Source organism: Cryptomeria japonica, chromosome 1, assembly GCF_030272615.1.
Source record: "Cryptomeria japonica chromosome 1, Sugi_1.0, whole genome shotgun sequence".
Taxonomy (NCBI): domain Eukaryota; kingdom Viridiplantae; phylum Streptophyta; class Pinopsida; order Cupressales; family Cupressaceae; genus Cryptomeria; species Cryptomeria japonica.
Genome location: NC_081405.1, coordinates 553,776,315 through 553,848,403, shown reverse-complemented (window position 1 = coordinate 553,848,403; position 72,089 = coordinate 553,776,315). Strand labels below are relative to the sequence as shown.

General features: G+C 37.0%; 2 protein-coding genes across 2 annotated transcripts in view; both read right to left on the bottom strand.

The window, feature by feature from the left end:
• Nucleotides 1–1,407, bottom strand: part of LOC131044945 (non-specific lipid transfer protein GPI-anchored 5) — a 2,132-nt gene extending 725 nt beyond the window's left edge. The window contains exon 1 of the mRNA XM_057978436.2: nucleotides 825–1,407. Coding sequence (XP_057834419.2) covers nucleotides 825–1,179 — 355 coding nt within the window. The 5' untranslated portion in view covers nucleotides 1,180–1,407. The remainder of the gene's footprint in view (nucleotides 1–824) is intronic.
• A 12,137-nt stretch (nucleotides 1,408–13,544) lies between these two features.
• Nucleotides 13,545–61,205, bottom strand: LOC131044889 (conserved oligomeric Golgi complex subunit 6). Its single transcript, XM_057978365.2, has 11 exons — nucleotides 60,832–61,205; nucleotides 60,129–60,181; nucleotides 59,424–59,571; nucleotides 59,195–59,302; nucleotides 52,163–52,230; nucleotides 28,833–28,956; nucleotides 28,569–28,715; nucleotides 28,208–28,471; nucleotides 27,823–28,107; nucleotides 16,846–17,004; nucleotides 13,545–14,425 (listed from the first exon to the last, which is right to left on the bottom strand). Exons 1-11 carry the CDS (start codon nucleotides 61,045–61,047, stop codon nucleotides 13,886–13,888), a joined length of 2,112 nt encoding a protein of 703 aa, XP_057834348.2. The 5' UTR covers nucleotides 61,048–61,205; the 3' UTR covers nucleotides 13,545–13,885.
• Between the last annotated feature and the right edge of the window lie 10,884 nt (nucleotides 61,206–72,089).

The window sequence follows — 72,089 nt, the reverse complement described above, 5'->3', positions numbered from 1 at the left end:
AATTAACAAAAATATTTTATAATTATTAATGTTTTCTGCACAGTTATCAGCATACATTTGCCCTCTTCTTGATTACAGATTACAGAATATATACAAAACATTGAAATATTTTACAATTATTGTTTTCTGCAGACATTAGCATACATTTGTCGTTTTCCTGATTATAAATTCCAGAATATGATCCAAATCGTTGAAATTCATATCGTTGAAATATTTTATAGTTATTGTTTTCTGTAGATATTAGCATACATTTGCCATCTTCCTGACTACAAATTCTAGAATATGATCGAAAACTTTGAAATTTTTATAATTATTGTTTTCTGCAGATATTAGCATACATGAGACCTCTTCCTGAGTACAAATTACAGAAAATGATCCAAAAACATGGAAATATTTTATAATTATTGTTTTCTGCAGATATTATCATACATTTGCCCTCTTCCTGATTACAAATTACAGAATGTGATCCAAAACATGGAAATATTTTATAATTATTGTTTTCTACAGATATTAGCATACATTTGCCGTCTTCCTGACTACAAATTCCAGAATATGATCCAAAACTTTGAAATATTTTATAATTATTACTTTCTGCATATATTATAATACATTCGCCCTCTTCCTGATCACAAATTAAAGAATATGATCAAAACATCGACATTAATTAATTTCACAGTGCCGAATTTATTAACTCTCCAAGCTTTGTCCAAATTACTTAATGACTGCAAATATTCTTCATTAAATGAGTGAAAAGATCAAGAAACAAAGAAAACGAGTAAAGATTAAAGATTAAAGATTTATCAACCTAAATTTATATTTCTAACCTGTGCATTGAGTTGCAAGGGAGGAAATGTTGACATTACAGGCTGCCGGAAGCTCCAGAGCCTGCTTTTGTTTCACAGGAACTCCCAAAGGATTCGCCACGCCTAAAAATTGACAAAGGCAAGGGCCGGCATTGTTAACGATGACGGCGACGAAACCACTACAGCAAGCGGAAGGTGCAGTATGGTTAGTGCCCATTACGTAGCCCACGCAGGGTAAGAGGCTCACGAAGGCACTCATGCAGTTGATCTGTGTTGGCGGCGTTTGCGATCTAACGGTTCCCGTTACGGTGGCGAGTAACAGCAGAACAGTGGCCGTCAGTTTTGTTAACGGCTTCCGTTCGACTAAACGTCCCATTGCCGTTTGCGTTGGACAATTAAAGGGTCTTTTCTGTTAGAAGGAAATCAAATTGTGCAATGGGAGGAGGGGATGTAAGAAGGGATTTTATAAGTTGAGTAGAGAATATTATGAGACTTTAGTAAGTGACCAAATCCTATGGGTTAGAATATTTATTGGAGTACGAGAAAATAGTGGGGTTTAGTTACATAGTTGGAGATTAAGGGGGATCCATATGGTGGTGCAGTTTATATTTTTCATGCTTGCTTTTCCAGCTAGCAACCAAGGGGTAAAGTCCACATGCAATATTTAGCTACTCCTACTAGTTCCCTGCTTCACCTTGTTCTTTTTGGTTATAGAGCATCTTTCTTTTTGGGAGTTTTTAAAATATTTGTAAGGGAAAAAGAAAATATATTTTTTCAATTAAAATTAAGTTTTATGAACATGGTAGGTAATATGATTTAATAATTTAAGTTTTAGTTGTGATAAATTATATGGAAGAATTTAGAAAATTTGAGGAATGGGAGTATTTAGTTGTTTTTAGAAGTTGATAGATAGTTGTCTGTTGTTTTGATCATAGTTTTTGACTTCTAATAAATGATTGCTAATTTTTGGATGCTTTGAGAGCATAATGGTAAAATATGAATTTAGTCATTTTGAAAATCTTATAAAGGTTGAATTCACGTGTAGAAATGAATTGTATTAGATTCATGAGTGTAGATTTGAATCCTACATGTATAAATTACTTGTGCACACAAAAATAATTTGGAAAAAAATTATGATAAAAAAATTGCTCACCTTGATATATACAATGTCACTTCCTGTTTGATTATCCTAGCTTAATTATTGAATTATTTTGTATTAATTTTTAATAGAAAATGATTACACAAGATAGTTGAAATATGTTAAGTGTCTTTGAAGATTGAGTATAATGTTGATGACTAATTATATTAGTTTGATGGGAACTAGTGACACTCTCTCAAGTCAAAAAGTGTATCATTGAGGAGGAGGTTTTAGCTAATGGAAGCAAACCCCCCCCCCCCCCGCCCGGCCTCTCTCTCTCTCTCTCTCTCTCTCTCTCTCTCTCTCTCTCTCTCTCTCTCTCCTCTCTCTCTCTCTCTCTCTCTCTCTCTCTCTCTCTCTCTCTCTCACACACACACACACACACTCTTAGAGTCATGTAGTTAGTTGCATAAGGTTAGTGCATACATGTGTTCTTCACCTATGTATAATTTACTAAGAGAGAAACCTTGAGAGTCATGTCAAAATTAGTTTATGAACCAAATTTAGCACAAGAGTGTGTTGCTAGTTGATATGTAAAGGTATTATGGAATTCTATCAAAATAGATCCCAAACTAAATGGGAATTTTCATGGGATGCAAAACAATATTTTCTTTTATTATAATATAAATAAATAAATTACTATTAAGTAACATTATATTTTAATATTAATATTATTATTAAATAACAGTATATTCAATATTATAATAACAATAAAAATGTATCTCTCATGAGAGAATTTTGAAAGCTCCTGCAACATTTCTAACTCTTGCCTCTAGTTTCTCAGTGCTTAAGGAAAAGTGCTACAAAGTGATTGTTGATTCTGGTAGTACAAACAGACTTGATTCTATATGAATTATGAACAAGTTGGGATTAAAAATAATGGCTCATCTCAATACTGAAAAGATGGATTATTTGTAGTAGGGACATCAAGTAGTTGTGAAATAACAGTTTTTAGTGGGCTTCAATAATAATGTCTCTAGAGATGAAGTGTTGTGTGACATAAAACCTATGGATCTATGTCATATTTTATGGGGAAGGCCCAGGAAATATGGAAAGGTCATGCATGATGGGAATAAAATGTATTTACTCTTGTGTGAAGGATGGATTTTTTTTTGCTTTGAATCCTTTGGAAGATCAAAATGAAGAGTATGAAACTAAGTCCAAAGTGGCAATCTCAAGAAAATATTTCTTAAATTATTTGAAGACAAAAGAAGTGGGGTATGTAGTGGTCTCCAATCCCATAGAGGAAGACATGATAATGCGAGAGGAATTACCGCCAAAAGTAAAAAGGTCCAGTAGAAGAGTATACAAACATTATCTCAAGTAAGATACCATAATGACTACTACAAACAAAGAAGTATCATCCATCACATGGGTCTAATACTTGGAGAAAGTTTACAGAACAATGTAGTGTATCAATTGATGTCAAAGGAGAATTTGAGGAAATGAACCACCAAGTGTGGCAATTGTTATAAAAGGGGTTGATCAAGAGGAGTCTAAGTTCATCTATAGTGTTGGTAGTATTGGTACTAAAGAAGGGAGATGATTGGAGGATGTACATTGATTATGAGTTCATTAATTAGAAAAAACTCAAGTACAAATATAATCATTGACATATATGGATTATTTGATGAACTATTTAAGTGGACCATGATACTCTACCAAGATAAATTTGAAACTTGTTTATCACTATATTTGCATCAAGAAAGGAGATGAATGGTCTTCAGTACATCAAAGATAGAGGAAATGGGGTATGTATCAGTTTCCAGGTCCATAAAGGAAGTTGTGGTAATGCAAGAGGGCTTACTACAAGAAATAAAGGATTTGCTAGTAGTAATATCGAGACATTATCTCAAGTAAGATGTCACACGAATACCATAACAGAGTATCAATCATCATATAGATCTAATACCTAAATAATATTTACTAAACAAGGTTTTGCTTTAGTTAATATCAAAGGAGAATGATGAGATAAATCACCAAGTATAATTGTTTGTTGAAGGGATTGATCAAGAGGAGTTTGAGTTCACATGCAACATTGATAGTATCGATACCAAAGAAAGGAAATAAAGGGAGGATGTGCAATTATTATAGGGTCATCAATAAGAACACAATCAAATATGTATTTCCATTGATATAAATAATTTGATGGTTTGTTTCAGTGAAGCACGGTACTTCACCAAGATAGATTTGAAGACTAGTTATCACTAGATTCAACATCAAGGAAGGAGACGAATGGAAGACACCCTTTGAGACCAAGGAGGGACTTTAAATGAGTGCTTGGCTATAGAATTTATCTTGACTAATGTTTCAAGTACATTCATGAGAGCCATGAAATGTCAAAGCCATTCATTATCGATTTTGTGACATTGCACTTGGATGATATACTCATCTTCAATAAGACTAAGAAGAACTATATGAGGCATTTACACCAATTTTTACAAGCACTTAAGGAGGAGAGATTGTTGACCAACCTAAATATGTGTCAAGGGGAACATAGTATATTTGGATTTTGTGATTTCTAAGGATGGATCAAATATTGACCTAGAGAAGGTGAAGGCAATTATGGAGTGAACAAAATCACAAAGTTTTTTTAAATCTTGAATCTTCCATAGGCTAATAATTTTCTATCACGGTCTAATCAATAACTTTAACAATATTTGTGTGACAAAAATAGAGATTGTGAGGAGTACAAGGATGATTTAAGGTGGACACCTATGAGTTTTTCGAGCACAAGGTAACTAAGCAACCAATATTAGTATTGTGTAATTCTGACAAGGTATTTTTTATGGATTGTCATACTAGCAACTTAATAATTGTAGTAGTGAATCAAGAGGGTGGACCCATAGTGTACTTCAATAAGAAGTAGAGTGACAAAGAAAAAATATTTAGTTTATGATCAAGAAATATATATTGTACAAGCATTAAAGAACTAGAGCCATTATTTATTGTTGAAGAATTTTCTTTTGTATAATACTCAACAAGAGCTATAATATCAATAGTTAAGGTAAATCAAATCAAATAAATGTAAAGTAGGTTAAATTTATGTTGAAGCATAGAAAAGATAAATCTAGCCATGTAGTAGACATGTTGAGCAGGAGATGTGCATTATTCATAAAGATAAGAGTTGGATTTGTAGGATTTAAAGAGAAAAAAGAATGGTATGATCTAGAAAAAGTAAATTTTAGAGGCATGAAATGGAATGCAAGGTTTTCTTATTCTTTTATGATGATTGATTAGAACATTGGACTATAAAGCTTGTTAATTTTCTAAAAGTATCAATTAGAATATAAGATTGTATTATCTTTTACCAAAATGATAGAACCAATGGGAGGAAATTAACATGGATTTTATCTTGGGATAGATATAGACTTATCATTGTAATGATTCAATGTTTGTACTAGACAAACTATATAAGATGGCAAATTTTGTTTCGTGTAAATGACAAGTGATTCTTTACATATTGCAAGCTTATTTTTAGGGAGATTGTCAAGTTGCATGGTTTACCAATGAATAAACCACACCACCATATTTGTGAGTCATTTTTGGATGACATTATTGAGAAAGGTGAACACCGAGTTTGATTTTAGCATAGCATATCAACCACAAGCTAATGGGAAAATATATGAGGCAAACCACGACTTGGGAAATTTGATGAGATGTTTGGTATGAGATAACCCCAACGAATAGGGTCATGTGTTGGCACAATCAAGCTTGCATTAAATAATTCAATTAATATGGTAATTAGGAAGATGTATTTCTAAGTAATCTAAGGATGTACCTCCAAATGTGTAATAGATTTGAGGGGTATAAATGACCTTCACATTGAGTGTGTTGAAGTATTATTGTTTTCCACAAAAAAGTAAAATTTTCAGTAGGAGGTTAAGGATTCTTTGTCCAAAAGCATTTAGATATACGAGGTGTGTTCATTAGAGGGGGGCAAAGGAAATTTTGAAAGGTGATTTAGTGTTGTCACATCTCAAGGAGAGGTTTCTATGAAAAACATGTAATAACTTGTGCTGGAGAAACATTGGTTTATGTAAAGTGCTAAAGAAAATTAAGCTAATTCCTATGAAATAGAGTTGTTACAAAATATGAATCTCCCACATATTTTCAACGTGGAAAGTCTATAAACTTGTAAAGTTGAAGAAGATGGCACGAGTTTGCATTCAATAAACTAGAAGACAATGATTATAGAAAGATGAGAAGGTTAATAATATTGTGTAAAAAGGGGCCACTAAGAGCACTAGAGGTAGACAATATGTTAAGTATTTGGCCAAATGGAAGAAAAAAGCCATAGAAGAAGCCTTGTAGTTGAACAAGAAAAAGTTAGTTCATATGACTAATTTTATTTTTTTAAAATAAAAGCATCATAAATATGGGATCACTTTTTTTATACCCAAGGTGTCTAGTGCAAGAGCATCCCAAATCAATAGAAAATATCATACCAACTAAAAGAGTTATATTCACTTTCCAAGTTTTCTTTGTGATGCAAGTTTATAGTTTGTGTTTATAGCTAGACTTTTTGGTTTCATCAATATGTTTTTTGAGGCCCCAAAACACCATTGTGATAGTATGAAGTATTTTTTGTGGCATTATTTTTGCACATAATCATAGATTGTGCAAGCACACTATGTACACCATATTGAATTATTTCAAACTGCACAATAATTACACAATGTTGAACAATTGGATTCTTGCATCCCATTCAAATGATTTATTTATTTCTCATGCTTAGTTGGCCAATCAAAACACAAATCTAAAATGGCACCAAAGAAAAATATCACCTAGGAAAAAACATGGTATGTCCCAAAGACCCTACTTAGAGATCCATTTGAAAAAATAAGTTAAAATTATAGAAAAATGTCGAGTTTGGAGAGTCATTGAGATTTGTGAGGGATTGTAACTAATTTTATTGGGGACTTGAGTGTATAAATATGCACCCCTTTTGCATTATAAAGTCTCTCACAATCGAGAAACTCTGCAAGTTTGCAAAATTCAATTAGAGATCAATTTTGATTCTATAACTGTTCAACTTTGTGCCTTGTATTTTATGTTCCTTGTACATGTAATTTATATTTTGTTGCTCAGTTTAACAACCTTCAATCAAGTTAACAAACCCTAACTTCCATCAAAAGAGAGATGGTTTGAATACAAAACGTGTTCAATATATATATATATATATATATATATATATATATATATATATATATATATATATATATATATATATATATATATATATATATATATATATATATGTTAAAAATGGGAAAAGGAGGGAAGTGGATAAAAATTTATGTTTGCCTATTGAAGAGATAAACTTCTAATTAATACACTATTCAATATCATTAATTAAATAAATTACTAATCCAAAAATCAATAGATTTAATTTTCAATTTAAAAAAATTCGAGGTTCAAGGTTCTTTTAATTTTTTAACTAATAAAAGAAAACTACAAATGGCTCAAAACTAAACCTTTATCCCTATTTAAGGCATAAGTGTGCTTGTTGGTTTCTACTCTCTTTCTCAAAGACCTTTTATCATATTTTTCCTCAATTTCTAAGGCCAAAATTTTCAATGGAAAATAGGTGATTTGACTCAAGAATATTTAGGTAAGCCTACTAAAACATTAAGTTTATTGTGCTTGTTGACCTAATGATCTAACTCATTAATACGAGGAATCTTGGAAGAACATTTAAAACCAAAAATTTTGATATGGTTCCTAATGGTTTTTTAAAACATGATCCAATTTCTAATTTTAAAAAGAGAATTTTATGTCATGTCCCCTCCTGGATCATTATATATATATATATATATATATATATATATACGAAGAGAAAGAGAGAGACCCTAAATGAAGAAATTATTATTATTAATTAATATAATAATTACCAATGAATGATTATTTAAAATTCATTAATTCAATATTATTTATGATTTAAAGATTATATATTATCAACATAATTTATATATTCAATAATAAATAATAATACAATTAAAATACAAAAGAGGATATAAAAAATATATAAAAATCAAATAATACCAATAAAATCATATCAAAACTGATATTAAGTTACAGGGAGTAACATTCTTGTTTGGGTGGTATGGATGATGATGTGCTTATTACGTATGCTTAATATATGAAGCTTGACAATGTTTTATGCAGAATTTAATAGTAATATTAATACATGAATATTAATATAAAATATTAATAGTAATATTTATAGACAGCAATACGTATGACAGTCATATATAATATCATATATAGTGGCAAACCAGATCTGACACATGTCAGATCTGTGTGCCTTTACAACCATTAGATAGACTAATAATTAGTGTCTAGGCAATGGTAGTGTTAATAAATATAATAGGTAATATTATTTGATTCATATATATATATATATATATTCGCTTATCAATGAATATAACTTAAATGTGGCAATTAAATTATTAATTAATAAATGTTTATTTATTAATTTAAAATATTTAATTCGAATATGAAATAAATGTAACAATTATTATTAATTAATTAATCAATGTGTAGTCACACAAATCTGTCCATTTTAATTAAATGAATATTTCGTATTTATTTAATTAAAAATCTACTAGCCATCAATTAATTAAATTAATATTTAATTAATTTATCCCCAAACATTCTTCTATTAATTAAATAAATTATTCAATTTATTTTAATTAATTCATTAAACCAAATACAAATCAATTAAATAAATAAAATCAATTTATTTAATTAAATCCCCTTTTCCTCTTTTAAATAAATTAAATAAAACATTTATTTAAATCATTATCCCCACCCCACTTGCATTTTCCTACAAATGCAACTTGCACACATTTATTGGAATAAATGAATTTTTATTTTAATAAAATCCTATTTTCCCTCACCCACCAAATCCACTTGCAAAATCTAATCCCCTTCTAGATTCTTCTAACCCCTTCCTAATTAGCCTAATCCATCCCCTAATTATTGTCACATTCCTAAGCAAAATGGAGTCACTTCTCAAATGGCCCAAAGTCTTGGATAACCATTGAAGGTTTTCAACCTTCAACCACCAAAAACTCCAAAGTCTTTGAAAACCATTAAAGGCTTCCAACTTTCAACCACTTAATCCCCAAAGTCTCCAATAACCATTAATGGTTAACCCAAACCCTCCTACATGGTTAAAACATTTGTTTTGACTCAACCTCTACCCAACCCAAGGGTCTCATCAGGTCATTAATGCTTTGACCATGATTATCTCTTAATCATTTGCACAAAGGTTTATCCTTGGATTAACTCCTAATCCAGTGGGTAATCCTAATTTAGGCTTGACCCTTAGTCTTTAGATAACCATGAGGTCTTCTCAGGCCTTTAATGCCTCCAACCTCTTCTTTCAATCCAACCCTATGTTGACATTTGTCACCATTTCATTGGTGTCAATTGTGCACATGGATCCTCAACTTTCAAGCTTGACCCTTGATTAAACCATTCAATCCTGGCCATCCATTGCTCCATTTTTCCTATAAATAGAGCCCATTCCTTCATAATCCAGATCCTGAAAACTTGTAAGCATTTAGATTATAGCCATTTTAGAGAGCATTTAGCATTGCATAACTAAATCTTGTCTTTTTGGTAAAATCAATCATTTTAGCATTAAAAATAGCTTTTCTTTTCATATTTGGAGCTATTCTAGAAATCTCAATCCTCCATAAGCATCCATAGTGCAAAAAGCTGCTGAGAGCTACACTATTTTGGAACTTGGAGAGGAGAGGAACAAGGGAGAAAGAACTAATATCATGTTGAGAGATAGTTGGAGATATCTCATTGTCTTACTTCTTTAGTTAGATTCATTAGCATGTTTTTAGTGTCTCCTTTGGAATGCCTTCACGTTTTGGTTTTTGATTGACTAACTCTAACGTCTTGTGTGTTTTGTGTTGATTGATCATAAACTAACATTGTGCCATTTAGGAGGGCATCACAATGTATTTAATATTATTATCAATTAATTAATATTCATTTATTTATTAATATCTGAAACTATGATTAATTGATTAATATTTATTAATGAAATAATAATAATCAATACACCAATTGTGAAAAGGCATAGAGACAATGATTAGCCAGAATCGGTAGTCATGAAGACTACTAACTGATTATGTATAAGATGGTGCGATTAGCATATAGAGAATCAGATATGAATTATAAGGACAATGATTATCTAATCGTTGTTATGAAGAGATTGATATTAAAGGGAGGTGACTAATCAAACCTCAAAGGTTTATAAGAGCAAGTTTAAAGCACATTCCTTGATCATGGTGGAATTTATATTATTTCTTTTGTTAATCCAGATTTGGGCTTGCTCTGTAAGAACCAGTGCCTTGTGGCATTATCGATTGCAAGAAATAATAGCACAGATCAGAGACGGCACCAAGGGATTGCAAGATATTGAAGTTGTATCCGAGAAACAACATCTAGTATCAAGTTACCATTGTTGGAAGCGACATATATTGAGCAGAAAGGCAGCGCATGGTATAAGGGGAAAACTGCGAACAACAAAGGCAACTACAGACTGGAAACTACTACTGTAGAATTAAGAACATATAAGTAATGAACGAATAATTTTATATATATATTAATGAATATAATTAATGCTTATTTAATGTATATGTTAATGAATATAAGTAATTAATATTTTAATATATATATTAATGAATGAATATTTTAATATATATGTTAATGAATGAAATTAATGCATATTTAATATATATGTTAATGAATGTAATTAATGCATATTTAATATATATGTTAATGAATATGTGAAAATATATGTTAATAAATACATATTAATGAATAGTTAGGAATATACGTTAATAAATAAATGTGAATATATAATAATGGATGTTTCCTGAATATACGTTATGGAATACATGTTAAGTTAGGAACATGTAAATGTAGATTATGAAATAGAAAATAGTAATAAATTATAAAATGTAATATAAATGTGATTGTATGATGGAGGCTATAGGGAAGAAACTCCCTTAGCCTAATAGAGGGATTACGATAATCCCTGGTATGCAGTATATACTGAATATCTATATGCATATATGTATGGCTTGGTTGACAAAGTTGACCCAAGAAGAGACGGATCTGGTCGGTCCCCTCTGGTAGACTTGGATGATGAGATGCATCATCCAAGGCGAGGAATTGACATAGGGTCTTCCTTGGATGGCTTGGGTGTACGAAATTTCACCCAAAACATGAATCGAATTAACCTTCGATTTCCTGATGGCTTGGGTGTAAGTAGTTACATCCAAAACAGGAATCGAACTAACCTTCGATTTCCTAGATGGCTTGGGTGTAAGAAATTACATCGAAGACAAGAATCGAATTAACCTTCGATTTCTTGGATGGCTTGGGTATAAGTAGTTACATCCAAAACAAGAATCGAATTAACCTTCGATTTCCTGGATGGCTTGGGTGTAAAAAATTACATCCAAGACAAGAATCGAATTAACCTTCGATTTCCTGGATGGTTGGGAACCAAGAAGGCGAGCTTCATAGCAGCCTAAGGACATATCTCCGTATGGCATTCGTATCCCTTTTATTAGATAAGAATTGTGATTAGTGTTAATTAAGTATTTTAAAGTTAAATTGCAAGTTTTATATATGTGTGTTGTATTCTAACAATCTATTTTGCAGGATAGTGATCTCTAACTAGTAGGGACATTACACTTTATACCTTTCTCATTTAAGATTTTTGAATTTAATTTTAAATGCCTTACAACATAAAAAGAGGGAAAGCAATCAAGAGCCTCTTCTACTTTTAAATGCTTACATGTTGAATACTAGGTTGTTTGTAGTAATTCCTAAAACCATTCCTTTTAAAATGAAAGGATTTATATTCATTAAAAAAATCTAAGGTTTGGCTAGTTGTTTACTCTCAAAACAATTACTTTATGAGGTTATTTAGACGATAATGGAACTATTCCAATTTTTCCCCACTTCAGTTGGTGTCAGAAGTGTCATCAACATCACAGTGTCACCATCTAGTTTTTAGTAGAAAAGAATTAAATCCATAAAAAGATTAGCTATCACAAACAATGGAGTAAACCCAAATTGCTCATAGAAATAGAAAACATCTCTAAGGCTTTTCTTTTTAAATTTTTTAAAACAATTCAACAAGCAAAGTCTAAAAAATCCTGGCCTCTTACCACCTCAATAGCCGAACCTTCGTAAATAAGGTATTACATCAAAGCTCGCAAGAATTTTGTCTTAGATGAAACGAAAACAATGTGTTCACTATAGCTAGATTTACTCGCAAAAAGCCTGATTCAAAGATCCTCGATGTTTTCATTCCAGATATTGAAAGCATTTCTGACAATCTCAAAAATATTAAACAAAAGAGGGTATCAAGCCAACTTTTATACCACATTGCAAAGTTACAAATTGGGTCAAATCTAGTAAGGATCATTGAGAACCATCTCGACTTTTTGCAGTCTGCAAGCTTGAATGTTCTTGCAAAGTTTTTAATATTGATAAGTCAAATTACTTGATTAGTACGAGTTTCAGAGGTTTATTGCAACATTAGACTACACTGCATTAGCAAATAAACCTTAGCTGAGCATTCTTATAAGACGAACCACCATGTTCACATTGAAAGTTGGTCTTTACAATTAAGGAAAACTAATTTAAAGGACATTTAAGAGAAGAAATTGAAATCAGCAAACACCCTCACAACTTACATAGAGATAAAAGCCTCAAGTTTAAACAATTCTTAAGTTCGTAATATTATTTTTGTTTAAAAGAAATCCGATCACCCTAACAGTTTTAAATGAAAGGTTATATGATTAAGTTTCCATTAATATTTTTATATTAATGGCTTATTTTACTAATGTGCTTGGCTAGTATGCTTATAAGAATTTTGTCTACTCCCTAGGTGAATCCACCATCCTTCATCTTCCCTCCCCCTCTCCCCACTTTCAGCATCTTGGTATTATATATTGAACGGATTATACAATCCTATCATATCTTGCAGATGAAAAAATATTTTATACTCTTTTTCCAGAAGTGTACACTATCAATGACTATTTGTTCAATTCACAAGAACACTTGGCATTTGCCAATTAAGTGTAATTTTCTTCCTAATCTACAAAGCTCTTAAAAAAATTGAATATATGCATTAAATCAAATATTCGAGAATCTTCTTTTCCCAATTTGATTTCCTCACCCATCCACAAAGTTTTCACGTAGTAAACAATTATTAGTAAATTTGATATTAGAGAGAGTTTAAACCATGCTGTGTGCTCAAAATTAAAATGATTTACTAATGGCCAAAGGCTGTTGTTAGGTTAGATATGCCAAAGGCAGCCTCCTTAAATTGACTAAAGGCCTGAAGTTTACGAAGTAGCTCTGTTGTAATAGTGAAATGATTAAGACTGAAAGATCATTGTATAAAGAATAAAAAAATGATACCATATTAAATAATTAATATTTTGTGTATGACCCAGATAGGTCAATGAGATAAAAGGTGCAGCAAATTATAATAGCTAAGGCGGAATGTAGAAAGAACAACTATCAGAAACAAAGCATTGAAATACATCACACCATACTCTTAAAGGAAAATTTTCTATTGAAAGTTGAAACCCACCTTTTAAAGGATGCGGTTCCAATTATTACAACATCATGAGATAAATACCCAAAGCAAGATTTTTTGGCCACTTCTGATGTCATTATCTGAAATAGGAACTTGAAGATCATCAAAATCTGCTTCTATTGCTCTAAGCTGCTCTCCTCTGTTTCTGCTAAGATACACCGACGATAAGAACTGGCACAAAAGAATATGACTTGAACAGGTTACTACCCTGGTCCAAACTCTTAAGAAAAATTGCAAGATTTCTGAAAATAGATTTTTTTTTTTTTAAATTTGATAAAAATATGATACTGAGCCTTAAATGCCTAAAATGGTTCTTATTTGATCAGGAGAATGCCTGAGCATGGCCTTTGGTTCTTGATAACCATTTTCAGGGTTGAGGACTGCATTGTACACAAGTTCGTAAGCTTCTGCCAGTGCCCTTGCAACTCGGCTGCCAACCTCAGTTCGCAATTGAGGAACTTGCAGTTGCTCAAACTCTGGGAGGGACCCTTCACTACCAGCTACAAAACCAAAGAAAATTTTCAGAGATTCAGAAACTGAGGTGAGTGACATCTCCTCTACCTCTGCAAGTGGCTTGCTTATATCTTCCTCTTTTGACACTATCTCTGACTGTGAAGTCTTCTCTAAATAATCCCGTATATAAGAAACCTTTTTCGTCATTCCACACCTGTCAAGAATGGCTACAACCTCTTTATCTACAAGAATACTAATGTGCTTTTCTATAGCAACTCCAAGGCCTTGTACAAATTTTGCGGCAATCTCATGTCCCATCAATGGTTGTCTAATAGCTGATAGGCAATTGATAAGGAAAATTTTGCGCAAAGATTCAACACTCTGCAAAATAGAACACCACTTTTGAGAGTTTAACAGAATGCAAAACACAAATTATAGAAGTAAAATAACATGCAATAACAATGAAAAAATGTTCCCAAATTTATTTTTTTAACTATATCTCAGAAACATAAAACGAATAGGGTGATAGTACAGAAAGATGCAGCATAATAGGTATCTATTAATCAAATTTCTAATTGCTGAACAACTGTTGTGATGGAAACAGAATGAATCAAATTGAGGGTTTATTATGTATTCTCTGTAATTGGTGGAAAGAAGATTGTGCCCAAGAATGAGTCATATCCAGCAATACCACAACTATAAAGTAATTCTGAGTTCAACCTCTAAGCTGCAGCGTCATACCATAAAAATTTAAAATATATGTTATTTTCAGATAATGGTGGTCACAGACTAAAAGGAAAACTCTAGAGGATGTCCGTTGTCATCCTTTCACTTACTAAAGAAATAATGTCAGCTCTAGAAGCAAGAGTTTCAAATTTTCAAATAAGCTGTGGGATGGCAAGTAAGCTTCCTCATGTTCCAGCAAAATTACTTTTCAAGAGAGAAGGTAGTTTTTGTGGTGGATAAAAGGGGGGTGAAAATTGCATCATGAAGATAGAGAACAAGCATAACATAAGGACTAAGAACCAGACTAAGAACTTAGGACATAAGGACTAAGAACCAGACTAAGAACTTAGGACATAGAGAGGAAACCTCACAAGGCAAGGAAGAATACAGCTTAAGCTTCATATACAGGAAAAACAATTAAGGGGAGAATATGGATCTTTGGTGACTTCACCATAATTACTCTGACACAACCATCATTTGACTGTTTGTCTGTTACTATTATAACAAAAACATGACCTTAATTGAGACACCCAGGCAGCAATTGTTCATGAATGTCATAAGGGCATTGAGTGTGCTACATACTGATGATGTGTTCCTATTAATCTTTCTTACATCCTGTTTGTGTTAACTACGTTATTAGTAAATTTAAAAATTTAGTACCATCTATAAGTATGTATCAATTCGTTTTCAGCTGCAGTAACTCACGTACAAGATAATGCCTTCATGTTATTCACCCCCTTTAACATACACAGATACACAATAGTTCATGTGCATATGCAACCTACTATTGTCTACACAATTTAGAAGAGGTCCACAGGAAATACTTGCCGTGATATTACTTTATTATATCAATTTATAATTATTTTTTGTACTATTCATCATATAGATCTTTTAGTGTTTCTTTGATGTGTATTCTTATTCACATCCCCCCGAAGATTCTTCTTTCTGGAGCTAAAAGTTCAACAAGCAGCATTGAGCACAATTATATCACCATCCCCTATAAATAAAAGTTCACTTATGTATCACTTTGTTTTCAGCTGCATTCACGCACGTACAAGATAATGCCTAGATGTTATTCACTGCCTTTTAGCATACACACATGCAAAATAGTTTATGTGCATAGTGAGCATACGTATACAACCTACTCTACATATGGCTATTTTCAACACAATTTAGAAGAGGTCACAGGATATATTTGCCACTGTGCTCCATGGGAACCCATACCCTGCCTTGTTAACCCTGTCCCCGAAACCTTTCAGGGACTCAGGGACTTGGGGTTCCATTGCCTAAGACAGACCCTTATACTAGCAGTGACTCAAATTTGAGCTCTGATTTTGATACAGACCTACCAATTGCATCTGCTGATTAGGGACAGCCACATATTTTCTATGTTTTTGTAAATTTATAGTTGAAACTTGGAGCCTTTAGGCATTTTGTTATAATTCTTGTATAACATATATGCACATTGACAATGAAAGCATTTGAATTTTGTTAATTTGTTTGTCAATGCTCATGTGAAATCTCAATTCAAGTCTAATGTTATGTATGCTTTTACAATGTCTATGATGAATGCTTTAACAATGTTCTGATATGACTATTTGAAATTTCTCTATTTTTTATTAGCCGTCCCCTACCGTCCCCTAAAAAATGGCCCAAAAGTACACCCATACCGGAAACACATCCCACCGTCCCCTGCCATCCCTGTCCCCGAAACTTAGTCGAGCATAGATTTGCCATGGTATTAAATTCTTAATTCATTATGTCAATTTATAATTGTTTTTGTATTATTCATCATATAGAAATTTTAGTGTTTCTTTGATATGTTTCCCTTTCCCCTGAAGATTCTTTTTTCTGGAGCTAAATGTTCAACATCAAGCATTGATCACGATTATATCAATATCCCCCTCCACGTCTCTCTGATCAACAGGAAGTTAACAATCATAAACTTAGGACAAATTATAAACCAACAATAATATAAATGTTGCAAAGACACGTATTTTGTTCCCATCTCTTCCCAGTCTCCAAAAAGCAAAACAAAAGAAACATAACATAGAATGATAATCTTTGAAACTTACCAGTGAAGCAGGTGCTGATACAGTGTTGCTTAGTATTGCCTCCATGGATGATGATGGCCTGTGGCTTAACTTATGTATTGAATCAAAACCAGAGCTATTTCTGCGGGATGATAGTGTCAGACCTTTAGATTTATAAGCTTCTGCAGCTTGTTCACACATCTGCCCAATTGCATTAAACCAGGAGTTTTAGATCTTTCAAACGAGAAAAAAATTGATAATTACTGAGATTATTAGAACAAAGACATTAATAATATTCAGAAGATATCATTTTGGGAATGAACAACTTCATTTAACAACCACAGCAATTAAATCTCTTATCTACATGCATTGGAAGTCACAAGTTGAAGCAAACATTTTACCAGATAGTCTCAATTTACATATTAAACCACCTATGGTGACCTGGGCCCTTAGAATAAAAGGTGACCTACTCCACCCACCCTCTCAGGGATCATCTCAACAAGCAATGAAAGCTAGACAACGAGGCATAATTGTGTAAATATCGGTTGTGCCTGTTATCATGCCTCTATTATCCAGATCATTAGCATGCTCTTTTCTTCACATGGAATATTATATTTTCATGCAAACGTCTGCAATTCAAATACAACCATTTCTTTTGTGTGTACAACACGAAAGGTTCAAGTTAAAAATGAGGAGACAGTATGAAGGAATATGACATTTGAAGTTGTAACTTAACCTTTTGGATAACACAATTCTTGCACAATGTAACCCATGCTGAAAAAGGCAATATTATCTTCAAAGCATTTAGTTAGTTCTTGCAAACAAACTAAGATTGGACAGTTTGCTATCATTCCATATTAAAATGGAATACCCATGATATAGAAGTGAATAGTAACTTTGAAATGTGTTGTGCGTTGCACACGCTCCCTGTCGCTGACAAGGTCCCCCTCTTTTTCGGTTTTTCGCCTTCAAGCTGTTGAGTTCTGCGCAGGGTGTCTCGCGTCTTTTGTTTTGAGTCTGCCCGTAATCAGTTCAAAGGATGATGATGTCATGAGCGTAAGCTTGGGAATCCGCAAGGTGAGTTTAACGTTCGGGCATTAAAATTTCAAAAGATCGCTTAAACTGGTAAAACGCTAAGTCTGAAACTTCAAAATGTCCTTTTTAAGCTTGCAAAATCCCCCAAATATGTTAAAGTGTCAAAGCTTTTCAAAAGGCTCCAAAATCCCAAAATTCGCACTAAGGAGGAAAATTGTCAAAAGTTTTAAAACTTTGCAAAGGGCTCTCAAATCCCGAAATTTGCCAATGATGGGTAAATTACGAAAGTTTTAAAAAGTTTGCAAACTAGCAAAAATCGCCGAAGTTTACCATAGAAGGCGTAAATGTCAAAAGTTTTAAAGTTTTCAAAATGCTCTCAAACCCCGATTTTCGCCAACTGAGGGTAAAATGTCAAACTTATAAAAGTTTGAAAAACCATCTAATTCACCGAAGTTGACAACTAAGGCGTAAAATCGAAATGTCCAAGTTTGTGAAATAAGCCAAGACCCCCAAAGTTCGCGATATATGGAAAAGGCCAACAATGTTTAAAGTTTGAAAAAGGGACCTCATTCGCCGAAATTGACAATTAAGGGAAGTCGCGATATAAAAGTTTGAAAAATCATCTTAATCGCCGAAGTTCAGCAACAACACGAAATGAAAGAGTATTAAAACTTTGCAATTCCCCCAAGATCCCAAAGTTTGGCATAAAGCGCAGAATTTGTGAAGGTTTTCAAAAGGTCTTGAAACCTCGAAATTTGCAGGAGCGTAAATTGCGAAGCCTATTAAATCCTTGCGAGGATGCCACAACCCTATTTTCGGCGACAAAGCTAAAATCGCTAAGGAGTTTGAAAGTTTGCAGAGAGAGCTATGACGCCCAAGCTCGACGCCATAGAAATCACAGAGGTTAAGATTTGCAAGACGTAAAACCCCCGAAGTTTGCCATAAGAACATCGCGAAGGAGTTTGAAAGGTTCGCAGAATTTGAAAATCGCAAAGTATAGAGCTTGCAACAAAAGCAAAAACGCCGAAATTTCAACCAAGGTAAAACGCGAAGTATAAGTCTTCAAAGAGGGTATTCTTCTCCCCAACTTCAGCATAGAAAGAGATAGAGGGTTGATGAAGAAGGGTGAAATCGGGAACGGGCCCAATCAGGTAAAGGTGTACGACTGCCATCCGCAACTACATTATCATGACATAGCTCAGAGGGAAAAGAACAACCCTGCTTATGCAATTGGTCAGTATGAGCGTATCAATGACGCCTTCACAATGCGCCTAGTCAGGCTGATGGAAGGGGGATTACACATAAGGCTCTCAGAGCAAGCTACCATTTTGGTACAAAGGTACAGCGCCTGGTTTATTCAGTTTCCTAGGTTCTCCTATATCTAGATAGCCGGCTTTGAAGGAGCTCCTTTTCGACTTCCACGCTATCCCACCGACAAAGTAATTCTTCTAGAAGTTGCAAGGCAGGCACGTCCAACGAACAGTTTACTCAAAGTTAAGTGTGCAGCAAATGCGACTTTATGAATACCATCGGGTCTCGGATCAGGTAACAGATTCTAGAAATTGCTTACAAGTTCGAGAGTTTGAGACAATAAGACATCTCTTGCCGGGCATCGATTGGTCACAGGATCCAATCACTGATTTTGAGGCAGTTATGGCAGCCCCAGGAAGGTACACCGATCAGTGGCTACACCAACAGATTGAGCGGCTAATTCATGAAGGAGTTCAATTCACCTACCATATGATGGGAAGTCTTGATTCTCAGTCCTCTGAAGAGGGGGGAACCTCAAGTGCGCCAAAGGAAGAGGTTGAGAAGCCCGAAAAAAGGAAGAAAGCCAAAGCCAGCAGAGGGACTCGGACATCTAAAAGGACTAGAAGGGAGAAGATCCCTATTAGGAGACCAGAGGTCGCTTCATCATCAAAAGACCCCAGTTTCGATGATGATGTAATTGAACTTGATTATATACCTGCTCTGCCTTCCCAGAGCGATGTTGATGCATTCGAAGCTGATGATCCTCCGGCACAAGACAAGCTAAATACAGAGGTGAGGGTCATTGAGTCTGGCGAACCTGAAAAATCAAGTTGAGGAAGGAGAAATTCCGTCCAATCAAGGGGTTGATGTGCATGAACTCACCCAAGGGAGTGGGCACGAATTGCAACTGCATGGTACCAGCAAAGATGACACCACTATTGAAGGAGAGCGAAGGGCGGATGAGGCCCACGACCCTGATAGAACTGAGGAACAACCATCACATGGGGATACCAGACAGTTGTTCAGCGAGGTAGGGGAGAATTCAGCCGTAAGCAAAGGATTGGACACTTCCTTAACTCCTCCTGTAACAGATCAGTTACAGATATGCAATGAACCAGCTGAAAGCATTAAAGAGCAGAGTGGGAATTTGACCATAGCATCCGGGCAGACCATACCTCAAGATTGGTTAGTTGCTCGAGCACAGCGGAAGGCAGCCACCAAGCCACCTACCGACTTGGAGGACATTTTCTCTCGCATAGGGGAAACAAAATCCAAAGGGAAGAAAAAGCCTAAAGCCTACTCCCGCATAACCAAGGATGAGCAAAGGAACCGTACCATCCATATCGCCACCCCGCCTGTCGATAAGCCAACACATCAAATTGCGCTGGCCGATTATAGCATTACGAGCGTCCCAATAGGACGAGCCACCAAAGAGCAGGAAAGGGATGAGTTCAAGGACTCCGTGCAAAACATGCTCGACGAGATAACTACTGAAACAAACATGTACTGAGTTCGTGCTGAGCAGGCCGAGGGGTACGTTGATCACTTGCTGAGACCGTTGCATAATGCCCCCGAATCCTATGTTCCCCCATCAACATTGGCGCAAAGAACAACAACAGAGTTTGAAGGAGTACAGGATACCGCCAAGGCCGTCAGAGAATGGATTCAAAGCATCAAAGAAAGAGGAGAGCAAACTTTCAAGGATCTGCGCAAAATGGCCCTCCATAGGGAATCCACTATTATCAAAATGTGTAAGCTAAGGAAGGAATGCTATAACACTCATGAGACGATTGCCAGGGCTTTGCCCCTCATTAGGGCCCTATTTTGGACCTACTCTCAAATCCCCACCATTGATATATCCTAAGTTACCGGTTCTTTGGGTATTGGCTTGGGTCTGGGTCTTGGTTCGTGCCCGGTCCTGGTCCGGCCCAGGTTCGACCTGGGTTCCACCCGGGTCCTTCCCAGGTGACTGGGTTCCCTGTGGGTCGACGCAGGACCCACAGGGAACCCGGCCACCTGGGAAGGACCCGAGTGGAACCTAGGTCGAACCCAGGAGGACTCGAGTGAACCCAAGCTCGTGGGTTCCCAAAAACGGGGCCCACAGGTCAAAAAACAATAAAAACCAATAAAAAAGTACTTTAAAAAATAGTTACTTAATAATTAAACCCTAATTCGCCCCTTTATGATGCATTTCATGCATCAAAGCATTCATTCAACTCATTCTATTTGCATTTTTGAAGATTTTTTCTCTAAAGCCGGGTTTCTTAGTTTTTGCATTTTTCTTCGAAGGTAGAGACTATGAAGATGTGAGACACGCATAAAAGGCATAGGAATCACTAGAGAAGGAAGATTTAGCCATCAAAGATGAGTGAATCTGAATTTTTTACAAGTTTTAAAGAATTTTTTTAAGTTTTTTTCAAATTTTTTATTTTTTTTTAAGTTTTTCTAAATTTTTTAAAATAAGTTTTGTATATTTTTTTACACTTTGTATGCATAGTATGAGGTTATAATGCTGAAATTTTATCAATTTTTTTCAATAATGTTGTGTTTTCTCTTTTTATTTTAGGTGCATTATTCATATAATCATACATAATGGCTGAAATTGGAAGTGCAAGTGCAAGCTCTAGTTCAATTGCCCATGCCCGAACTGAAAATAACCCCTTTAAAATTGATCAAAACTCACCACTTTGGCATTATACAACAATGATCAAGCAAGTGTCTGGTGGTAGGGGTTTTGTTTGGAAGTGTAACCATTGTGGCACTGAGTATACCAGCTCATACTATCGAGTGAAAGGCCACCTTTGTTTCATCTCGGGGCGTGGAATAAAATTTTGTAAGGGATCAGATGGCAAGGGGCTGCCAAAAGCTCTAGTTTTCGAATATATTAGAGAACAAGAGGAAGCTGATAGGAGAAGTGGCAAAGCAAAGACTGATCATCCTCTTGTCCAGTCAAGCTCGAAGACTACGAGGCCTTCTAGTAGTATTGGCTCCACAAGACCAGCCGGATCACATCCTTTCATGCCAAAACCACCAGTTGCTCCACTAGAGAATCAAAATGTTGTGGCTTCACGGAAAAGAGGCCCATTGGATACTGCCTTCAAAAATAAAATGAGAGAGATTGCAGATCAAAGCATTGGGCGTTGCATTTATGGCAATGGGCTTCCTTTCAACCTTGTTAGATCACCTTACTTTCAGGACATGGTACATACCCTTTTCCAACACACCTTCTAATTATGTTTGTCCAAGGTATGAAAAGGTGAGAACCACCTTATTGGCAAAGGAGAAAGCATCCATAGAGTCACAATTGAAAGTCATCAAAGATACACGGTCGGAAACAGGTTTGACCATCGTTTCTAATGGATGGAAAGATTGTAAAAATAGGCCATTGATCAATGTTATAGCAGTGTGCCCTAAAGGGGCAATGTTTTTGAAAGCGGTGGATTGTGAGGGGCAAGTGAAAGATGCAAGTTTCATTGCCAATATCCTCATAGAATGCATTGACATGGTGGAGCCTCAAAATGTTGTCCAAGTCATAACGGACAATGCTAAAAATTGTAGTGCAGTAGGAACTATAGTGGAGGCTTCATACGGTCACATCTTTTGGACACCATGTGCAGTCCACTCACTCAATTTAATCATGCAAAAGATTGGCACACAAATTGATTGGGTGAAAAAACTGTACGAGGAGGGCGAGGAGATTCAAATGTTTGTGACTAATCATCATATGCCACAAGCCATTTTTAGGACCTTCTCCAAGTTGGAGTTGTTGAAGGTAATTACTAATTTAAATTTTTAATTTTTTATAATTGATATATGTTGTGTATTTTTCTATGTTACCCAGGGACGCGTCCCCAGTATTTTTATCAGGCATCCCCGTCCCGGAGACGTCCCGGGGACAGGGGACTCCTAGGGGGACGTCCCCATAAATTCTGCATATTGACGGTGAATTTTAACAATGAATTATATAAGCAATTTGACTTTGACTCTCAAATTAACACAAATTTGGCATAAGAACTCTGCTAGTTCTTATATGTTAAGGTTCTATAATGTATATGTGCATGCTTTATCCATGTTTTCATATGAATATTTAAATTTCCGTATCAATTTTAATTTTTCGTATTTTTATATAGCTGTCCCCTTTGCTGTCCCCTAGCAGTCCCCAAAATTGGCAAAAAAAACCACCGTCCCGGAAATGCGTACCCCCGTCCCCGTCCCGGAAACTCGGGGTAACATAGGTATTTTTTTATGTCATGTTAGGTAGCTGAAAAACGATTTGCATCTCACGCACTCGTCTTAAGACGACTTGTGAAGGTGCGAGAGGCCTTGAGTTCTATGGTCATCAACGGATTGTGGAGTGTATGGAAGCAGGCCCAGACCAAAAGAGCTCTAAAAGTAAGAGCATTGATCCTTGATGAGAAATGGTGGGATACTGTGGAATATGTTTTGAATTTCACTGAGCCCATCATGAGCATGATTAGGTATGTTGATACTGATCGCTCATGTTTGGGTGAGATTTATGATGGCATGGATTGCATGGTGGAAAAAATAAGAGAAGTAATAAAAAGAAAAGTAAATGATCCAACGGAAACATTTTTCAAAGTTGTGCAGAATATTATTGTTGACCGTTGGAACAAGATGACCAATCCCTTACATCTCTTAGCATTTGCGTTGACACCAAAATTTTATAGTGCAGAGATGCTTGCAACACCAAGGAGGGTACCACCATATAGAGATGCAAGGGTTGCTTCTGGCTATAGAGCTGCCTTTAAAAAGATATATCAAGATGAGGAGACAAGAAATGTTGTCATGAAGGAGTTTGGCCAATTTGTATCCACAAAAAATCATGATGTTGTAGCTCTCAATGCTAGATATGGGATGGATGTTGATGAGTGGTGGTATGTACATGGTCAAGGCTCCGTTTACTTGCAGCCTCTTGCAATTAAACTTCTCTCCCAAGTATGTATCTTTTTATTTTTTATAGCTTTCCAATTCCATTTGATGTTATCATACTTTTATTTTATAATTTATAAATTTCTAATAATGTTTTAACTTTTAACAAGTTGAAAGTTCTTCTTCAGCGAAGCAGAATTGGAGTACATACTCCTTCATCCACTCAGTCAAACGTAATCGTTTGGGTGCAAAGAGAACTGAGGATTTGGTCTACGTACACTCCAACCTTCGTTTGTTGTCACATAAGGACCTTGAATATAATGTGGGTGCAACAAGGAATTGGAATCTAACCCCTGAGTGTGCTGATTTAGATGCTACAGTTGCACAACTTGCCCAAGTCTCTATAGACGAGGCAGCTATGGAACTTGAGAGAGACTTGGCTAGTGGGTGTGACATTCCATTCGATAGTGGTTCAATTGATGCTAGATTTGAACCACTTGATGACCTTGGGCTTGGGTTGGATGGTTCAGATGAAGATGAATATGGAATTTAAATCCCATAGATGGCTTGTAATTTGAATTTTTATTGTGTCATGACATATTCACATTTTGAAACTTGAATTAGTTGAAACTTGAAGCTTGAATATTATCTTTTTTGCAAATTATGAATATGATATTAGACTTTAGTTATTAGTTTACTGATAACATTTGCGATATATGGATATTTATTGGCATTGGCAATTATGGATTTATCATTTATCATTTATGATTTATATATGGAAAGTCACATTGTATATTTTATTTTTGTATGGATTGTATATATTGAAGATATATATAATATATATGTATATATATAAATTTATAATTAATATATGTATATATGTACGGACGAACCCGTACCCGTACCCAAGAAATTTTTTTTTTTGCCAAACCCGCGAATCCAAACCTAAACCGGTAACTTAGATATTATCCTAAATCCTTATAATGTCAATACCTTCAAGGAATGGTATTGGACTCTCAGCATGAAAAACGACATGAAGGATAATATCAATAAAATGCAAGATAAGTGTGATGACACTTTATCAAATGTAAAGGACCTTGGTGAAGGGATTCTCAAATCACTGGTTCCTGGTTGGAAAAACAACATGGAAGATAATGAGGTGCAACCACAGTGGGAGGATAGGCTTAAACCCAGGGTCACCTACTCCATGGAGGATCCAGATTTTGTTGTTGGGCTATAAGCGGACATATCATGCTTTGAAAATCACAAGTCATACTGAAGGGAAGAGCTGGAGAATTTAGATAGCCTCCTACAGGGTATTCATTACAAAATGTTTAATCCTCCTATGCCGCCGACAACCAAACTATTCAAGTTATGTCTAAGATTTCAGGACTACGTTCGGGTAGAGCATGCAACCAATCGAGATATCTGGGGAGAGTAACTGCGCGACGAGGTCAAATTTACCACAAAGGAGTCTACTGCAGGAAAGGAAAAAGTGCCTTCATAAAGTGCATATTTCTTTTAAAATCTAAAAAGGCACTTTTGGCCAAAAGTTCATATTTAACTGCAAAGTCAGCTGTAAATTTTGAGCTCCGTGCATGTGCACTATTTGAGTTGTTGGTAGTTATTAATTGCCTTTTTTAGGTAGTTATTGTTCCTCCTTGGGTGGTTGTTGATATTTACATCCTATTTATGGACATGGGTACTATTTTGTACAGATGAATCTGGGCCACTTGTTTTGTTTAAATCTTGGCCATTCATCTAATTCTGAAACTCTAGTTAAAGGAACTGGTTTTCCCTTATTTTTGTAAGAAGTCTAAGATTGTTGCTGAAGCTCTGGCGAAATTTATGCAGAATTAATGGAAAATTAAAGCTGTTTCATTTCTTTGTGAGTGCATGGTCTCCTTCTTCACCATTTAATTATTTTGTCATGTCTTTTATTTTCAGATATTATTTTTTTGGATAAACATTTGATAGAAGCCTTGGTGTTCATACCATTAAGGACTAACTGATTGTCACTCCCCCTGCATGGTTAGTCTAAACCCACTTATATGCTCAGTTCGGTTGTTAAACATTAAGTGGATGAATGTCAAAATTATGCATTTATGTTTAGTAGCATGAAAATTTAGTTCCCCTTGAAGATTGCACTAGATTTTTTACAACATTGTGCTTAAATAGTTGATAATGTTAAATCTAGTTATTTGGAGGGTTCTGTCTGTTTTCCTGAACATGTTATCTGAGATAATTAATTAGATTTTCTCTATCTCTTTTCCCCTTTCCTTTTTTTTCTTTTTTACCAAGAAAAAACCATACAGTCTAGCTGAGATAGTATCAATCCAACTGAAATCAACCGATATAAGACTGTTAAAATTTAGGGAACTCACTCGAAAGTTGTTCATCTAACCTTAAGTCCCCTTTGTGTTTCCAGCAAAACACATCAAACCACTAAGTTATCCTGCAGTCAAGACCTGACAACCGAAACATTGAGGTAATCCCCATTGATCAAATTAAAAAAGCACTAGGGATTTCCTTATTTCAAGAGAGGATAGGATTCCTAGTATTCTATTCTGCGTTGGCTGGATGGAACCGTAGTGATACGATTTCAGACACGTCAACAAAATGTAGTGTAACTATCAAGGAAAGTATAAATTAGAAATCTGTGAAATATAATGAAACTATTTTCAAGAAAATATTGTTAAGAACATTTGAGAACTCAAAGCTGGTACTAGACTATAGATGCAGAAATGAAGTATACATAAGGTTATTCTACACAATACAAGTGCCACCGTGTTGACTACCCTGTGCTTGGCATAAGAATCAAGTACTATTAAATGTCAACAGTAATACATGGTTTTCCTCACATGATATGCATTTTTCTTGAAATGGCTCGAAACAAGCTGAAGCATGCTATGCATTGGTTCTGAATTACTAGCCTCATCTTTAAAAAAAATAAACATCATGGTCAACATTTTCAGTATATTCTATCCAATGCCCCTTATTAGGCAATTTCTATGAATAAAATATTATAAATTATAAGGGTTACATGTAAGATTTGTATCCATAATTTTACAAGTCTATACAACAAAGTGCCACCGTGTTGACTACCCTGTGCTTGGCATAAGAATCAAGTACTATTAAATGTCAACAGTAATACATGGTTTTCCTCACATGATATGCATTTTTCTTGAAATGGCTCGAAACAAGCTGAAGCATGCTATGCATTGGTTCTGAATTACTAGCCTCATCTTTAAAAAAAATAAACATCATGGTCAACATTTTCAGTATATTCTATCCAATGCCCCTTATTAGGCAATTTCTATGAATAAAATATTATAAATTATAAGGGTTACATGTAAGATTTGTATCCATAATTTTACAAGTCTATACAACAAAGTCTGTGATGTAGGAGTGTGGTCAGAAACAGAAATGAAAACTACCAGAGGTGGTCAGGGCAAAGGTGCCCACTGATGTGGATGCAAACCCACCACTAATAAGTTTGAACCATTGATGTGTCACGTATATCTTTATAGTTTATTCATCTTACATTTGGCAGAGATTCAAATAAAGGAGTGGAAAGTAAAATCACAATTGAATTACTACCAGAAGATATTGATAAAATAATCCTTAATCTACAAAATAATATGTTCCTAGTTATTAAAAGTACAATTGGTAGCAACCCTGCGAAGCAATCCAATGGAATCCAAGTTATAGTTTGAATAAGAAAATGTTTTATATTATAGGAAAAAAAAATTAAAATTCTAATGACAGTTTCTGACAATCGAAACTATGCAACAGTAATTTGTTACTGGCTTCATGCAAACCAGTAAATTGTCAATAACACACCTGTATAATGGGATCCAACAAGGCAGATATGACCGGCTCAAAGTCAAGCTTCTTCCCTGATGCTGGAACTAGCATGCTGTGGTAGGTATTAATCAACTCAAGCAATAATGAGACTCCTTCCCCAACAGCTGGGGGTGGGGAAAGATCAACTGCAACTAGAGAAGGATACCTTAGCAGCTTGTCTCCTCGAGACTTCAGGATATCAAAAAATGTTCGCTGTGCAGCATCTTTAACGTGCAATAATGTGGCAGAAAGAGCTGCTTCTTCCCCTAACAAGTCTGAAATCTGCAGATCTAGGGTGAATGAGGTAAGAGAACTTTTAATTTTCTTTAAAGCCCTTAAATTCAATCAATCAACAAAATAAAGAAAGACCAGAATTACTCACAGTGTCTGCATAGAACTCCAAGATGTTGTTGAGTTTGAATGCCAACAAAAGACTAGGTTGGGACTGCAAAACTTGCTCCACTCTTACTTTGAATGGACGACAAACCCCTTCAAAAATACGATCCAAAATAAAGGACATGTCTGTTTCTGGTTTGACATATATCCCATCCATGTCTTTAGAAAAGCGACGAGCAGTAGGTCCAATGTTTACAGTCGCATCTGGACTAAAAAGTGCGAGTATAAGCTCTCTTTCAGATGCCAAAGCCTTCAAAATGAAAATGAGGATCATCTATCAGGTACATGGTAAAATTAAGAATTTAAAAGAAATAACAATCTGAGAGTAATTGATTCAAATTGCTAACCTGGTGAAGCCAAGCCAGCATGTCACCAACATAGCGTAATGGATCATGTGCATGAACTTCAATGGGTCTTGGCATTCCACCAGGGCCTCCACGAGTAAGGGCACTAATGAAACGTCTGAACAAAGCATTGTGTCGAGTATTTGCAACCTAGTTGCACAAACATCATGATACTACAAACTAATTAAATATAAAGAAAAAGAAAAACTATTATTTTATAACTGATACATGGAATAAGCTAATTGATTTAGTTTGGGACTTGCTAACCTCTTCTGCACAGTACTTGAAGAGAACAGGCCTTTCTTTTAAGCAACGAGTTGCTGTCTTTAACAAATCAGTTACTTCAGGAGTATCATTATCCCCAAGGTTCCGGCATTCAGCTTGTACCCATCTGCAGTAAAGATGAAAATGAACTAATTTAAAATCAAGAACAAAAGGGAGAAAATAAACTAAATAAAATCCAAAACAAGTTGCAAGAAATGTAAAAATTAAAGTCAATAATCCCCCAGTACATGTTGTTTATGAGCTTATCACAGAGATGTTACACAGATATGCACAGAAGTGCACCTAGCAACTTAGAATATTTATCTTCAGGAATTGATGAGTATATACTTCCAACGTGATTAAATTATCTCAAATAAAAGGTCAATGAGGCTTAAAGTGGCAGAACATCCACTCCCAGTGCTAGATAAATTGAACTGGAGAGAGGCATTAATCACAAGAATATACAAGGTGATTTTAAGAACTTCAGACTTCAAGAATCAGCATGAAAGAAATATCCGCAAAATCTAATAAACATCATGCTGTTTCTCTGCACAACAGTTCTAAAGAATCTAAACTATGAATTCTAATAAATCTATGAAATATACACAAAATCTAGCAAACATCATGCTGTTTCAGTTAACAATTAATGATAATTCATTTTTTTCATTGAATTTACAAGTTGAAAACTAATTTATGGCATAACAATCTCAGTTTACAAATCAGGTGGTATCAGGGTGATTCTTTCCTTTGTGGGAGGGCGGTTGTGTGTTATTTTGCAGGGCCATGCCCACAACAAGATCACTTAGAAAATATTTATTACTTTGCAAAGAGATGTTAATTCCCACTGGGGAAAAAGAGAAATAGGAAGCATGGAAGAGAAGCAGAATTCATTGATAAAGAAGCAAAATTCATTGAGCTAGAAATCCATGATGGTAGCATTTCTCAATCAGTGAAGCAATTAAGGGCCTCTGTGGAGAAAATGTGCTCTTTAGAAGGCGCCAATGGCAAGCGGAAAACCCACTCGTATGAAGAAGAATGTTCACATGGTGAGACAAATCATTCGAATAAACCTTGGTTCAAGGCTGAGGCAAAGAGTGAGATTCTGCCATTCGAAGAACATGTGTATGGAGAAAAACTCAATCATAGGTTGGCCTACTTGGAGGTATAATTTAACATGCATTCCCTTACTTCGGAACAAAAGATTTCCTTTGCTAGATTGATATTAGCAAAACATGATTTAACTTGGTCCGATAGTCTCTTGTATTCAGTAGCATAAAGAAAACAAACTTCAATTAGATCATGGGATCAATTTAAAGGATTGATTAAGGAAAAAAATCAGTCGTTTATCATATAGACAAAATGGCAGTTTATGAAACAAGATAGATAAAATGTGCAAGAATACAAGTGAATTTCATATAATGGCACTCCAAATGGAGAGATCAAGATGAAGAGGTATTGATAAAGTACATCAGAGGCCTTCACAGCCATCTTTGAAGGTGTAAAATGTAACCAAAGTTCCGTGAGGTTTGGGGAAGTTCCCTTGGGGGGATGGGGGTGCGGCAAGGGAGCAGTGCTGACATGATACATGTAATACTTGAAAAAATAGTTTTGAAAAGATAAAGATGTATAACATAATAACTAGAGTCTAGTATTGAAATAACAAATGTCAAAATATCAAATATAGACATTGGAACGAGAATTTTAAAAAAAAATCATTTCATAATCATATTAATCACGGTCCAATGTTCATTAAAATTACAATCAACTGATCAAGTTATCAAGATTCAACAATGTTCAAACTTCAAACTTCAAAAACAAAATACTAAATAGTAAATACTAGGTATAAACTCTAGAAGTACAGTCTAATGACTCTAATCATCCCCAAGCTCCTCACCTAACTCCTTAATGTCGTTATCACTCGAACTGCTGGACCCCACATTCTCAAGCTCATCTATACCAATACCAACCGCCCCTGTCTATGTAGCATCATCATCAATCTGTGCTGGCTCTTCTAGCTCTACATCCCATCTGGCTGCTAGACTTTCCTTGTACGTAGATGCGTTGCGGTCAATGAGACGCAACGCACTATTTACTGCCACAAGCTTCTCTGTCCTCCTAGAAGTAAGCCCGTTCCTCTTAATGGAGTGGATGAAGCTGAAGTAGACCAGTTCCTCTCAGTAGTAGAAGAACTAGAAACTTGGGACAGCAAATGAATGGCTAGAGTAGTCAAAGATTTAGACCCATGCATAGTCCACCGCAACTTGGGGTCCTCTTGTGACATAATCTCTAGATCTATCTTCGCTGCTTCTGAATATCCCTAGAGAGGCAAATTTTGTCCATTCAATATAAATCTAGCTAAGCTCTGAAGGAACATACAATTTGTCAATTGCACTAAAGAATCCTTGTTTCACTTTAGGATCCTCTATAGGTGTGTAACTTTGTCTAGCATTTGCATGTACCACTTCAGGTTCAATGCATAGGCAGCCACGTGTTAGGGACTGTTGAGCTTCTCCCATCTACGATGAATGATCGGTTGAATATGCTCGGTGTAAAATTGCAATGTAGGGTCCTTCTCTTGTACAACAACCTTCATTTGACCAAGCATAGAATCAACGCACTCATACACCTCTCCAAGGGAATGTGCATTAGAATCCCCAAATCTAATAACTGTGAAGACTAGAGCAATTATGGAGACAATATATTTGGCATCAGCCCAAAAGAGATCATTTTTCACCACCTCCTTCACCCTCAATCCCTACTGAGTCTTCAACTCTAGACACTTGTTTCATTCTATTGTCATAACCATTAGTTGCAATGCCTCTTGCTACTCAAGCATCCTCTCCAAGAGAATAAAGTATGATGTATACCGAGTCTCTACAGGTTTTAGGAATTCCTTCTTGGAGAAGGTCCTAAAGAGTGAATGTGAAGTGTGGTGGTTGCAGATAAACATCTACACACCTCTAGCATCACTAACAATTGTTTTGATCCAGCTGATTTTACCCATGTCTTTGAGTTCGTTCATTATTCATGGCATGCACACAACAAGGAGCCCACCAAATGTCTATAGGCTGCATCAACCATCTTCCCTGCTACTCTACACATATGGGTAGCATCTATTACTACTTAGTACACCACATTTTGCAGCCCAACCTCCTCTATAACATCCTTGAGGATCTAGAACTTAAAACAAGCATCCTTTCTATGCCCTGAACAACCAATAGCCCTAAGGAAATAGGGGCCCATTACAGATGTAACCATGATATTGATGAGTGGACAATGCCTAATGTATGTCCACCCATCCATGACTATGCTGCAACCACTTGTGACCCAGGTTCTCTTCATCTTCTCCATCAAAATATTAATCTTGGAATAGTTTTGATCCAAGATTGTTGTCCTCAATTTAGTCTCCCCAAGTGGCACATATGATGGTCCCGCCCTTATTATCTTTGCCACAACTTCCTTATAATAAGGAGAGTGGGACACATGAAATGGAATGCCATCAACGAAGAAGAATTTGCCAATGGCATCATTTGCCTCATCCTTTGCTTTCACATTAAATAAATCTGTCAATGCTTGTGAAGATGGACTAGTCATCTTACGTTTTCCCCTAGCCTAGATGGAATTGGTGGCCGTTGATTTTGCAAAGTAGAAGAAGCAATTGCAGAAGTCTGATCAGCCCTAATCCTATGTGGCAAAGTACATGATGCAGGTACTTCATCTTCATTGCAACCCAATAATATTTAATATTTCAGCCATGTACTTGAAGTTCTTATACACCTTTTTGCATACTTCTACACCTTTACCTCTAACAAGAAGGAAGTGAGCATTAGTTATGGTAATGCTACCAAACCATTCAACATTACACATGTGGCACTTCCACTTTCTAGTGCCCCTAGCTGTCCTAGGCTTTGTTGGTAGCTTAGATGCAAATTGTTTTAAGGGTGATTTTGGGTCAAACACCTTTTTGCATACTTCTACACCTTTACCTCTAACAAGAAGGAAGTGAGCATTAGTTATGGTAATGCTACCAAACCATTCAACATTACACATGTGCTACTTCCACTTTCTAGTGCCCCTCGCTGTCCTAGGCTTTGTTGGTAGCTTAGATGCAAATTGTTTTAAGGGTGATTTTGGGTCAAAGGGGCTCTTGGCCCATTTTTTGAGGGTTTCAGAAGGGCAACTGAAATTTCCACTCCCAACAGAACTTGTTTCAGTTTGACTTGCGTGACCCCCCACTCAATATGTGCTAGGTTCATTAGATAATTAATTTTCACTATGAATTTCAACCACCTCATCCTCACTCATGTTGTTAGAGCTCATTGCGATAGTGATAGTGATGATGCAACAAACAATGTTCAAGCAAACATTTTTTTTTACAAAGTTTCTAACTTTCTAATGTGATAGTGATGCTGATTATTAATATTCAACTTCAAGCAAACAACAATTTTTCTAAGTTTCTTAGATTCTACTAAATGCACTTTGATTTTTGAATCAGAAATCTTGATCAATGAACAAATTTTCTTTTGAGAGAATTTAGAATGGCAAATCCCTACCTTCAATCTTGCAGCAAGAATGAAAAAGCTTCCTCCAATCCTCTTCCAAGCTTGTGGATTTGAACTTGTAGTCCACCTCTTGCTTCTTGAGATTCAATTTCCAAGCTAGAGTAAATGTTTTTAACTTTTTGTGGTCGCAAATGAGACTAAATGTCTCTTTTATGAGCTTTAGGCATATTAGGGTTAGGGTGGTCACATTGGTTGCATGGTTTTTATTGTTTTTTTTAAATAAACACACTTTTAGCTTTTCTGTCATGGGAAACGTCTGGATATTTCTTTCCTTGTCGAGGGACATCTAGGCATCTTGGAGACATCCACACATCTCCCCACAACGTCTCTTCCCTATGAGACGTCTCTCCCGCACTGGAAAACAAAAGAAACATCTCCTTTTTGGCTGGGAAATGTGGTGGAGGTCGAGGTGCGGTAGAGGGACGTCTTGGATGCATCTCCTTGTCCTAGGGACGTCCCCGTCTCAAAAACTTCATGATTTTGAGGGGGAGGGGGGCGCATCCCCATAGAACACTAAATGTAACTATTTGTAATCAAAAACTTGTGAAGTAAGCAATAAACACATTTTGTGTAAAACTTGATGCAAGGTGACAACCATCAACCAATTGGATTCCTTCAAAAAGGACAAATTATTTTGTTGGTATTTTAAATATCCACCATGCAATTCAATGGATTGTGGTTCAGTGGCTACGAGGATGTGCCTCAATCTGAATGACCCAAGTTCCAACCTTAGTGAACATAGAGCTCATAATAATTGTAAATTCATGTAGTTTAGGCGATTCATCAAGCAAGGAGCTCCATATTGTTGTGCCTTCAGTTTAATATCGATAATAACAGAGGCCAAGTGCAAACAATGCATGAATTGGGCATAATTGAAAGATACTTGAGTCCTAGTTAGAATTGTAGAATTCAAAACAATAGAGCTTTTGAAAGGTAATGGTAACCCCAGACTGTTCTAGATTTTATGTGATCACTTGAAATAAAGATTCTACAAGTCTAAACAACAAATTGCCCAAAACAATCCATCAGAATCTCAAGATGGACATTGTTTAAGAAAACACACCAATTTAGAGAAAGCACAAACTATATATTCCAGAGCTCTTATTGACTGAAACACAATATCGATTTCTTGTTCATGTTACCAAACTTGTTAGAAGTGCATTCTAGTTTATTTCCCTTTAGCAGAGTCTAATACAATGGTTCAGAACTACACCCAGGCTTAGTTTGATACAAAAGGTCGTCAAAACACCCAGCACTTACAGAAGATGCCTCAATTGGATCAGCAATGATGGTAACTCAAACCCGACATGCAAACTTCCACAAAAATGATGGTATCTTCAGTATGTCAATCCACCTTGGATTCCAAATCTCTAAAGGCTCTTATCTGATTGATCTGAGCTGCTTTGCCCTATCGAAGACAAAGGCAAAGAACACAATTGTTTTTCTTGCTCCCAACACTAAATCTGATGGAACCTTCTAATTATCAACTCTTTGGAATGTGAGCAAGCACCTAGAAATGAGATCACAACCTGAATAGCTTCCTCGATTCCCAACCAACTGATTTCCTTCCTCAAATCCACTCGTCTTTGTTGATGCCTTTCAAACCTGCCTGCAATAGTGGAAACGAAGTGCGAATCAACTAGCTGATTAAGGAGTTGCTAAGAAAATTAAAAAGCAAGTGTAGAGGTGGAGTCCTACCTTTCCCAGGCTGAGAGGTTTTTGTCTCCTCAACCTATTCATGCACAGAGGTAGATTTCTAATTACCCAAGCATATCCCTCCCAAAATGGAAGGCCTCCTTAAATAGGTGTTGCGAGAATAGCCGACCTCAAGTCAGCCAACAAAAACAAACAAAAATAAAAAAAAATTCTAAAACTAAGCGCCAAAACCCAAGCAGGTCGGCCTAGCACGATATAGGAAATTTAATGATAATTACATTTATTTTAAAATTCCAATTTATTGGTTTTAGGGAAAAAGCACATGTGGGGTGTTATGGAACACCACATGAGACTGACTGGCCCCATTTAAATCGGGGTCATGATAGTCCTCCCATCCTCTGATTCCTTGACATCAAGCAATTTCAAATTGGGATGCTCAAAGATCTGTATCCCCTCCCAGCTTGCATCTTGTTGAGGCAATCCCTTCCATTTCACCAAGTATTCTGGAATCACCTTGTTTCTTAGCCTCTTCTCGCTCACGTTCAATACATGTCTCAGGTTCAAGTATTAGATTACCCTCATAATCAAGCGGTGATAATTCCATTGAAAGAGTAATCCGTTGTTCAAGGGCTTTCTTAAGGCAGGAAACAAAAAACAAATTGTGAATTCTATAGTTAGGAGGTAATTCCAACTCATAAGCCACCTACCCAATCTTCTTTGTCACCTTGTAAGGACCATAAAAACGTAGCTTCAACTTTTCTGCTCCACTTCCTTGGATTGAGAACGGTCAATAGGACTGCAACCTTAGAAATATCAAGTCTCCTAACTCAAATGATCTTTCGGTTCGGTGCCTATCAACATATATTGTTTGTTGATTCTAAGCTTGATGCAAGTTCTCCTTGAAAGCCTGCATCATGTCTTTCCTTTGTTGGACCATATCTTTCACACTAGGAACTCTACTATCCGTAAAAATTAGATCCAAGAAAGAAGTAACATCATAGCCATAAAGGGCTTTGAAAGGAGTCATACCAATCAACATATGATGTGTTGTAGCAATACTCCCCCAAATGCAACCATCTAACCCATGCGGTTTGCTGCCCAATTACATAGTTTCTCAAATAGCCCTCAATCCACTTGTTCACTATTTATGTTTGTCCATCTGTTTGTTGATGATAGCTGGTGCAAGGTGTTAATTTTGTTCCAGTCAAACGAAATAGATCATGCTAAGGAACCTGCTGTCCCTATCACTTACAATTGTTTTAGGTAACCTATGAAGTCTGAAAATTTCTTTAAAGAACAGATCTGCCACTTGAGGGGCTCTAAATTATGATGATATAGCATGAAAACAAGCATATTTCATGAGCCTATCAACCACTACATACAAACAATCTTTACCTTGGACGTTTGGCAACTTCATGATGAAATCCATTGATATGTATTTACATTTCTGATTTGGAATGGGTAGTAGTTGCAATAACCCTGCTAGAAACACAAGTCCAACCTTATTTTGCTAACACTCCTTACATTCTCTCACATGCTACATTACATCCTTCATTCCCTTCCAAGAGAATTGTCCCCTCACCTGCTTGTATGTCTTGTAGAATCCTGGGTGGCCAGCTAGTGGTGTATTATGGCATGCTTGCAAAATCCTCTCCTTCATTGTAGATTCGGGTGCAATGTACACATGCCCCTTATAGAGAATCAACTCATTTACCACTTCGAATCTGTCATCTTCCACTTTGTCTTCCAAAATATCGTTAGCAAATGAGTTTTTAACACACTCAGCTCTAATCAATGATCTCCAATCAGCAGATATATAAGAAATAGAATGTAAATGAGGTTTCCTAGACATTGCATCAGCCACCACATTGTTATTTCCTTTAACATATTCAATATCAAAGTCATAGGCCTAAATTTTGCTCACCCATTTTGTGGTCTATCATTCAATTCCCTTTGGTTAAGAAAGTATTTCAAATTGATATGATCAGTCTTAACCACAAATTTGTTACCAACCAATATTGCCTGAACTTGGTCAAAGCATGCATAATGGCCAGCATTTCTTTATCATAAATGGAGAGCTTACATTCAACCTCTTTTAACTTCCTACTCTCATATGCAATGGGATGTCTATTAAACATCAAAACAGCCACTATACCTTCACCTAAAGCATCACATACCAACACAAAAGGAAGTGAGAAATCTGGCATCGCCAAGACTGGGCAAGAACTCATTACCTCTCTAAGTTTGTCAAAGGCTTGTTGAGCTGTAGGGTTCCATAAGAATGCTCCTTTCTTCATTAGGTTAGTTAGCGGGGTAGAAAGTTGTGAGAAAACTTTTACAAACCTTCTATTGTAGCTACATGACCCAACAAAACCTCTCAGCTGAGTTAGATTGCTCGGTTTGGGCCAAATCTTGAATGGCCTTGATTTTCTCCTTATCTACACTCACTCCTCGTTCACTAATCTTGAATCCCAAATACAAGATTTCTTGCAACCGAAACTTGCATTTGGATGCTTTGGCATAGGACTGCTGTTTTAAAACACTCAACACGTCATCCAAGTGTTTCAAATGATCTTCCCAAGTTTTACTATAAATTAAGATGTCATCAAAGAAGACCAAAACAAACTTTCTCAATTGGAGAATAAATACCTGGTTCATACTCGATTGGAAAGTTGCTGGTGCATTTGTCAAACCAAATGGCATCACCAAAAATTCATAGAGCCCATGATGACACCTAAATGTTGTCTTGTGCACATCTTCATCTCTAACTTTGATTTGGTGTTATTCCGAATGCAAATCAATCTTGGAGAAGAACCTGGCCCCATGTGACTCATCAATTAACTCATCAGTGTCGGGTATTGGGTAGCAGACCTTAATAGTTCTCTTGTTGAGAGCTCGATGGTCAATACCCATCTTCATGGTTCCATCTTTCTTCTTGACCAGCACTACAAAGATGCAAATGGGCTGGAGCTAGGCCTTATATGCTCCATATCCAAGAGTTCTTTTATTGCCTTTTCAATTTCCTACTTGTACACCTTGGGATGTCGATAGGGTATGATCATTACTAGTTTTGCTCCCTCTTCAACCTCGATGATATGCTGGAACCCTCTAGTAGGGGGCAGTCCAGGAGGAATATCTTGAAACACCTTACCATATTTGTCCAAAATGAACTGAATCTGCACATTGTTGGCTCCCCCTTTCTTAGTAGAGCATGTATTGGTGACGAGACATTCAGCTGCCCATTGTCACTTGTTCTTTGCGGAAAACTCGTTCGATTCTCTTAGCTGAAATCTACATAGGACCCTTACTAGATAGCCCATGTAGAACTACCTTCTTTCCATTATGTTGGAAAGAAATCTCCATGGTTCGATGGCTAGTCTCATATTTATCAATTGCATAAAGCCATTGGTATCCCAACACTACCTCCGTATCCATGCTGATCACATAAAAGTCATCCTTCACTTTATATTCTCCCATAGTCAACTCCATCTGAGGCACCTTCTTAGTGCACGAAAGAATTGTTCCACTAGCTACCTTCACATCAAACCCTTCAATTGCTTCTATGTCCAATCCATGTCTCTTCACCACTTCATCAATATAATTGTAAGTGGCTCCACTATCAATGAGTATGGTTACCTTTTGTCCCTTTAGGACACCCCTTAAGTGGAAAGCATTATAACGTGGTACTCCTGTGAGAGCTGCAAGAGAGCCTCCCGAGGGTCCTCCTCCTTGGGGTGAAGGTTCTACTTCTTTTTCAGATTCAGCTTTCTCACTTTCAATGTCTTCATCAAAGATTACCTCAATATAATGTATTTGCCCTTCCCTAAGCATCGGTGTCTTGACTGCCAAGGTTCCTAGCATGAGAAACACAACTTCTTCCTTCTTAGTTCATTTATAGTGACATCCATTTGCTTGTCTTTGTTGTAGGCATCCTAGGAGGTATCGTACTTCTTTGAAAAGGCCTTTTGGACTACACAGATGGAGCTGTCCTCTTACTACTGAAGCTGTCCCTTGCAACTGAATCTTCTAAGTTGAGAGCCCTCGTAATGGCTTCTTGGAAAGTTATAGGATTTAGAGCTTTGAGTAGCCCTTTGAGAGGCTCAGCTAATCCTTCGACAAAGAGCACTATTAGTCTTTTTTTCTGTCACACTAGGAACCATTACAACAAGTTTTTGGAATTCTGCTACATAATCCTCCCTCCACCTTGCCTTCTTGTTTCGGTTGTGCTAAATCTTTGAAATGAACTTCTAGGTCTGCTCTATCAAATCTCTCAACCAACTTTTGATTGAATTCTTCTATAGTGGAAATAGAATCATGCCCTTGAGGCATTATTCCATGGTCACCACTTGTGAGCTACTCCTTCCAAATGCAGGGTGGTGAATTTAATGGCCTCCTCTTCAAGCATGGGATTCAAATAAAAATACGCATCCAGCTTTTGTAACCATTATCTTGCATCAAGAAAGAAGAATTGGAGAAGTGAAGAGAGGTCATACTTAGTCTTTTTTTCATCATTTCCAAGGTGCTTTTCAGGATGGCGGAATCAAGCAAGGCAGCTACTCTCACCAGGCAAGCATTGATCAAGGCAGAGATGAAAGGTTTCCTTCCTCGTTCCTAGATGAATTCCAAATGGGAGGAAATCAGCGATACGAATTTGGGCACATTCAATCTAGCTGCATTCAAGATCAGAATGTTCAGAATGTTCAGGACAGCAAGGCATAATCCGTCACCAACAGCTGTCAAATTTGTCAAGAGCGGAATTGTTGCGGCAGCTGGTTTTCCCCCTACTATTCAGTGTCCAAACTTGATTCTGGAGTGTGTAGAGCATTATAATCCGAAGCGGAAGACAATTTCAATGTCAGATGGCAAGTTGTTGGCGACATTGACTCCGAAGTCAATTGGTGAGGCTTTCGAAATTCCTTCACACTATTCCATGACGTACAAGACCAGCAGTGGAGCTAAAGCAGTATATGAAGCAGGTCCTGCCAGCTGTGCTGACTTGATTAATAAACAGTGGTTGCTGAAGCCTAGGATGCATGCCTCCAAAATGTCGAAGACTCTCACTATCTTTGAGTTTAAACAGGAATATGTGGACCTAATAATGACACTGAGCAAAGTAATAGGGTGTTCACATTCTGTGAACTTTGAAACATGGATGTTCTTCTACATAGGCGAGATCATGAATGCAAATGGGCTAGTTGACTGGGCCAGATTGATTAATCATTACTTGCACGAACAGCTGAAAAACTTAAAAGAAAGAAAGTCCCAATCCTTCTTCATGAGCTCCTACCTAATCTATATGCTTGCGCGAAGGGGAGGATTTGATGGTCTTCCAACAAGTGGAATCATGGGTTGCGGACCAGCACAGCTGAAAGTGCATGTGTTATCCCCAGTTGCACCTTCACAATGTTAGTTCTTACAGGCTGGCGAATGACACCTTCACTATGTACTTGACACGGCTTATGCAGAAGCAGTTGCACATAAGGGTGTCGCCGCAAGCAAGAGCCTTGGTCCAGAAGTATGGAGTCACGTTCTTGCAATTTCCTAAATTCACCTACATCGAGATGCAGGGATTTTCATTCCAGTCATACAAATTGCCGAGGTATTCATCAAACAAGCTCATATTGTTGGAGCTCATGAGGCAGTTAACAGCTTATGATCAATTACAGAAGAAGAAGAAGAAGAAGCAATCTATTGAATTCCCAGTTCTCCTAGGTGACTTCATGGAAATGTGCCCAAGTTGGAAGCAGCTGAGAGTGCAGCAGGGGAGTTGGCATTCTATCGCCTGCCATTTTATACATACAGGGTCGAGTATGATCCTTACCGCCAAATCAGGAAGGTTGTTGGTGTGAAATTCATACATAAATTTCACTTAGAAGATTATTGGGCAGGTGCCAAGGATGACCTTGAAGTCCGGAGGAAAATGCATTCCAGATTGCCCCTTGACACCATCAAGATAAGTGAAATTTACCAAGTGCTAGATCAGGTGAAAGAAGATTCAGATTTGGTGTAACCTGAATTTGAGAAAGTGAAGGATCAACCCATGCAGTTGCCAGGCTGGTCAAAGCCCGAAATGGATGATTTGAATGTCCTCGCTAGACCAGTGCTGAAATTCACTAAACACTGGGTTGACCGACAGATAAGGAAGCTGGCGGAAGGAAATGTTCATTTGACATATCAGCTAATGGGAAGTCTAGATTCCCACAATGAAGCAACCGAAGGTTCTTCACAGGCCCAGGCAAGAGGGGAAGTCCGGATTGACAAAGGGAAAAGTGCCCCAAAGAGACCAAGGGTGGCAAGGAAGAAAGATATCCAGCAAGAAGTTCCACATGAAGTTCAACAAGAGGTGCGATAAGAAGAACCTCCGCAAAAGACAACAAGGATAGAGAGGGAGCATTCACCGGCGAGTTCCTCGAGTGTACAGGAAGTAGAGATGTTTGCACATCCAGCAGGTCCACCTCCGGAAAATACTTTGGCACCAGATATACTCAGCATTAACACTTCGCACGGACCCAATCAGCCAAGAAGTCAAAGACAAGAGAGTTCCCGACACCAAGAAGAGACTCGTCAGGATAGCTTCGTGGAAGTCATCCTTGGCGAAATGGAAGAAGAATCACAGGAGCAGGAACACGTGGAAGACCATGGTCACTCCATTCCTGCTCCAGATTGGTTGATAGGAAGGTTAGGGAAGGAACCAAAAAAAGAAATTGATCCAACTCGAGAATTAGAAGAATTGTTGAAAAAGATGGATCAACCAGCAGAAAGGAAGGCTCCCTAGAAATTTTCTAAGGTTGTAAGGGATGAGTTTGGATCTCGGGCCCTACACATTGCTGAGCTTGCAGTGGATAAAGACAAGAACGAAATCAGGCAAGAAGATTATGTTATCAGACAGGTTGATCTTGGTCGTGCTTCCACAAGACAAGTAATTGGAGACTTCGAAGAATCTTCCTTAGCCATGAAGGAAAGGATGCTGAAGTCAAAGGCGAAGTGTAAGAGGCTGAGGGAGGAAAATAGAGCCCTATGTGAGTACATCAAAAGTTTTAAGAGGCCACTCAGGGAAGCAAGTCCTTCATTCATTCCTCCTTCTTCCCTTCCTAAGGAAGTTGTTGATGATGCGGAAATAATTAGAGCAATGGCACATAATTCCATGGAATGGATAGAAGATGTTTACACTGAAGCAGGAAAATTCATCGAAGACCTGGCTCAGCTTCATTCAAAGTTCATAGCCCTCCTAAGCAGATTGGAGACAACGGAAGGATTGTGGGAAGATGTGCACATATACCAGGACTTAACCATTCTGCGGCTCAGGGCTCTAACAAAGATTCCAAGGCAAATTCTAATTGATGGGAAAGTAATTCAGGAGAACAAAGCTTATGACTTTCCCCGATGGTTCTACGTCATTTGCTCAGGAAAGAACACCTTCGATAAATTCAGCGTGGAGTCCTTAACTTTGAAAGACTCAATCAGAGGGGTGCAGGAGGAAATCATCAATGCCATTGAGGCACTGTTCGTAAGGAAACTCAATGACAGTGGAATAACAGTGAACTCCCTGAAATCTCAGTTGCACGAATTCTTCTTCGTAGGTTCATTCCCTAAGGAACATTTTGCAAATGTTTCTTCATTTTCCAGTATAATGAAGAAGACACAGGAAATCATGATGGAATGGGAAAGCTTCTTTTCCAAGAGCGAGGAAGAAATTGCCTTGATGGAATTTGATATTGAAAATGTGCCAAGTGTCTCCATCGGAGAGCTGGAAGTAATTGTCAACAAATTCATTGCATACGCCATAAATGAACAGGATAATGGTCGTCCATTCTTGGACGAGAATCTTTTAGTTGAATAGTGGTGGCGTATTTACTGCTGGAATATTTTTTACTAGGTCGTGGTCCGATCAATGCATGTTGAATGCATGAGGAATCTTCTTGCATGCAGCTGCCTTATTAATGATTCTATGACAAATTCTCTGCGCATGTCGTCGTCACATGAGGAATGATGGGCATTTATTTCTTGCATGGGAGTGTTTATTGAATTTCGGGCATGTTCGATGTAATGGGGTGCATTTAATGCACTAGTGGGCACCATTTTGGGCTCTTGGAATAATTGTCTATGGGCTTTATGGGGTATTTATTGCTGATTCCCACCTTGTTGCATCTTGAGTGGGGAATCTTCTCTAGGGTGAAACCCAGATTAGGGTTTGCATGACCTGAAGCCTATATAAAGGGGTGACCCCCCTCATTTGTAAAGGAGGAGAGATTATCATCTGTGATTGTTGCATCAGGATTGTTGAAGTAGCCAACTTAATACATTGTTTGATTTTGATGGTGTATTCTTGTTCTATTTTAGCAATCTACATGGTCTTGTTGTCTTCGTAGATTAGATTTGCTTACATGTTGTTAGGAGAACTGGATTTGATAGGATTACTTGTTGCAGAGTCCGAGCTCATACTTTTGGTGTGCAGGTGATTGTTGCATATTGTGCAAAGTTAGCCTGAGCCTTTGTTATGTGTGTATGCTTAGCTTCGATTATTAGTGGAGATTGTTCGATCTGATGGTCTACATTGGTGATCTGGAAAAACTTCTACACACCCTTTGAAGATTGCAACACCTTTGCGTAGTTGTGCTCTGTTGGCAAAGCGAAGCGTGGTTTGATTTTGCATGAGTGATCTCATCTCTTGTTCTTAGGATTAGATTAGATTTAGCATAGTTCTCTCTACCCTATTCTCATTTACTTCCAGCATATTTCGAAAATCCAAAATTAGGGCTTTCATTGCTAATCATTCATATAGAAATCCTTGAACTTGCATGAGTTTGTTATCCTCTTCAATTGAACATACGTAAGGCCCCTTGGGTCAACAGTAAACCCATCAATCAACTGAGTCACGTCCACGCACTGAAGGAACCTTGGAGTTAGCCGTTTGAACTTTTTGTGCAATCTTAGCATACGGACAAATTTTGATCAAGAGAGAGTAAGGTGATCATTGGTAACTTTATTCTCTATTCAACATTGTCATAAAAAACACGTCAACATGTCTCCAAACCTCAAGTAGCACTATTATGTATGTTAGATAGCGTGGCAACATGTAAGGAGGAGAAGGACATCCTTAAATCCTGATGCATGTGAACTTCGGAAATTGGATGAACCATGCACCATATTGTTGAATCAATGCTTGCACTTCTGGAGATAGCCTTTGATGGGTTCCACCTTGAAGGGTCCTTGTGATATGCATAGTGAAGGCATCATTGACCCTCCTATAGTGATGTTTTGTCGAATGGTGTAGCTGTGTATATGCTTCACAAGCTCTTATCACTCTGGGTCCTCTTCCAACTACACCCCTATACATCAGCCCAGCATATTCATAATTCCTTGCAAGAGAGAATATAACATGGGAACTCATGTTGAATGTCCTAGTGCGGATGAGTCTTCTAGTTGAACATCCAAGTTATTGTTGACGAGTCTCGCCCAATTGATTGTATCTATACCATTGGTGATTGTCTCAATGAAGAAGAACATCCAGTTCTCGAAGTAGAATGCTTGTGGTGCACCTACAAGTTGATTGAGTAGAGTGATGAAATCCAAGAATTCATCCTTGAAATCAACTCTCTGTGGCCTACTAGGCATCTTGCTTTTGCCGGGTCTACTCTTCAATAGCCAATATTTGTTGATAATTTCCGAACATGCTTCAAGATCATCATCATAAACTGATTTAGCTCCTTCTACGCTCTTGTAGATCATATCTCTAGGCTCAGGTAAGTGGAAGACTTCACTGATGGCAGTTTCTGAAAGGTAGGCAAGCATTCTTCCATCTTTCACTATTGTCCTTGTGTAAGAATTGTAATGCCTAGCACATTCAACCATCAACTTGTAGCATTGAGCCGCAGGAGGGAAGCCAGCTGCTTTCACTATTTCACTATCTATCATCTTCCTTATTGTTGTAGTAGGTTTACTTGTGTACAACGAGCTTCTGAACTTCTTGAGATCAAATTTCCCAAGGTTTGTGTCTCCTATATTGCTCCAATGGGACGTGATCTTGGTCTCCAACGCATTGCTCTTTGAGTCTTCCTTGATGAGTGCTTGACGAGTTCCGGCTCCACTAGGCTTAGGTGCTGCCATTCTTCACCTATAAGAGTTGTACAAATTAGGGTTATGGTAAAGAATGTGCCAAATGTTAACTTTAAATTTATTAAACCTTAGGAATGATAGTAGATAGATTATGATATTGATTCAAATCAATCTTGAACTCAAATAAATCTGAAATTAAATGCTCAATAAGACTGATTCCTTTATCTTAATACGCCTATCTGTACTTTCTAATGGATTAGCAGCAATCAGAGAGGCCTAATTTAATAAATGGATCACTATTTGATACCAATCAGACCTGTATCTGACCTTCTGTCACTTGAAATGCAACACTTACCTCTGATTTCTGATAATTTAACCTTAAATTTGATCAAAAAGGTGGCTGATATCGCTGTTGCTGAGGGTGTATGAACAAATTCGCCTTACTTATGATGATTTTCACTTCACTTTAGGACAGATTCGCTGTTATACTGCTGATAATATTTCTCCTCACTGAGAAGATTCGCTGTCTTCCTGGTTAATTCGCTGCTATCCCTTGATGAATTTTGGTGCTCAATGATGAAGTTTGCCCTTCTTGCTCACTCTTTTGTAACTGAATTCGCCTTTAGTGCTAATTAAATTCGCTAATCCGCTGATGGATTTCGCTATTTGTTCCTGAAATTCGGTCTAGGAGGAAGAATTGTTTCGAATTGGTGACCAAATGATTGTTTTGAACCTCCTTATATAGGCGCTCTAAGGTAGAGACATGTCTCTTAAGGGTAAGGCCGACTTGGTTTTGAAATTTAAAAAGAATATTAATTGCTTATAGGGCCGACTCATCTCTTATTAAAAACATTTCCCTTTTGAATTTTGAATTATGTTTTTTGGTGCCAAGAGTGTGTTTGAATCGCTAGCCATAGTGTCTTGGGCAAATTCACTCCTAAGCTAGGTCAATGGAAGTTCATTAATTTCAATCATCAAGTTAGATTTTCACCTTTCATGCCTCAAAATCCTCATTTTTTCCATGTGAAATGCTTGCAATTGTCATCAAATTGCCTTGGAAAGATTTTCGCTCTCAATGAAGAGCAATGGAACAAAATTTTGCTCCACTCCAAGGGCAATGGAAGTGACCACTTAGTCAAAAACATCAAAAACTTCATTCATTCTTTCCATTTCATTGACTCAAACTTAAGGTGTTAATCATCCATAGGTGAAAATAGTTCAAAATAACCTCAAAAATTGTCTTGAAATCAACTTCGCTCATGTTCATGAGCAAAGGAAGAGCATTTCGCTCTCAAAGGGAGGCAATGGAACAAGAATTCGCTCCTAACAAGGAGCAATGGAATTTTTTTTATACTTAGACAAATTCTTGCTCACTTGTTCCCCAATAGTCAACTCATCTCTTGAATTTAAGTCTTCATATGCAAGAGTTGTCAAATACTCTTCACCAAACATCTTGTAGATGATTTCGCTCCAAGATAGAGGCATTAGAAATGAAATTCGCTCCTAATGAGGAGCAATGGAAGGACATTTCGCTCCTATCAAGGAGCAAAGGAAGTCATCGCAATTTGGATACTTAGCTCAATCTCATTCACTCACCTTCATTCAAACCTTAAGTCTTTAGCCATCCACACGTGAAAATGTGTTAAATTAACCTCAAGGAAGGCCTTAGAATCAATTTCACTCTCAACCAGGAGCGAAGGAAGCAAATTCCGCTCCCAAAGGAGAGTAATGGAAGTGAATTTCACTCCAATCAGGGAGCAAAGGAAATTCTCTCACACTTAATCAAATTTTGCCTTTCATCACTTCAAGTGCATCAAATCAACCTTAAGAAAGTCTCACAGTCAATTTCACTCCTAGACTCAAGTAAAGAAAGGCAATTTCGCTCCCACTGAGGAGCAATGGAAGTGGGAATCGCTCCAAAGGAGGAGCAATGGAAATAGCTCTCAAGTCGAAGTTTGACTCACTTTTGCTCACTTACATTCATTCTCTCAATTCAAATGCATCAAACCATGCTCATGTGATGCCTGAAAGAGTAGCTATGTGTGGGTTTTCTCTAACAGTAGTGTCTTCCAACTCAATCTGTTCCGGCTGATCTCCTAGTGTGTTATTTACCTCATAACTGTCCTCTACTTCATCCTGACTTTCCTCCTCTGAATGCACTTCAATCAAATGAAGTTTACCTTTTCCAAGGCAGCGGTGTCCTAGTTCCCAAGGCTCTTTACAGGAGAAACATAGTTTCTTCCTCTGTAGTTCATTTCGTGACTCTTGGTCAACCTTTGAAGGTATGCTTCTGGGCTGATTAAAACTTGTGTTTTTCTGCTGACTTGGGCTCTTTTTGTCATTTTTCCAAGAGCTGAACTCTTTCTTTGGAGGCTGATATGGAGCTGTTTTCTTTGGAGGCTGATATGGAGTTGTAACCTCCAAATCCATTGCCAAACCAATAGCATCATCAAGCGAACTACGTCTATGAGCTTTCACTAGACCTTTTAGTTTGTCACTGAGACCTTCCACAAAGAGCATTGTGACCCTCTTCTGAGGCATATCTGGAACAATTACTGCAATCTTCTGGAATTCATTGATATATGTTTCAAGTTGTTCGGTTTGCTTCAACTGGGCTAACTCCCTGTAATATACCTCTATATCCTTCCTGTCAAAACAGGTGATCAGCCTATTAACAAATTCTTCATATGATTGAATCATGGAGTTCGTGATGCCACCAGTCATATGCTACCCCTTCCAAGTGCATGGTAGCAACTTGGATTGCTTTTTCCTCTTCCATAGGTTTGAGTGTCAAGAAGGTATCCAACTTGTGAACCCATGATCTTGCTGATAATTCTCCAGTTCCATCAAAGGTTGGTATATTTATCTTATTCAGGGCATCTTTGTATTCCAACGGCTGGAAGGTTTGCCTCACAAGTCCTCTAGGCCTCCTGTCTAGTCTTTCCAAACCAAAGTTCATAGACTCAGACTCGACTCGGACTCGGCAAAGACTCGGCAAAATAAGAAAACCCTTGAAATTTAGAGATTTTTAACGATTTAAAACTTGTTTCATACACCCATTATTGAATTAAGCTTAAAGACACTATAACATCATCAAATAGAAGCTAATTTGATCACATACATAAACATACATCCATCACATGCATAGAAATGTAAATTGTAGCTGAAGGAATTAGAAAACATAGATATATAGAGTTATAAATGTTGTCCAATGTATATAAAATCCATGACTTCAAATGTTCCCAAACATATATGTAACTGTAAAGTGTAAACAAAAACAAGTCTATGGCTCAGGCTCTGACTCAGCCTCATCTATCTGCCTCCTAGAAAGGCGTCTAAGGTAGGTCCTCGATGACTGAGTAGCCATAGTCTCTGCCTGTGATGTGCCAGTCTGAGTAGCCATAGGTGTTGTGCCTAATCGTGCTCTATCCTCCTCCTCTGCCATAGCCACAGCGTCAGCCTCTCTGTTTGCCTTGTCAACCCACTCAAGGTCCTCATCAGTGAAGACTGGATCGGTGGACTCAATGAGCCAATCGGACTCGGGGTCGACTTTTTTAAGTGACGCCGATCGGGTCACGACCCTCGGACTCGATGAGTTGGGGAGTGACTTGCTGACTCAACTAGTCAAGCGAGTCACGCCCCCTGACCCGTCCGAGCCCGGGTCAGGGTCACCGTGACCCGGCAGGGGTCACCCGGCTCGCTGACTCGCATGACTCGCCGCGAGTCAAGGAACTCTGTTCCAAACGATTCCTAGCCTTGTCCCTACGCTGGTTCATGAACTAATTTAAGTTCATTAGCTGCCTTACATCAATTGGTAGCTGCATATATTCATTTCGTGCCGTCAAGATATCATCTGTGATTTGAGTGTCTACTTCTTCTTCCAGGATGGGCTCCATTCCGTTTTGTCGAGGTAAGAAATTGGGACACAATGGTCAATCAGACCTTGTGTCTGCTGTCCTTACGACATTGGAAGTCATTCCGTCTTGGTTTTTGGGTCTTGTCTCATCACGGCTATGTCAACTACCTTCACAAGTATGAGGACCACTTTCACGGTTGTGATGTCTACTATCACAGCTATGATGACTACTCAACCTCCTTGATCGAGAACGACCAGTTCTCAATTGTCCCGTGGCTGCAATCATTCGTCTTGAAACTGATGCATTGTCTGTTGTTGTTGGTGAGCAAACATTGTCAAAAAATTGTCCAACTGATTATTTAAATCTCTAGGCAGGCCTGCTTCCCTTTTGTCACCCATTTCTGATTCAAATGGGTCAATTTCCGCTTCTTCTCGCTGCCCAAACCTACTCCTTGTATTGTATCTGTGAGTTCCGACTCCTCTGGAGTGCATAGAACCCTAAAACAAGGACATGCAACGAAAAAGCACGAAAAAGCAAATCAAAAACCCACAGGTAGGCAAGGTTTGTGGCTCTGATACCACTGAAATATCCTTTGACAAGCAAAAACAACAAAAACTCTACACTAGATGCAGCAAATACATTTTTATTGATTTTCAGATTTCTGGAAATAAACTGGAAATGAAATAAACAGAACCATTAAGAAAATTGTTGTCTGAAGACATGTTCTACCTTATTACATATTCTCAAAAGCACTCACAAAACTTAGTGTCCGCGGATAGCTGTTTGTATCCCTGAAATCTTCATGAAACTTTGAGAACTCGGTGACTTCTAGAAGTCTGAAATGAGTTGCAGACTTCCTAAATCCTGAACTTCATGGCTGATTAAACTACTGCGATCCTCAACGGATGCTGGATGCTGATCCCACGCAGTTACACTAACATGCAGACCTTGAGTGGCCGTCCAAGCTGGTTATCATGGGGTTTTCGTCCCAGGGCAGGCAGAGAGAAATAATAAAAATCAGAATCATCAATAATATGATCCACCTTAACTCTTCTCCAACCTTAAGAAGACAATCAAACCTAAAATCCACGCCCACCCTAATTCCTATAATCAGGCGGCTTTCTTAATTAATTCCAGTGATAATACTTTTCCTTAAAAGTATTCATCAATTATGTAATTAGCGCCCCCTCCATAAAGCATAAGGAATCTAAAGAAAATGTTTGGATAATGAATTGCAATGGCCCCATCCTCATGACTGAAAATCAGGAGTCACTTAAGTGAACATGGACCCCGCCACCTTATTGAAAACAACCTCCTCTTTATTCACTAAAATCGACTAAGTGCTGGAGGAAAACTTACACTTAGCAAGTTGTTTACTGAGCTACAGCGGCCCTAGAGAGGGGACATGACAAGGCTGGGAACCTTAATTATCCCCAAACAGAAGACACCGGTTGAAATAAGGAGGAGACATGTCCTTCCCACACAGCCCATCACATCAGCCACACATGTATTAAGAGGTCCAGAAAATCATTATGAGGAACAACTTTGGGATAGAAGGTAAAAAAAAGCACGATAGAAGAGAGGCATTCAGGAACAGGGATCAGAATATATGGATAAATAACAGTGATTACCAAGGAGAGAGAATAAAGGAACAGCAATTGGACAAGACAACAATCCGTATTAATACAATGTCTCAATTATATGATAGAAAGGCAAACAATACAACATGGTGCTTAATGACTTCATGAGATTTGTTAGACTTTGCAAACATTAAGGTGACCGATCAGAATTGGATGATCGAATGATACCCGATTGAGCAAAGAAAATGTAGTGATTCACAAAGAAGTAGATGGACTTTACCAGGACAGCCAGTGATCATCTATTACAAGTCTTTATATTACCGAATTCATATAGTGGCAACCTAATTTGAAGTTTGAACATCGATTTAATAAGACAGTGATTTATTTATAGATATGGAAGGTGGCAGATTGATGCATATAGCTGCCAACTAGAAGAGGATGATCTCAAAGAGATGGAAAGATTGTAGAGGTGGAGTTGTCTTCAACGAGAAGATTGAATTGCAGAATAGATTAATATGCTAGCTGATCCTGTATGTAGTTGATATGATTTGTAAATGAGGATGTTAATGTACAATTACAAAGAGCAAGTAAAAGCTATTTAGATTATTTTAATTTAGAAAAGTCATAAACGTTAAATCACAACCTTTCTATAAGAGATGTCTACTCTAAAGGGCGCGTCTCTAAGAGAGAGAGAATATATAAAGGATCGATTTGATAAGGAAGTAAGGGGTTGTGGTAGAGATAGATTATGTAAACCAATTTAAGGGGAGTCATTCTTGGAGATTATGGCAGACCTTTGAAAGAGGTTATTACAGTTATCTTGTGCTAAAAATTGGAAGACCTTATAGAAGATTTGGGGAAGATTTATTTATTTATTTTTCTCTAATCTGAAGGGCTCAGACGAGCAGAAAAAATTCACAACAGGGTGGAATATGTTTCAAGTACTCAAATCAGAAAAACTATCAAGATAAGTTCTAGCTTTCGAATTGTTCTCAGAATTTTAGGTTAAATATCATAATGAAATGTCTTCAGATTTGATAAAATTATATTCATAAATATATTATGATTCTCACCTTAAGTTGGAATGGTTGTCTCAGGACTGAATTATGTTAAATGCCAAAAGGGGACATTACATTCTTGTTTTACTTGGAAATTGTGATTTAGGGCAAAAACTAGGGCATTTACAAAAGGGGACATTACAAAACAAGGAAAAGCAGCCTCCAACTCCGTTGAAATAAGAATGCAACAAAGTCAAAGTTCCCACGTACATGCATAGAACACTAATTTCAGCCTCAGAAGATATAGCCTATAAGCATTGAAAATAAAAACTATAAAAATAATACCTTTGTCACCTCCTTTCCATCTGCATATACTTAAGCTAATGGCTTCAATAAAGATGCTTTCAACTAGCATCAAAACTTACTATTGCGTCTCTTTGTATTATCGATTCTATTCTCATTTTGAAATGTGCACTCTTTCAGTATGTGCACTATCTTGGTATATGTAAAAATATATGGAGAAACAGATTTCTATACAAAAACTACTGTATCTATGATTCCCAATCTTTTATTCCATACATTAATTTGAGACCTATCAAAAAATTAAAAAGAAGATATTTTTACCTACAAAGTCGTTCATATGCACCTTCTTGATAAACAGCCATCATGTCCATCAACTCTAATCCTGCACGCTGTAAAACGAAAGTTACACAGTTAGGTATTAGATAATATCCTTTACGTTCCACACCATAAACACATAACACTTAGCCAAATGCTTTAATAATTAGAACAGATTAAAATATATAAACTTTTTTTCAAAAAGAAAATTTCAACCATGCTTCCATGAAAAAGGACAACCCTTCTTGAAGTAGTGATTAGATTGTTGTAACTTGTGCATTAGATTATCTGCACATGAATCATTAGATTTCATGCAATATCTCATCAGCATGGGAAGTATTGTGCTTCATATAATACCTCATCTACATATGAAGTCTTGATCTTACACGAGATCATCTCTATAGAAACTTTGTGTACATGCTTAGTCAGCTTAAGTCAGTATTGACTATTTCAGCTTTGTGGATACCAGGAACTAGAAAAATGATATAATTTGTTGTAAGTATAGTTTTTTTGTATTGAAATATTATACCTTTTTGGTTTACAGTATTTCCTGATCTAAATAAGATATAGGCCCACCTACTCCCATAATGCTAGAGCACTGTTTCTTGCAACCTATTTATCTATTGTAGATATTTCTTATTCCAAGCAATACACTTGTTCTGTCAGCCAAACATTGCAAGAAGTCACAATTCACCTCGACCTGGGCAGAGCTCAGTACCCCAAATCAGAATCACCATACTTGGAAGTCACTTTCCCTCTCAAACACAAAAGACAGACCATAAAGCTCAGCTCCCTCCAAAGAAATGTTTTTTGGGTTGTTTGTTTGCTGTTTGGCCTTATAGCACCTTCACTTGGGATTTCTACTAAACCAAATATCTGGGAAACATAAATCTGAACAATAATAATTTAGATCCCAAAAAAATTCAGTGTTCACTAATTTTTGGCTTGTAATTACGGTGAGCACCATTTTTTGCAGAAATTTTACAGTTTTACTCTGACAGATAATAATAGTAGCCATAGAATTCAGTTAGACAAAGATTCACAGGGTTGTAACATATTTCAGAGGTTTGTAAGCTGATATTTATTAGAAAAGAACTCTGCCAGTGACTGCTAATTTGGCCATGCTTCTCAAACACTTCCTCCACGTGATCAAAAAAGGTAACACAAAATTTACTTTTCCCCTTCCATTTGGATAATGTCAACCACTCAATATTTTTTAAAATCCCAAGAATTAAAAGAAAAATAAATGGTTGCAAATACCTCATCTAAACAGCTTGCTCACTCTGCCATCAAACAACCTACAGCCCATCTCAGCTTTGAAAGGTCAAAAGAAAACAATTCTAAGTATATGAGATTTAGCTTCTATATCTTGGAAGCAATATTAGGTGTTGTGTGACACTACTGGTAGTGCCACTTGCCTGTATTTTTGCATTAGGTTTCTCATGCTATACACCCATCGGAAACCACAAGAAAATATATTTTTCTGTCCTGATACCTACCCAGTTATCAAACAACCTAGAGTGTACCAAATAAAAAACATCGTTAATGACTACACCACCAAATATGTATAGACATTATTTGGTTCTTTTTAATACCAGGCTTTCAATATTACCAGCTCTTGATTCTGCTATCCATAACTGATGATATCGCAATGTGTCATAGGACACAGTGCCCTTCATTTGAAACACTTAAAACTAACATGTCCCATTATTTTTTTAAACTTTATGTTACGATCGGCAAGCAGCATGGTCCCTGGGCCAAAACAGGGTGCACAATACTGTCTATAGATCAAGATATAGAAAGAACAAAACTATTTTTAATCTTCTTGTTTCTTGTCTAAGAGGCACAATATTTTGAAAAGTGTTAATGCATCATATGCATAGCAGCAAATATCGTCTGGGGGAAAAAATCAGCAAACCAGAAGTATAAGATTTTTTTTTTAAATCAGAACAAAATAGACAATAATCCGGAAAAAAACATATATAAAAAAGAAAACATAAAAAATTGTAGAAAAAGAGACAAAGACTATTTTTTTTAAAAACTAAGGGCATTTCCATAGCATAGAGATATAGAGTACAAATAAAATAGAGGTTAACCCATGAATAGTAGAAAATATTTTTTTGTTGTTTATATTCATATCGCTGATTACATAGCTTTTTATGAGGGCAGTCACCAAATACAGTCTGAGATCAAATATTACTAAGTCTATGAAGTAACTGAGATTAAAACTTAACAGACAGCAATCCAGCTACTGTTAGGAATTTAGTAAAAGTGCAAGCCATTTTGAAGTGATCCAAGATTTTCATTGTGATTGAGGCAAGGAGTTTTGTAGAATTAATTCAATATTTTAGAAAGCTTATCAAATCATATTCCACAATTGCAATGCTTTATATCATAGCAGAAAAAATCATTTGGGGAAAAAATCGGCAAACCAAAAGTATAAGATTTTTTGAAAAACTGGGTAAAAAAATGGATTATAAAAAATGTAGAAAAATAGACAAACTCCTTTTTTTAAAAACTTAGGGCATTTCCATAGCATAGAGATATACAGAGTAAATAAAATAGAGTTCAACCCATGAACTGTAAAAAAAATTAAAAAATGTTGTCTATATTCATATTGCTGACTACATAGGCAAATATTCAGTAACTTTTTAAAAGGGCAGTCACCAAATACACCAAATAATTGTCTAAGACTGAAATCAAAGATTAGCTAAGTCTATGAAGTAGCTGAGATCAAAATTTATCAGACAACCATCTAGCTATTGTTAGGAAAATAGAAAAAGTGGTTTCCATTTTAAATTGATCCAAGACTTTCATTGTGATTGAGGCAAAGAGTTTTCTAGGGGTAGTTCAATATTTGAGAAAGCTTTATCAAGTCATATTCAACAATTGCAATGCGTTATATTCCCTGATGGCAATTGGTAAGTCTTTTATATGGGGTAGAAAACAAAAAAAGGCACTTGTTTAGTTGAAGTAAAAGATTAGCAAGCCACTTGTTTTGGCAATACCTAGCTTGCAACTACTAATTTAGGTGGAGACAAATGTTAATGATTATGTGTTAAGAGGCTATTTTATTACTAGTATGTAAGCTTGTTTGTTGTCATTCAGATTTATTTCGTGGAGCACTTTGGATGCACTTTGGATATATTGCTCACATAATGAATTGTATGTCTTTGTTTAAGCAAAAATTAATTATATCAATTATAAATTAAAAATCATAAATCTATATCTATATATATTATATATGTCTTTCGACATTTAGTGTTGTGGTAGAAACACTCCATTGGTGAGGCAGCCACCAAGGTTCAAACCCCCGTTCGGCCATTGGGCTTGCAGGCCTTCTGCCTTCGCTGGGCCATTGAGCTCGTGGGTTTTGAACAAGTGAAGCATGAGGAATGATGGCCCCCCAAAAATGGCCTCATGGGAAGTGATCCTTTGTAAGTGGTCTCTTTGGGCTCAGACCAAGCTAAAAACTTGACATTACTAAAAATTAAAAATTAAATATTTACATTATAAATTTTACATTATTTTTAATTTATAACTTACTATATAATTATTAATATATATTCATAGTCCATAATAGACTAAATTTTAAAACTATAGTATGGTATGAATTATAAACTATAGGGGTTCTCTCCTTGCTCGTCAAAGTGCCACCATAATAGTATTAATTTTAAAGTTAGTGTACACTATTAATTATATACGCATTTGCATCAAAATCCATGTGGTAGGGTGTACAGAGAGCTTGAGTCATATTGAAGCCACAATTTAGAGCAGATTTGCCAGCCGCTTTGACACTATCTCATATGCCCCCCACGATTTAGGATGATTGAGGCCCTTTCAAATTCAGTTGATGGCCGCCACTGCTCCTTCGACTCCTCTATTTAGGGATTTTCAGAGGTCGGAAAGAAATATAAAGGGACAAAATAACAAACTTCCACGTTGATTCCACACTGACTCTAATTCCATCTCGGATCAGCCCTATTTTGGAGCAATTCAGTAATTTCACGAGTTTTCCATGGGTTTTGTGGGTTTTTACAACAATTTTTTTCACTTTTTTTGCCATTTTGGGGGGTTTTTGTTAATTCTTGTAATGTCAGTCGTACCATTTCCGATACATGAATTAATTATATGTTAACATATAATTATACGTTAACAATAAACTATAAATAAATATCGAATTAGGGTGTTTGCCACCGGTCACACCCCTTCTTGTCATCAGGCTGATATCAAACGATTTATCATAAATCGCGATCGGTCAAGCAAATAATTTGTTTTGTTAATGTGCGGTGATATTAGGAGTGGTACGTAGGAAGAGATGTGTCTTCCCACGTGGGAAGACATATCTCTTCTCTACGTACCCTCTCATTCACTTAGATATATAACATGCATCCAACGGGGAGGATGACGATACTGAAATTAATAAGTGTTGTGCTTCCTTCATTCGCACTACTGCAGTTCGAAGTAAATTCCAGACTATACCTTTCATCTGTTCTGGCCTCTTGATCACAGAATTTAATTAAACTTAACAGTTTTTAACATGATTTAAATGTAAAAAATCGTTGAAAATTAGGTCAATGATTTTTTCATGAATTGGGATTTTTTCAAGGAATAAATCCGCTGGCTCCAAGATTTGCAATTAATCGGGTATAATCGCAATTTTTTGCAGACTATTGCTTCTTTGATCATATGAAGTCAAAAGGGCCCTGATTATTGTGTTATTTTCTACGATGCGATCTTTTGGTGGTGGGCATGAAGCATGTTGGACAAATAGTTACAAACTTACATACAATGCTTCTATCATACTGTTCTTGATAAATTCTTGTTAACAGATTTCTAACCAATTTTTGCACCACATATGCAGTCCATTGCTTAGAGAGATACCCCAACACACATTGGACCCCGTGTATATCCATTGGATTCATTGTAGTATGTATCTCTATGAAAAGTTTGTGCAACATTTCTCTTGTGTTTTCTTGTGAATGTCATTTGGAGCAGAACAAGGTAATTTATGAGGAAAAAAATCAACACTAAATAAGCACTGATACTAAAATTGTTTATTTTTTGGATGTAGAGGCAGTAATAGTCAATAATGCAAAATGAAACAGAAAGTGCAATGCAACAAAGGAATAAATTTTCTGATGCAACTTAGCATATGCCAATGAAGAGTTGAACGCAAGGAAACCATGAAATAATCCAAGATGCAACAGGAAGCTTGACAAGAAGTTTCAGGCTATAAAATTACTCCTCTGCCCTTATAATTGAAAGGTGTGAGCAATCCTAACAAATCATTTATTAAATTATTATTACTAATAATTGATTTCTGGCCCATTAATGGACCTCAATGGGCTAATCCATCTTCAAAACAATCACAAACAATTGAATGGAAAAAATTGGGTGAAGGGTGGATAAAATTCAACTTCAACAGTGCATCACAAGGCAACCTAGGCCCCTCTGGTGCAGGGCGTGTGGCAAGAGATGAGTAAGGGAACATAGTGGCTATTGGTGCACAAAAGCTCCTGGACGGAACAAGCAATGAAGCGAAAGGCAGCGCGGCATTACTAGCTATTGATATGGCGTGTGCAATGGAGGTTCAAAAGGTACGATTTGAAGGTAAGTCACAATTCATAGTGAATGCCATTTCCAAAGGAGAAGCACACTGGAAAATTAATAAATTAATCAAAAATCATAAAAGAAAAATTTAAAAAACTGGCAGACTTAAAAATTTCTCATGTGAGAAGAGAAGGAAATAGGCTGGCAGACACATTGACAAATTGGGCGAGCAGTTTAAGGGGGAGTAACGATAACTTGTGGTGGGGTGATCTCCGAGAGTTGCAAATGGAGGATTTGACAGTATGAACAGAGAGATGAAGTGAGGGGAATTAATGAAAAGATAATGCCTCAGGCCAGTTCGGGTTGGCAATTCATGTGAGAGTTGTTAAAAGGCATGGAGGAACTGCATTCCCCAGCATACATTTGGTTGGAGTATCATGGAGGCGAATTTCTCACTGTGGGTTGCGAAGCAGCGATTGGCTTTCAGAAGAGAAATCATAGATGTGAGAATGAAAAATATTTTAGCATTTGATGACTTAATGTTATATCAAGTGATTCGTATGGTTTTAGGTGAAGATTACATGCATTCTGAATTCAGATATTGCAGTAACGTGGATATTGTCTCTCTGTTAATGGCATGGTGTTTGGAGTTTGGAGACGAGGCAAGTATCAGATGGATTATGATGGCAGTGGTGCAGAGCGATTGGCTTTTGGGGATGGAGGAATTTCTGAATTTGGTGGTCCCGGAAAGGGTTTTAACACCCCTGAAGGGGAATGGTTGCAGACTGCGGATTCCACTCCACCTCTGCAATTGTTTCTTCTGTGGAAGGCAGGTAGTGACATGTTGGAGAGGCGAGAGGAGGCACAGATAGGTTGGAATTTCTTGAAGGATTACATCAAACAGTGGGAGCAAGAAAGAGCATGGCAGATGGAGACCGGTTTAGCCCCGATCAGAAAAAAGCTCAAATTCTCTGCTGATGACAACTGGAATGGTCAGAACAGTAAGAAGTAGCAGTGGAATTAGGGTACTCTGTTCTCTGGCTTTTGTTCGTTTAAGGATACTGAATCTTAGTAGGGCTGTATACCCATAGATTGTAATTCCTGATGCTTAGTGTGAGTTTTGCGTCTCGGGTAGTTGAAGGTTTTTTGGCAGTGGGTTGGATTTTCTGGGTTTCTATATTTTGTGCATTCTGTATAAAGAACATTCAATGAGATATTTCAAGGCCAAGGCCAAGACAGCTAGGTATACATCAAGGTGGGGAAATGTGTCTTTTTCAGACTCTGTTAAAAACACCATTCCTCAACTTCCCAAATAATGAGGACTAGCATAACGAATTAGAGTGTGAAGTACTGAGAAAATCAGCATTATAATTCACGACAATAATAAACACCGAGATATCTGTGCACATAAATACAACTTCTCCAATTCAAAATGTCACAAACAGGATATGAAAAAGAAACATAGGAGGAGAAAGAACTCATTACTTGATGATGTGTCCTAAGCAACATTTTGCAATTATTATGAATTTCTTGCACACGTGCAAGTGCTTTGAAAAAGTTTTCATTTAGCTCTTCTTCCCTCAAGGCACTGACCTGCAACCACAAATAATCAAATGCTTGGCACCTTAAATTTCACTTAAATTAAATTTTTCAGTCCAGATTTCAGATTACAGCTGAATCACATTGCTTGAATAAATTTTAAATTTTTACCAACCTCTTCTGGTGAAAGTTGATAATCACGAAGAAAGCAAGATACAATCTCTTGACGTTGTGTAGTGCTCTCAAGCTCTTGCTTGAGCCTCTCTGTTGTTGTAATGATATCCCCTGTAGAAGCACTGCAGGTGTCCAGAGCTTTACCAATCCTGCCAATATCCCATCACCAACAATCAATATTCCATTTTGTGAGAAAATAAGCAAATCACTGAGCATCATATACTGTAAATTTAGTCCACAGTTCCTGTATAGCATTCTGCCTTTAAAATGTGTCTCAAATGCTGTGTTCTAGTAAAAAATAAGTACCAAAGTCCTAGATTAGATAATCCATAAGTCCACTCTAAGCAGTAAACAACTGTCAATATGAAGGCCAAATCAAAATGAATGTGCTTAGGCGAATCATAGTAGCTTTAAATCCTAGGAATAGGTTCCTGTAGTGAATTTTCGGCAGAGAACTAAACAAAACATATTTGCAGATTTGACGGACTGTGGAAGCGTTGGTTTATCAGACAGACTTTAAACCATGCCAAAAATTAGGAACGCTACCCCACAAAATCAAGCTTGCTTAAGTATAATCCATATTTCACATCAGATATATGGATGAACAAGCATCAAATCCACATTTCATTTTGGGACCAAACTTAAAATCAGTTAACAATGCTAAACATAAAATAATACAACAAAGCTTCTAATCACGAGCGAATACTTTTCACAGCATTCGGCCAAACCAGCAATTTCTTGTTCAACCGCATCCAAAGCCTGCACAATAGACCGGTGGAAAAAAAACTGAATCAATAGAATTAAAGAAGACACTGACAGCTAAAAATCTAGGGATATATAAAGACAGAATGTTAAAATCAAATATAGAACAAAATAAGGGGTTAGATAAAGTTTAGAATTGCTAATTGAGATGAGCTCAAGTGATAAACAAAAGAGCTCTTGTAAAAAACTTCTAAGTTCAGATTCCCAGGAAACACGTTAGGAGTAAAATTTTGTAAACTACTACATCCAATCCTGTGTAAGTACAACTCAACCAACAAGGCCAAGTACAATTTGAATTTGACAGAACGATATCACTCAGTCTTAGCATCTAAGCTGAGACATATTCCCCTTTGAAGTTAAAAAGGGAGGCTTCACAAAACAGGAGAAAAAAAAACAGTATGGCTTTATTCTTTATTACTTAAGATATTTTGCAGTCATTACTAAAATGTTGCAATATAGCATCCACATTATAAATTTCTTTCGACATTCTGCCTTATAAAAGAAATGCCAAAGTATCATGATGAAAAACTCTAGAGAAAGCAAAAACAAGTTTCAGCTGCCTTCAAACTCACAAATCTGCAGTTCTTATAGATCTGAATTCAATATCTACAGTGGCTGCGCAAATTATAGGGAATTGTGTTACTTACTTTCTGGGCGGATTCTGATGCGGCAAGGAATTCATCGTTGATGGCGAGAGCCCTCTTTTCAATGGTAGATCTGAGGTTTCTTCTCGCCTGCTGAGTATTGTTTGTGTAGAATGTTGATAATGTGTTTAGAGATGCCAGCAGATCGGGAGAATCAGTTCGGGATTCGAGAACCTTTTTCAGCTTACGAGATAAACCTGGTGCCAATGTTACCGCCATGATTCAAACCCTGGATCTTCTTCGATTCACTCGGCTCTCTGCGAATTAGGAAGAGGTTTAAATATGTCCGTGGGTTTTTGTGATTTTGTGATTTTGTGGTCACATGGGCGGATGACCATCACGTTTGGACGCGTCTATTCTGGCTCCAAAAGGGCCAATGATCATTTTCCATGGACATTTGCCAATAAAGGTAAATTTAATTTGCGGAAAGTTATCTCTAATATTTTTATCAATTAAAATTTTATTTTATTGAAAAGGGACTTTTATAAAATTAGGAAATTCAATAATAATTAATTAAATTTTATAAAGGGAATTGAAAATTGAAATTATGAAAATTAAATATTTTAATAAATGTTAATATTAAATTAAAATAACAACCTGAGTTGGTCTAGTGGTAGAGAATTTGTGCTCTTGAAAGAAAGGTCAAAAGTTCAAATCCCACAAGGGGGTAGAGTATGTACACCTTATCGGCTTCGGTCCATTACCTGTCAAAAAAAAACCTTGCAATCTACAAACCTAATGAAGCACATTCGAGTTGTTTAAACCTTGCTTTCACCTTTATCTCTATACACTAATATTCTTAATGATGGGTAATGTTTATAAACATCTTTAGGGAACATGTTGAATTGTGAAGGTCAAGATTCTTTAAGCTACCCTTGGATGGACTAGTTCAACATAATCATGCAATATACTTCTAGGATGATGATGCAATCAAATTCTATGTGTGCTTAATTAGTTCCTCCTAGATCCTAAAATATTCATTTTGAACTAGTATAAATTTAAAATAAGATGCACTTTGAGTCAGCTCATAAAGTATGGTAAGTGAATGAAACATGGGTCTAGATTAATAAAATTAAATTTACAAGATAGATGTTCAAGTATGTGACTACATAACTAATCTAGATCAATTCTACAACTAAAGATCTAAACCATGGTAATGGATGGCTAGATGTAGAGATTAGAGTTGGATTTGAATCCTAGTATAGATGATGATGAGTATAGCATAGGATAAAGTAATTTGTCAACTTTCATGCAAAAATATCATCTTGCACACTAATCAATGTATCAAAGAAAACCTAGTTGTACTAGACCTAAACCTTAAGGGCAAAACTCATAGGTATACAATTTCACCATGACATTTTCCTCCACTTTCACCTGCATGTGAGCTACCATGCAAATGCATAAAAGTAAAATCAAGCAACCAACATTAAAAGTAAATATTTTTTAGATGCACTAAAAAAAAGATATGTAAAGTAATAAATCATAAATGTAGCCCATGTGTACTATTATTGCCATGAGAGTTCCATATTGAGCACCTATGAAAATACAAGAAACTTGCAATGAATAGTGTTTGTCGTGCATTTAAAAATTAGCATAATCACAAGTTGCTAAAACTATGTTGCAAGGTGAAAGTTCAGTAATGCGTTGCACTTTTACAAGAGAAAATGACAATATTGATCAAACTTTTAAACTTGAAGCACTTGAAACTTTAATATACATTTAAAATTTTGAAACGATGTAAACTACCAATTGTAACTTTAAGAGATGTAAGGGATATGCCAACAAGAAATTTTAAGGAACAATTAAAAGATTAAGAGAAATAGAAGGAACCTTAATAAGATTAGGACGAATTGAAGGAATGAAAGGAATTTGGGGTGATATATACCTATACACCTAATACAACAAAAGATTTGAATTATTTACCTTTCTCACTTAAGATATCAAGAAAAGTCAATAATATAGATTCCAAATGGAATCAAGTCATGTTTTTTGTTATCAAAATAGCTAAACCGGTTCAAATAGCTATTGTATGGGACAATATACATGCAAACGAGATGTATAGCGAGTTGTGATGATAACGATGACAACTAGCATGACTACCTCATGAAATAAGGGTAGTAAATTGTCACTTACTCTATGCCTTAGATTTAAAATTGCAATTGTCTTTGTGATTTTATTTATCATTCCAGTGTCCTCTATATCAAAGCACTTTCCATAACCACAACTAGCTACAATGGCATGCATCCTTTCTACTAAAAGGATCAAAGCACTTTTCACACTTAATAATTAGTCATATACTCAATAAATATCCATAGTGTGATTAATGAATGGATCAATCAAACTAACACATATACAAAATGATATAATTAGGAAAGGGACCTCTTCCCATCTATGTATTCCCCAAACTTGATTCCACACACAAGGGCAGGATTCCCCAAGAATCTATGGTTGCATGTCGTATTGATTATGAACATCTTATATAGTTAAAGACCATTCATGAGTGAACTCCCTATCAAGCATGACATGTTTTCTAAAGAAATTTGTGTATTTTGCAAGAATAATAGAACATTACAATTTGTGATAAGAATGGAATCAAAGACTTGCTTACAACTACAAATATTATAGATTAGGATTGTTAAATTTAAGGCTATAGTTAGAGTCACTTTAAAAGGTAGTCATGGCATATACTCAAATTATATGTATATCTATTAGATTTACAATAAATTAATTTTGGATATGTTGAAGCATCCTTATGAATTAGGTGTGACTACATAAAATCTAACTTCATTGTTTTTGTTGGTGTAATTATTTATTCATGTTGGATGTTATTACACCTTGCTTAAGTTTACTTAGGATAATGCATTTCATAGTAGTTTGGGTATGAGACACTTGGGTGTTTGTGCCACATTGGGATAGTGTGTTGTAGGAGAATTTCCACCTTTTATAGTGTGATCTTGTTGTTACTTTATCATATCCACTTATTGTAGATGATAATTCCACCTTCGGTGGGTGATCCACCTCATGTGGAATATTATATTGTTTCTCCTACCTACCACACCTATTTCCTACCTACACTTGTTTCTCATTGAGCCACATGTCATGTTTGTGTGCTCACATATCCATATAGCCTTCCCTATATAAGCAAGCTCATCTACATTGTATGTATTGATTGATGATCCAGTTGATCAGTATTTTCATCTTGATAGAATATAGTTTATTCCTATCATCTATTTTGTCTCTCTATTGTACTTTTCATTGAGCTCTTGATCTTGGCAAAATATCACATGGTATCAAAGCCTAAAGGGCTTCATTGATCAGTCTTTTGGAGACATTTTGGAGGCTTCAATTTTTGGATCTAGGGAGGTGTTATTTTTGGGGGGCATCCTATGGCGATTTGGATATAACAGTTGAGTCTGGGAGGCTGTTTCCATAAACTATGACTATAAACTCGGCCTATTTTGGAGAAAATCGGTTTTGGAGGAAAAATTTAGCCTATTAGGCTAGACAGTACGAATTTTTCAAAAAAAAATTCTTTTAAATATTTTCTGCAAATTTTATTTTATTTTTATTTTCTCAGCAGAAAATATATTTTTTAATATTGTGGGCAATTGTAAAAATTTTATTAAAAAAATTACAAAAAAAAAGGGAAAAAGAAAATCAAAAAGTTTTTTGGGGGCTCCACAGGCCCCCCCCCCCCCCCGTACACTGCTACGCCTGCAATTTTGCAGGGTTGTACCCTGTGCACCGGTCGTCATCTTATTAGATCTCCCCCGCGCCACCATCCCCATCCAAGCCTTGCAACATCTGTCGGCACCTGCGCCGTCCTCCGACCAACAACCAGCGCCCGAGCTCCATCCTCTCGCCAGCCTTCTTCAACTCCCCGCGCTGCCGACCTCCTGTCGCCGGTTACTGCTTTCAGCAACTAACCCCACTCCCTTCGGCGATCTGTTGCTATACCGCCACATGGCTCCAAGACCTGTCAGCAGATCTACTGACACGTGGCAGACATCTTCTCGGCAACGAGGACACTGATAGTGCCCAGTTACCTTTCGGGTTCACACACATCACTTGTACGTCGTATCCGTGTCAGACTTCCACCTCGACATTTTGTACAGTGACGTCAGAACTTCTATACGCCCAATGAATGCACACGTGGTGGCCCCATCATCGACTATACAATACCACGTCACCTGCCTATTCATCGTACCATACGGTGTGCACAGTCAGCAAGCCACGTCATCATGTCTGTACAGTACGGACAATCACGCAGGGGGAGGTCAAATTTTTGTGATAGTTAGATGAGCGTCAAATTTAAGCTCATTGTTTGCTGACGTTAGCACTACGTCGGCAATATTTTGAAAAAAATTTGGACCCCCTCTCATTTGCATTTTTTAAATTGCAGTTCAACTTCAAATGGCTATATCTTAATCATTTTTGCTCATTTTTTGGTCCAAATTTTTTTGAAATGGGCTAGAATTTTGTGCTCTTCGTCGTGGTGGAGGAATTCTCTGATTTTGATGGATGGAGTTTTCATAATTTGCAGATTTTCATGATTGTACCTATCTAATCCCAAATTTTGCAACTTCAAGGGCTTCATTCAGGGTCATACGACCTCCTTTTCAGGTGTCATTTTTTTGAAAGTGCATAATTTTTCGTCTACTTTCATAATATGCCATTAGTTTGCAGTGATTTTGAGTAGAAATTATAATTTCAGTATTTGGTCATTCTTGGCTTATTTGGTACTTGCATTTTGCTTGGATCTTAGATTAGATCACTTGCAGTATTTGTTGAAGTCTCTTATATCTCTTTTTGAGAAGTTGTAAAGTTGAAATCAGAAGTCCACCTTGCCTTGTTTTGCAAGTGGCCCATTGTACTCGCACTAGAATAAAGTGCCAAATCATTATATTTTTTTGGGGGGGGGGAGGTTTCTTGATTGAGTGAATTTGGGGGAGTGTCTTGTGTGATTGTGCCTCTCTCTATCTTGTGTTTTTTTCATTTTGGTGCTATGGGTTCTCCTAAATTTCCACTTTTAACTCCTCGTAATTATGCATCATGGAAAATAAAGGCATGGAGTAAACTAATGGAAAGAGGACCCATTCATTATGTAAATGGAACTATAATAGCACCACCTGATCCTAAGGCTGATCCTAATGCTCAAATTGAATGGCTCACTAAGAATGTTATGGCACTTGGAACTCTTAGAAAGTGTGTATCAGATGATCTCGTTTTTCACATTTATAAGTGTACTACAATTAAAGAGGCTTGGGATATTTATGAAAAAATGTATGGCCAAGTTGATGAGATTAAAGGCTACAAGCATGATAGTGAACTCACAACATTGGATCCCAAGGATTTTGATACAATCCAAGATTATGTCACAAAAGCAAATGAGCTAAGAGCAAAGCTAAAGGATTGTGGCATTGACAAAAAGGATGCTCAATTGGTTTATAACTTGTTGGACAAGCTTCCGCCAGAGTATGCAGCCTTTATATCTAGCTTTCACACCCATAGGTTATCTCAAGGTTCCTCATACGCTTCTCCTTCATTTGATGTCTTCACGGAGATGTTGATACTTGAGCAAACTAAGTTGACCAAGATGGGGATTCTCAAATCTTCAAAGTCACAAACTTTGGTGGCTAATAAGGGGAATCAAAGCAATCAAGGAAAAAGCAAGAATCAAAAGCAACCTAAGTCAAAACCACAACAAGATGGAGCACGATCCTCCTCTCCACAACAAGGTGATTCTACATCCTCACCTAAGAGGAAATCATATAAGGATAATATTTTTTGTGCATATTACAAGAAGTTGGGACACGATGAATGTAGTTGTTACAAGAAGGATATTGATGAGTTGAAGAATCTTCTTGAGAAGAACAAAATCAACCTACCTTCTAGAATGTCTACTTCGACTTCTTCTTCCAAGGATAACAATAAAGGAAAGGATCACTCTTTTGGTACAGATAAAGGAAAGGGACAAGCTCTTTGTGCTACTACAAGTCATGATTCAGGGAGATGGCTTCTAGATTAAGGGGCTTCTCATCATATGGCATCTTCGTAGTCTATGTTCTCTTCATTTGAGCCTTGCCACATGGCACAGATTTTGATGGGCAATCATACATACATGGATGTGATTGGGAAAGGATCTATTGCCATTGGGGATAACTCCTTCAATGATGTGTTGTGTGTACCCCATTTGACAAACAATCTTATTTCCATCTATCAAATCACACATGGGGCAACTAGGAAAACTGTGGAGTTCACACCTGATTCCGTTATCATTAGAGACTTGGATACTAAAGCTATCATTGTGACTGGGATGGTTAATCATGCATCTTGGTTGTACTCCTTTTCATATTTTGGTCCTATTGATGAGGTTGATTCTTCCTATGTTGATGATTCATATTTTGAGGAGAACTTTGGGTACTTGAACTTGGGGATTGTCACATATGACCCTGTTCTTGAGACTTGCATTTCATCTCCTCCTATTGATATCACATCACCTATTGCACCTGATGATGCAACTAGTGCGACAGTTTTGCCTTCTTGTGATTCAGTGTAGCAAGATATTCCATGTCTTCTAGCTTTAGTTGATTGGGATGCCTACTTGACAAACATTGCAGGTTTGTTTGTAGAGTCCTACATTGCAGATTTGGGAGACATCATTGATGGCATTCATCTTATCTTTGATGAAGATGATCCTTCTTCGATTGTTGCGTGGGAACACTCTGACCCTCTTGTGCATTCTCTACACGATCCTTCTTTCGAGGTTGACATGATTATGGATACTTTTGTACAACAGTTGGAGGAGGTCTCTTTATCTTTAGAGGGGACATGTGAGTCTTTGGATATTGTTCTACATTCTTCTCCACTCGATCTTGGAGGGTCTTTTTCAGCAATGTGGAGCAGTTCACCACCTTTGGAGGGCGTAACGTTCAGCATCGACATGGGGACACTTGAGCATTTTTCAGAGATTCCATTCATCATGAGTTTTTTTCCTACATCTTCCCTACATGATTGGGGAGACTTCATGGATACACCTTTTGTTTTGTTTCTTCCTAAGGGGAGGAACGTTGTTCTGATAACTCAATGATGAACAATAAGTACCTAACCAGTACTGAGAGGGAGGGTGAATAAGTACAGGCACATATTCTCTTTTCCCAAACCGGTTTGACTGCAAACATTACAAATGTCTGACAGACAGTAACACCGATCCAAAGTAGAGTGCAACTGGTAAAGCTAAGAATGACTGTGACAAGCATTAACCGGCTAATCACTTAACTTTCCACTCAACTTAATACTAGACTTCCATTTCACCCTTATGCATGAGTAGGTAATCTATCATCAGAAATATAATAACTGCTAGCTTAGCATGATTTACCTTCATACAAAAAACACATAAATCATCACATGAAAAATACTACACATAACACACAGATTTTTCGTGTGGAAACCCAAATGGGAAAAACCACGGTGGGGATGAATACCCACAAGCTGCTTTTGAACTCTTTAGAAATCCGCTCTGTTAGGAGCCTAGTCCGGTTAAAGACTGTTACAACAGGTTCTGCTAGGAACCAATCCTGTTAGAGATCACCCGATTAAGGGATGGCTAAATACCCGGTTAAGGGTTAAACCCTGTTAGAGGTTACCTTGTTAGAGGATTTCAAGAACTCAATTAGTTTGAGTCACCCTGTTAAAGGATTTTACAGCAAGTTGATTAAAGCTACCTGGTTAAGGGATTTTCCAACTGTTGAAGTGGTTAAAGATCAACAAGTGTTACACTAATCTGATAATAGCACTTAATGCCTAATGCAGATCCGCTTAAGTTCCTTTCTTCTACACACACACAATGCAGGAATCAATCCTCTTATCTCATCTGGTCTGACCAGAATCATGTATCTCTTCACTTAGATACACACACACCATTTGCGAACAACCTGAGCATGAAACACAACATCGACCTTATAGGAAACAGATAGGTCAGTAGCATAAACCCTAAACCCTAAAACATATAGTTTAAGTAATTCAAATGGTTCAATCCTGACCGTTGAACACATTGCATTGAATACAAAAGTCTTGAACATATCTCAAGACATTCTCCATCGTCCATTCTTTAGTGCTTTCATGGCGACTTGTAACCCATCACGCGTTCTCCACCGTTTACAGAGACTTCGCATATTCCCGAGGTAAATAGGATCGATCTCCTTCATGAAAGATCCTTCACGCGCTCAAGCTGACGTGGCAACACAATTGGATCTTCATTAGAATGCTAACTCATCACACAATGTCATCGGTTGAGTTACACAGGCTTGGAACACTTCAACTGGAAACCCTTAAGCTAAGACTACCAACCAGTAGTCATATCATGTTAAGTCTTCATAGAGAACATTCTATATGTCGGTTCACATTTCATCATACCGATTCTCTTGGACAAACATACCACTTCACCTATTGCTCAATATACCGGTTTATACCACTATACCAGTTCACTTTGCCAATTGTTTAGCTTCAATATACATGTTCACTTCTTTGCACATATACCAGTTCACCATATTGTATCGGTTCACATTTCAGCATATTGCCGATTCACTCTCCAACATATTGACATCAATGACAACACAATATCATCATGTCAACATACTCAGCACAAATGCCAACAATCTCCCCCTTTGACATTGATGACAATATACAAAGATCTCGCTTTCTGCATCACATCTTCTCCCCATTGCTGCGGATATCTTCTCCACTTCACATCTTCTCCCCCTTTGACAACAATGCCAAAGTGCACGCACAAGCTTTCCTGTTCCACTATGTTGCCCCCCTCGAGGAGTAGCATCCTTCAACACATCAATCCGGAAAAAAATTGGACACTTCAATACCTGACTGATGTGGAGTACATACTTTCAGTTCACCTCTTGAAGGGGTAGCACCCCTTATTCACCTCTTAAATAGGTAAATGAAGCCTTGGGTAGAGGCTTGGTGAATATATCTGCTAACTGCTCCTTACTGGAAACATGTTCCAGTACAACCTCCTTGTTCTGAACCTTTTCCCTCAAGAAATGATACTTGAGCTCAAAGTGCTTGGTTCCAGCATGCAAAACTGGATTCTTGGAAATGTTAATTGCACTTGTATTGTCACAAAATACACTTACTGGTTCAGATACAAGAACTTTGTAGCCATTCAATACATGCTTCATCCAAATAGTCTGGGTGCAGTTCATAAAAGTTGCAACATACTCCACTTTTGTTGTAGACTGAGAGATACAACTTTGCTTTTTACTCATCCATGAGACCAATCTACCACCGAGAAAGAATGCACCACCGGTTGTGCTCTTCCGGTCATCTACATTACCAGCCCAATTAGCATCTGTGAACACTTTCAGGTTGAAATCATTATTGTATGGATACCATAACCCATAGTCAATAGTTCCCTTCAGATATCTAAGAATCTGCTTGACTGCTACCAAGTGGGATTCTCTAGGGCTTTGTTGAAACCGAGCGGTAATACCCACTACATGTGCAATGTCTGGTCTGCTATGCACTACATGATGCAACTTACAAATCATTGATCGATATTCCTTCTCATTTACCACCACTGAGTCATCTTCTTTTGATAGCTTACAACCGGTCACCATTGGTGTACCAACCAGTTTACTATCTTCCATGCCAAAAGTTTTCAACACCTCTTTGACATACTTGGACCGAGTAATAAAGATTCCATCTTTCATTTGTTGAATTTGTATTCCAATGAAGAACTTAATCTCCCCTATGAGTGACATTTCAAACTCCTTTTTCATCTCATTAGAAAATTAATGACTCATCTTGTCATCACCTCCAAAGATGATGTCATCAACAAATACTTTACAGATCAGAATCTGATCTCCTTCTGATTTCAAGTAGATATTTCTATCTTCACTTGTTCTTTCAAATCCAATCTTCAGAAGATGGGAGTGCAAGCGTTCATACCATGCTCTAGGTGCCTGCTTCAGTCCATACAAGGGTTTATGTAGCCTACACACCATGTCACTGTCTTTTGATAAGGCAAACCCATTTGGTTGCTCTATATACACCTCCTCTTCAAGTATTCCATTTAGGAATGCAGATTTTACATACATTTGGTATACCTTGAATCCTTTAAAAGCTACATATGCAAGAAGCATATGAACTCCTTCCAATCTAGCTACTGGGGCAAAGGTTTCTCCATAGTCTTCTCCTTCTTCTCGAGCATATCCTTTACATACTAGTCTGGCTTTGTTTCTTACCACTGTGCCATCCTCATTCAGCTTGTTTCTGAAAACCCATTTGGTACCAATGACATTTTTATGCTCTGGTCTGGGTACCAAAGACCATGTACCATTCTTCTCTATCTAGTCAAGTTCCTCCTTCATTGCCTTGATCCAGTCTTCATCTTTATGTGCCTCTTTGAATGATTTAGGCTCAAATTCAGAGATCATACAAGAATTCTCTCTGACCTTTCTTCTTGTAAGGATTCCTGCATCCTTATCTCCTATGATCTGCTTCGGATCGTGATTCAGTTTGACATATCGAGGAATGCTCTTGACTGATTCCTCTTGCTTTTCTTCTTCATCCTCATCTTCATCAGCATCAACATCTACCAGTGTAGAAACACTATTACCAGTATTGGCTGATTAGCAACCAATTCCCAGAAGGTTACTACCGGTTCATCTCTTACTTGCTTACTGCCTGTTTCCTCAGGTTTTCCAGAATTTTCATCAACTCTAACATTGATGCTTTCAATAATTCTCTGAGTCCTATTGTTGAAACATTTGAGAGCTTTGCTCTTGGTGGAATATCCTAGGAATATTCCTTCATCACATTTTGCATCGAACTTGCTCTGATGTTCACTTCTCTTGATATAGCATCTGCTACTAAACATTCTAAAGTAGCTTACCACTAGTGTCTTACCAATCCAATACTCATAAGGAGTATTATCCTTTCCTTTCTTGATGAGTACCCAGTTCATTGTGTATACTGTAGTGCTCATCGCTTCTCTCCAAAAGGTGTGAGCAACTTTTCCTTGGATCAACATAGTTCGAGCTGCTTCAACCACAGTCTGGTTGTTTCTCTCTGCTAAGTCATTCTATTGTGGAGTCCGGGGGGCAGACAGTTGCCTCTTGATGTCGTTCACTTCACAATATTTATTGAATTCATTGGAAGTGAATTGTCCTCCTTGATTAGTTCTAAGGCACTTGATTCTTTTACCACTTTCCTTTTCTACCAGTGCTCTGAAAGCTTTGAACTTT

Bases quoted from the DNA above. Each gene is read 5' to 3' on its own strand.
- LOC131044889 (XM_057978365.2), bottom strand. From the start codon at position 61,047: ATGGCGGTAACATTGGCACCAGGTTTATCTCGTAAGCTGAAAAAGGTT. The intron at 60,182-60,831 runs GTAAGTAACACA...TCTATTGTGCAG, and splicing joins CATCAGAATCCGCCCAGAAA to GCTTTGGATGCGGTTGAACA. The intron at 59,303-59,423 runs GTTGGTAAAAAT...TTGTGGTTGCAG, and splicing joins ATCAACTTTCACCAGAAGAG to GTCAGTGCCTTGAGGGAAGA.